General features: G+C 38.6%; 1 long non-coding RNA gene across 1 annotated transcript; it reads right to left on the bottom strand.

The window, feature by feature from the left end:
- Positions 1-39,589: 39,589 nt before the first annotated feature.
- LOC105721083 (uncharacterized) lies at positions 39,590-45,993 on the bottom strand. Its single transcript, XR_001108256.3, has 3 exons — positions 45,793-45,993; positions 42,059-42,177; positions 39,590-40,361 (listed from the first exon to the last, which is right to left on the bottom strand). It is a non-coding gene; the product is annotated as an uncharacterized LOC105721083 (long non-coding RNA).
- Positions 45,994-60,948: the final 14,955 nt, after the last annotated feature.

Genomic DNA, 60,948 nt, shown 5'->3' on the forward strand with positions numbered 1-60,948 from the left:
TAGGGGCACCCAGGGTAAGGGTATTAGCCAAAGATGCCAGGATGGGCAGCTAGCCCATGTTTAAATACAGGTCTCTAATGCATGGATGTCAGGGCATGTGTTCAACAACCCCCAAAGTCCATGTAAGCTGCCTTGTAGAAACCTTTGGGCAGCCTCATTTCTGCTAAAACAGCCATCTTTAAGACAGCCCCTGAAGAGACCAACTCAGGTCCTGCCCTGCTGTCCTTTGCTGGAGATGAAGAACAGGCTCTCGGGCTAAGGTTCAGGGTAGAGCACAAGGGACCAGAGAAGTTCCTGGAGTTGGCTGGGTGAGAGGGCTCTCCATTTGCTGCTTGTAGTAGCCTGCCTGCTAACTGGTTGCTTCTCCCTAGTTCCAGCCCTGCCCTGGTCTGATGCCCCAACTCTGCCTTTGCTTCGTTGTTCCCTCTTACCTCCCTATTAAATGTTATGTACAGAAAAAAAAAAAATGTCCTGCAATGTCCCCTTTACTCCTCATAACAACACCATAAAGTTAGTTATCATCAGCCCATTTTACAGATGAGAAAGTGGAGGATAAGATAAGAGTTGTTGTACCACCTGCCCAAGGTCATGCAAGCCAGCTTCACCCTGGTCTTACTCCAAAGCCTTGACTCAGAAGCCCTGAACCCCCATGCAGTGGGAACTTATATTTTCATCTATAGAATGATGACAGTAAACATCTATTGATATGTTAGGTACTCTAAATATATGCATATATTTAATCTTCATGGCAACTTTTTGGGGCAGGTGGCTTTATCATCATAATTTTTCATATGAGGAAACTGAGGGTATTAATAAAAGTAATCTTGAAGGTTTCTTCTCAATCTATAATTTATTTAATTAAATTCAATGTTTTCCAAGTGTGTTCAGTGGAGCACTAATTTTGTAAGTTTCCCTGTAAAATAAAGACTTCCTGCTGCAAACACAGTATTTTGGAAATACTGCCCAGGAAAGCCCCTTCTTTGAGCTACACAATGCACATTTACATATTAAAGGGACAGAGGAGCCTTGTAGGGAGAAAACCTGTTAAACTTTGTTTAACCCAGTGTTTTCCAAACGGATTTGACCAGAGAGACCCACCACCCCTTCTCTCCTGTCTCACACACCTGCACAACATCTGTCAACATTCTGCAAAGCCTTTTGGCAAAGTTCATTCTAATTCAACTCAACCTACATTCATTGAAGGTCAGGTCTGTACCCATCCCTGTGGCTGCTGGACTTCCAGGGCTGGCAAGAGAAGTTGTTCTGCCTTCTGCAAGTTTATAATCTTGGTGGAAAAGAAAAGTGCACAGTAAATATTTAGAAAATACTCCAAATCATTAATTTAGATGTTTGATGCCAAAGATGCCTCCTCTGGAGACAGGAAAGTGGTGGAAAACAATGGGAATGGCCTGCCGAAGGAAGAATTTAAGCTGAACCGTGCAGAATGAGTACCTCAGCCTGATCTGCAAAAACAAGGCAATTGGGCTCTTGAGAAACCTCCTAGTTTCAAATAAACGCCTATTTATCAGTGATGGGGAAATCCCATTCCTAGGACTAGATGGTTTTATGCTCACAGTAACAGATATTTTTCTTGCAATAATTTCGATAACATGGGTTGCATATAGTTATCATTAGGATTATTATTATTGTTATTAAATTAGATGGTTAAAATGGTTATAAAACCTAAATATCTCTGAGCAAATCCTGTGTTTGATTTGATTGACCTGTTTGTAGTAGCACCTCAAGCCCTATGACTCCTGCAGGTTTCTTGTCCCTGTCGCTTTTATCACATACTGCTTAGATAAACAAAATAAACTCCCGCTCACAAAGAAGTGATGTGAATCACCCAATTCAGCAGCTTCCTCTTTTTTCTTTCTAATGTTCTTATTCTTCATCTCTATTATTTCTGAATTGCACTAATTAATTCCTAACACATTTGATTTTCTTTTTGAAAAACCCAAAAGATTAATAACTGTATTCGCTTAGGTGACCTGGAGAAGAAAGGGTACACCAGGCAGTGGGAGCAGTCAGAGCAAATGCTGGGAGGTGGGGAATGGACACACGCACAATGGGCTTCAGAAGGCCAGGATGAGGTGGTGGGTGCGTCTTGCCGCTGCAGCTTGGGATCACCACTTGGCTTTGATCAGCTGTTGAGTTCACAGCAACATCTCAATTCCTTTCGCTGCTTGCATACCATTACTCTCCTCTCTGCCAAGAGATCCCAGTGCAGCCGATTTTCTGGACCTGTGTTCATCTCCCTGACTCCTGTGGGTTCTGGTGTCAGAGTCAGTCTCCCTGATGGAGCTCCTGTGGCATCTCGTCTTTTCCTTGTTAAGTGCATGGATTCCAATATTCTTTAGAATTTTGGGACAAAGTGGCTAAAACTTTGGATGAAACCATACATTTTTATATAGCATGTCTAACACACACCAGTTATGGAGTGCCTAATGTGCACTCTGTTGAATACTAGAGGTATGAAATGAGGGTTTCTGGCTTTAAGAATCAACAATTAGTCTATGTGCGGTGGCTCATGCCTGTAATCCCAGTACTTTGGGAAGCCGAGGCAGGTAGGTCACCTGAGGTCAGGAGTTTGAGAACAGCCTGGCCAACATGGTAAAACCCTGTCTCTACTAAAAATCCAAAAATTAGATGGGTATGGTGGTGGGCACCTGTAATCCCAGCTTCTCGGGGGCCGAGGCAGGAGAATCGCTTGAACCCAGGTCGTGGAGGTTGCAGTGAGCTGAGATTGTGCCATCGCACTCTAGCCTGGTCAAGAAGAGTGAAACTCCATCTCAAAAAAAAAAAGTCAACAATTAGATAGAAAATTAGCTCATGTTTATGGCATGATTTGATACTTAACAGGCATGCATATAGTGTGAAATCGGAAGAAAGCAAAGGGAAGTTGATACAGAAATTTATGCAAGAGGTCACATTTGATTTGACCTCAGAGGGTGGAGAGCGATTGAGAATGGCAAGAAAATATACACAGAAAACCCAAGGCACATCCTTGTACTACAGGGGACAGAGAGTGGAGTATACTGATTAATACACAGGCCCTACAGCCAACTGTCTGCGTTCAAAACCCTCCTCTGCTATTTACCAGCTGTGTAATCTATAACTGGGGATGTCCAAACCCTTGATTCTTGAAAGCTGTAGTTTTTTAATCTGCAAGAGGGGGAAAATTATAATATCAACCTCATCATGTTGCCACAGAGAATAAAAATGAGTACACACACATAAAGCAGTTAGAGGAATATCTGGCATATAAGTTTTGAATAAATGTTAGCCAACATCATTAAATTTAAGAATTTAATAACAACTCTGACTATGTGCCAGGCACAGTTCTAGGGGCTGGAGATATCACAATGAACAAGACCCTCAAGGCCACTGATCTTTTGGAATATGTGTTCTATTGGGGAAAAATAGAAAATGAAGAAAATATTTAAAGGTGATTTCAGATGATGTTGAATAATTTGTGCTGTGATGGAGTGGTTGTTTAGCATGGTCTGGAACAGTCTTGTAGAGGTGGTATTTGAGCTAAGACTCCAACATTGAAAAGGATTAGCCATTTGAATATCTAGATACAGAAATTTCTAGGAAGAGAGACAGCAAGGGCAAAGGCCTCGGGTGAGAATGGTCCTTCCAGGTAGAGGAATGGAAAAGAGGCCAGGCTGTTTGAGGCGGAGTGGTTGTGGGTAGGGAGACTGGTCAGAGACTAGATCGAAGAGGATGATGAGAGCCCATGAGGCAGGACCTGCATCATAGAGTATGGGGTTTGGCATTTATTACACATCACACAGTCAGCTAGTTGTAGAGATGAATGAGAAATGAGAATTGAAATGAACAGAAGGCTTGGCTATTTCTGAGTTTAAAAATTTACCAGACCTGAGAAGGGAGTGTATTTTCCTTATTATTTTTTGGGCCACTTTGGACCAGGAGGAATTCTCTCTTCTGCTTTCCAAAATGGGCCCCTTTTACTAATCAAAGTGAGAATATTAGTAACAAGTGAGGTCAGTTTTGCCCTGATTTTGTACTCTGGACAGGGGAGAAAAATAGAAATTATTACTCAAACATAACCATGACATTCATTGCTCTGTAGCAATGGAGGCTCTCTCATTGATTTAGCCAACTGTGGTGTAGGGAAAAGACCTGGACTTGGAAGATGTTTCTTTCGTTCATCAGCCAGGGGCCTGGCTAGCAACTGATGCCATACTTAAAGGAGTGACTAGAGATGGCTTCATGGAAGAGCTGTTGACAAAGATGTGGAGAGAAGTAGGGAACCACCAAGAGATGATAAAGCAACTTAACGATAAAGACAAAGGGATGCTGTTGCCATTCTAGGCCTGATGGGAAAAGGGAGGGAGTGATTGCAGGGAGCCTGCAAGAAACATCTCTGTAGGAAAGGGCCATTTAACAGAGCTGTGGCTTTAATGGAATGATGAGGCTTCTGCACAAATGCAGATCAACAAGGAGAGAACCAGGGGTGGGGGGAATGAACACCTGAGCCTCTGTCTCTTCTCGTTTTGATCTTCTGCCAGTCTTTCATTGCTGAACCTACTAAATGCTAGGAAACAATATATCTGTGGTAGGTAGAATACCAGGTCTTCAGAGGTGCCTACATCCTAATCTCCAGAATTTATGAATACTTAGGTTAAATGGCAAAAGGGAACTAGGGCAGAACACAGAATTCAGGTTGATGATCAGCGTAAGATAAGAAGATGATTATCTGAGAGGTCACCTTGTAATCTGAAGTGCCCATTCAAACTGAGGAGGCAGAAGAAAACTAAAGAGATGACCACATGAGAAGGACTTCACCTGACGTTGTAGGCTTGGAAGGGGGCCACAAACCAGGGAATGCAAGTGGCCTCTAGAAACTAGAAGCAAAGAAACAGATTCTACCCTAGGGCCTCCGGAAGGAAGGAAGCCCTACCAACATCTTGATTTCAGCCTGGTGAGACTCATATCAGAATTCCGTCCTCCAGAACTGTAAGAGAATACACTTTTGTTTTCAGCTGCCAAGTTTGTACTTTGTTATGCCAGCCATAGAAAACTAATACAAATCCCAGCTAATACATTCCATAAAAGTACAGAGTAGAGTGGAGAAGAGTAGAAAAGGTATCTTTGGGCTGGGCACGGTGACTCACGCCTGTAATCCCAGCACTTTGGGAGTCTGAGGCTGGTGGATCACAAGGTCAGGACTTTGAGACCAGCCTGGCCAATATGGTGAAACCCCATCTCTACTAAAAATACATAAAGATTAGCCAGGCACAGTGGCGGGTATCTGTAGTCCCAGCTATTTGGGAGGCTGAGGCAGGAAATTGCTTGAACCTGGGAGATAGAGGTTGCAGTGAGCTGAGATGGTGCCACTGTACTCCAACCTGGGTGACAGAGTGAGACTCCATCTCAAAAGAAAAAAAATAAAAGAGAAGATATCTTTGGTACAATGGAGAATATTTACCTGAGTTCAAGTCTTGGGTCTATCCTTACTCTATGGCTTTGGTCAAGATGCTTTGCCTGCTGGACCTTAGTTTCTTCACCTGTAAAATGAGAGTCATCCAGCTACTTAAATGAATCACTGTAGGGATTGAATGGCAGAATGGATGTGAAAGTGTTTTATAAATGAACATTGCATAGAGGTAAGGCATCTGAGACATCTGCAATATAATGACCACAGGATAAATGAATCAATGAAAATTCCCCTCTTTAGACATTCCTGAGTTCAAAGACTTACCTCTTGCCTACATGCTTTGCCCATTACAACTATTTTCAATGTGAAAAATTAGGACATGTCTCTAAAGCATACTTCCCCATGGGGCCCAGAGCCATGCTGGCTGGGCTATAAATCTTTTCTTTCAATGTAAAGATTTATGGTTCATGTTGGAAAAGATCAGTTGCAACACGCACATACATAGTCATGCATCCAGACACATCTTGCATGTTCTAGAAAATGAGACTGCCCATGAGAGACATAAATAGGGAGTTCGACTTTTCAATCACACATCCCGCTAGCAAATCTATCAGCTTCATGCACCTATAGACACTACACATCTTCATATTAATTAATACGCTTCTCATAAAGGACACCCAAATAATTGAGCCTTCCAGCTCTCCATGAAGCACATGCATGATAAGACTATACTCACATATATACCCCAGACCTTCCTTACCTCCACTGGACTCACAATGAGTTTTGAAGCCAAATAAATGCTTAACACTGGCAGAAAATGTGTCTCCTGTATGACAGTCATGAGGAAAAGTCAAATTACTTTTCATGACTTTCAAAATGGCTTGAAGAAGACAAGTTGGTTTGTGTATTAAATTTATCTGGAATTTACATTTTGATTGGCCAACAGTCTGGGCAAATTCCACAGTAACCTATCGATCTGACAGAGACATCTGACAGCTCCGAACAATTGCTGAAATGGCTTTTAAGACCCAGCTGGCCGGTGAGAGCTGGGGAAATTTTCCCAGTGAGCTCTCTCTCATTCATCTTCTAGCAGTTCCCACATCCCCCTCCAGCCCTGGGGTGGCTTTCAATAAAGCCAATGGAGACATATTTCTAGAGACACAAAATAAAAAAATCCTCCTGGAGCCTGCCTTCATTGCTTCTCCTGCCTTTGGCTACCCATTTGCCTCCTTTCACCTTTGATCACAATTTCAGGGCTCTCTTCCTGCTTACTAAATTCACAGTCAGTTCAGGGACTGCTTGCTTGATAATGATGAAGACGGTAACTAAGTATGTCTCTAGGTTATTAGCCCCGGCATCTTTCTAAAATGCTCCCTCTTCTCTGTGACCCCAGGTCCAGATACTGAGCCAGGAATAATCCCTATTCCACTCCTGTCCAACACACAGTGTCATCTACGATATTTTTTGTATTATTATTCCAAACCAGCATGACTTCTATTGTGTGTCTGCACTAATCACTTCACAGTTATCATCTGTCTTAGATTACTGTGGTTTAATTCAATGGAAATAAGTATCTACTACGTTTGGGATATTGCTAAAGGGAATGTATAGATAAAGATAAATTTGCATCGCCTTCTAAAATATTACAGTTTAAAAGAATGGTCGTTCTCAAAGTGTGGTACTCAGGCCAGCAGCTTCAGCGTCATCTGAGATCTTGTTAGCGATGCAAATTTTTGAGCCCTTCCCCCATGCTACTGAATCAGAAACTCTGGAGGTCTTTTAACAAAATTCTCAGATGAGTCAAATGCAAATGATAGTTTGAAAACCATATTCTAAAGTATTTGAGACACATACACAAAAGCTGATATTGATTTCTACAGAAAATGTGACAACAGAGTGCTAACGGAAGTTCAGAGGAATGCTTGATGAACCCTCTCAGCCAAGCTAGGGAGAATTTGGAGGGCAACAGGAAGGCTTCAAGGAGGAAAGGTTGCTGTGCAATGCTTTAAAGGATGGTCTAGAGGACACTCCTAGACCCAGGACACAGAGAAGCAAAGGAATAATGCCAACATGGTAAATGTCTAACACTCAGACTGCCCTTCTCCATTCCCTAACCATGGCAGACATTACTAATAGATCATGGCAGTTTTTTTTTTTTTTTTTTTTTTTTTTTTCTTCTGTTAAACATTGTGGGAGTCTCAGGATCTTCTAAAACACACTTACCCAGGTAGCTGGTAGCAATCAGCTAGAGTTGGCAGAAATCAGCCTATTTCCTGTCTCTGGAGCTGAGTTGGGAATGCTCTGACCTTCCAGTGGGGTAGTCTTAGGGGAATAAGATTTAGAAGATGCTAGATTACATAGGCTTGAATAGGGTCTTGATTGCCAAATAAGAATTGGACTCGTGTCCACAGGCAATAGAGAAGCTCTTAGGGATTTGATCCAGAAAGTGATGTGATCAAGGCTATTTTATATTTAAACGTTTTTGTCTTCCACTTCCTTTATATAGGAGTTTCCAAATTTGGCTGTCCATTAGAACCACCTGGGGAGCTTTTAAAATTCCTGATGCCCAGACCACACCCTTAACCAAATTAATCATAATCTCTAGGAAGTGTGATCTGAGCATCAGTATTTTTTAAAGCTTCTCTGATGATTACACAGGCAGGCAAATTTGAGACCCACCCAGTCATTTATATTATAAATTTATTAACGTGCTGATTCTTTGTTATCCATCCGTTCCCTTATCCTGTATCATCAAGCACAATATCTTACATAGGGAAACAGGTTCAGTACATGATTGCTAGTGAATTAAGGTAGCATCTAACTGGGCTAATGAGTTTCTCAGGTACCTTTTATATAAAATCGCCTTCCCTTCTCAGATGAGAAGGTTTCAACAAAGGCACATGCCATGAAATCATAGTAGCATTTTTATCCTAAATGTAGTAGTTGGGTGTTCTATGGAGAGAACCAGTGATTCCAGTGTTTACCAGAGCTGGATAGATGGTGATTTTATTCTTGTTTTCCCTGTTGGAATGGCTTGTGGAGAGTGAGAAATACAGAGGAATTGGAGAAAGGGTCAGACAAAGAATGCACATTAAAATATAGATGGTATTACAAGAATGAATAGATTAGAAATCTGGGAGGGGAGTATTAAACTACGAGATCGATGTTATTTCTTGAGTCTGATGTTGCTTCGTTCCTCCAATATCTCAAATCTATCCCCAAATCTCATGGCTTACTGCTTAATTACTCATTTCTCCCTTAGCATAAACTACCAGGATTTTTTTTTTTTTGCGTATTTTTCTCCCCAGTTAGAAAATAATTTATCTTTATCTTTGCATCTTTCATAATAGTGTTTAATTCTCTAAATTTGTATTTTTGTTAGAGAAGTTGGTGCTGCTCAGAATGCCCTTCCACACTCTTCGTCTACAAAACCAGCTTCTGCAAGCTCCAATTTGTTTCCTTCTTGACTTCTCAAGACAGATTTGGTTCTCTCAAAGCAGTGACCTCTGTCAAAGCACTTATTCCATTACAGCAAAATGATTTTTCCTATTTCTCTCTCATTTGTTTCTTATTATAAAACTAATGTGTATATATTTTATTACATGGAGAATTTCTATATTTCAAAATAAAAAAGAGGCATTTTAAATAAAATTGAAAATCCTTTGTAATTCTGTCTCCCAGACAGAAATCACTGACGATGGTTTAGCGTTTGAGCAATTTTTGTTGCTGTGTTAACTTAATTGAGATCGTAACTTATATGGAGGAATATTCATAATTTTGGAAATACAGTGTTGATGCAGACATCTTTTAAAATTAAGAATTCTTCAAGACCATATAGAATATAATTCCATTTGTATAAATATCCAGAGTGGCAACTCTATAGAAACAAGAAACAAATCAGTCAGTTGAGGGTGCAAGAGGGATTAAACTGGAAAAGTCCACCAGAAAATATTTCAGTTGATATAAATATGATAAAACTAGATTGTGTTGGTGGTAGCCCAACTCCATAAATTTACTGAAAATAGTGAATTTCACACTTATAATGGGTAGATTTTATGTCACAAAAATTATACCTCAATAAAGCTATTATAATTTAAAAACTCCCCAAATCTAATTTACAATGAGTACTCTAATATCCATCATATAAATGTACCACCATTTTAATTAATTAATCCTCCTATTTGAGTATATATTTTTTTCTGATTATGCTATTATTAAAACGTGCACATGTGGTGCACACACAAATCTCTGCAGTGTATATATTTGAGTATTTTCTCTATGTTATAAGTTATTTTCTTTGCATATTTTATTTATTTATTTATTTATTTTTGAGATGGAGACTCACACTGTTGCTCAGGCTGGAGTGCAGTGGCATAACAGCATCTCAGCTCACTGCAACCTCCGCCCTCCCGGGTTCAAGTGATTCTCCTGCCTCAGCCTCCTGAATAGCCGGAATTACAGGCATGTGCCACCATACCCAGCTAATTTTTGTGTTTTTATGAGAGACGGGGTTTCGCTGTGTTCACCAGGCTGGTCTCCAGTTCCTAGACTCAGGTGATCCACCCACCTCGGCCTCCCAAAGTGCTGGGATTACAGGTGTGAGCCACTGCACCTGGCCTCTTTGCATCTTATAAATAGAAATGCTGCTTAAAAATATTTGAATGCATTTGTCTTTAGATGCAATTGTTAAGTTGCTATCTCAAATGATGCAGAAATTTATATTTCCAGCAGCAGAGAGAAGTGCTTATCTCACAGATCCCTATTTGGAGATTTTTTTTCCCTAGTTTTGCTAATTTGAGAGGTGAGAATAATAGCTCATTGTTTTAATTTGCATTTATTTAATTGCTAGCGAGGTTGCCTTTTTAAAACATATGTTTATTCAGCATTTGTATTTCCTCTTTTGCGAATGCCTCTTCATGGCATTTTATAGCCCGTTTATCAGTTGGAATCTGAATGTGTTGCATAAATTTTCTTCATATGTTAAGAATAACTCTTATTCTGTTACATTTGTTTAAAAATTTTCCAGTTTTCCCCAAAGTATTTCTAACTTACCTTTGATGTTTAGGTAAAGCTACTTTGTATTTTCATACAGTAACATCTAATCTTTCTTTTTTATATAATTTCTTACTTTTTAAAATTAAAAGTACCCTCTTTCCAATTGCCCATCAATATAATCAGTTATCAGTATTACTTCTTGCATTTAAATATTACATTTAATTCTTTAATAAATCTGTAATTATTTCAAGTAGACAGTATTGGGGAATGTTTTCCAGCAACCCAAGGCTTAACCTTTGGGTAAAAGGGCTCATAACCACGTATTAAAAATAATATTTCTAGCCTGGGCAGAATGGCAAAACCCTATCTCTAGGAAAAACACAGAAATTAGCCAGGCATGGTGATGGTGCCTGTAGTTTCAGCTACTCAGGAGGCTGACGTGGGAGGATTGCTTGAGCCCAGGAAGCGGAGGTTGCAGTGAGCTAAGATCACACCACTGCACTCCAGCCTGTGCAATATGGCAAGACTCTGTCTCAAAAAATAAATAAAACGATATAATAATATTTCTTCAACAGATTTGTGATATCATCTCAAAGTTGTATTAAATTTCTATTCTTATACCAAAAACATCATGTTATTTTTAAATTATTTATGCTGTGTAATATATGAGGGTAAATCTTTCTAATACTTATTTTTATAACTGACAGCTATTTTTACCTATTATTATTGTGGATGAATTTCAGAATTACCTTGTTATGTTTTTAAAATGTCCTGTTAAGATGGTTGGAAAATATGATAAATCTTTAAGTTAATTTAGAAGAAACTATTCTCTTTACATAATTGGGCCTTCTGCCCAGGAACACTGCTTATCTTCCTAGTCAAGTATTTTTTATATTTCACTGTAAAGTTTTGTGGTTTTCTTCATAAGCATCTTTCTTGTTAAAGCTATTCATAGGCATTTTATGTTTTCTGTTGCTATTGTGAATAAGATATTTTAAAATCATACTTCCCAACTAGTTATTGCCAGTGAAGAAAAATGCTATTATTTTGGTGTATTTATCCTGTAACCAGTCTCTTTGCTGCACTCGCTTATTAATTTTAATAGTTGTTCAGTTGATTCTCTTGAGTGTTCTAGGTATCAAAATATATATTTTATAAAGAATGATAATTTTGTCTTCTCATTTTCAGCCATTATCATTCAAGCAAAGCTATCTTTGTTGCAAAGAATAGAGACCTCTGTAATACAGCACAAGAAAAACGAATGCATCTGGTGTGGGTGGCAGAGGGGCTGTTGCTGAAAGCACACAATCAGGCAACACTGTAGAAGCGGGAATCTGATACAGCCTAGTTTCATGAGAACTGGAGCTAGGGAGCCACTAGAAATCAAAGCCCCTCTCTCTGGCTCTTAGGAGCTATATGATACTATATGACATTTTGTTTCCCTCCATTTCTTAAGTCTCTAATCTCTTCTTGTCTCTGTCCTCTTTTTCTTGGAAGAATTTTTCTTCTGCCAAATGGCTGCTAAACATATACCTGTCTTCTTAGTGCTAACATCCAACATACACCCACTATCTGCTCTCTGGTTTTACGTCTAACTGCTCAAGAGAGAGACTGAGCATTATTGCCAGGCAATAGATTGGCTGACCTTGGTTCAGGGCTCCACATCTTGTCTGTTCAGCACTGCCCAGATTGTGGCTGGCTTGCGTGATGAAAACACAGCCTGTAAAGTCTTTCTCCTCAGGTCTATTGCTACTGTTTTTGGCAAGTGTTGACGGTTTCATACCATGAATGAAATAGCTGTTCCACTTCTTCTCTGTTCTTGGAGGAGTTTATAAAGTATAAGAATTATCTTTTCCTTGAAAGTTGGAAAGACATTACCTAGAAGGAAAAAAAACCTGTTTGAAACCAGCAGTTTTCAGGCAAGTAATTCTTTGACAATCCTTTCAATTTCTCCCATAATTATTGCTCCAGTCAGGTCATGAGTATTTCTCTATTTCTTTGCTAGATCGTGATCTCCTGGACAGCCAGAACCATGTTTTATGTTATCTTTTTGTGCCCAGTTTCCAGCCCTGGGCCTGGTCTTGAGCAAGCCCTTAAGTTGTATTGAGTTGAAATGATGCAAATCAGAGATGGCAGAGATAATAAAAACAAGGATGGATATGGAGGTAGAGGATGAGAGTTTGAGAATTAACTTTGTTATTTACTAATTGGAGGGATTTCGGTAAGTTGTTTCATTCTGAATCTCACTTCTTAAATTTGTATGGTGATGAAGTTTGGGATTGGAGTATATGTGGAGAGGAACCTCTGAAACCTTTATCATGTTTTAATATTCTAATTTAAGCTCAAATGAAAAAAACTGAATTTTTATCTGGAAAGAAAAAAAATACTGTTCAGAATCCTGTGTTAATCCTTGTTGGTATTAATAAACAAGCAAATAAAGTAAATACATGCATTAGGTTTTATTTACCATCTTACAGTGGAAGATAATCATTTGTGAGTTCAAGCCCTGAGGCATTACCTTCTTGACAGCTTGTGAGGTACATGTGTGAAATCGAAACATTTTTGTGAAAAATCCTAACAAAGCATTCCTGTGTGTGCCTGTTATTTTAATGTGAACTAACAGCCTTATTCTAATAATTTATCACATTTGAAAATATAAACTGGACTCCTAATTCATGCATTTTCAGAAGATGCTGCTTTGGTGCTGACATTTCTTGGTGACCCTGGTGATAGTGTGTGTGTACCCATTCATATTCTCTTCTGATTAAGATCAGTTGGCAAGCAGGTTTTACACACAGTTATGGATATTTCATATGCCTTTTGGGTTCTTAATTATGTAGGGCATTTTGACTGACTAGCTGCAATCAGCATGTGAGAAAGAAGAAAGAAAATGACCATGATCATCACACACTGGGGTAATTGGGTGTCTTCCCAGCCTCCTGGTGATGACCAAGGACAGTTCCCATCAAAAACACCTAAATCAAAAGAAGTCAGCAACCTGCTGAATGTAGTCCCCAGATCAGGTCATATTAAACTCTTCCAATGTGCATTTCAAATATGAAACATAAGCACTGATTGCAAATCTGAAGACATTTTCATTTAGCCCTAGGCCAGGATTTTTAATTTAAAAAAAATAAATAAATAAACCTGTCAAGGTCTGCAAGAAAGGCTCTTAGATATTCTGGCCAATGGTTTATTTAAAAATCCAATAATGCAATTTCCTTAGCAGCAGGAGACAAGAGACCTTCTCTAAGCTGAATGTCCCATAACTGGATGGTAGCCAGATTCCCAGGACATGAAACAAAAGTTCATGAAACAGAAATACATTCCCAGTACATTAAACCCCTTTATAAAAGGGGTGCTACCTTGAGGGCCCAGGACAGGATATTCTGAATGCCATTTCTGCCCAAAGTAACTATGTGTATTGGGAGCAAGAAAACCTGGCAATCTAATCTCACTTGCTATCCATGTGAATTTGGCCATTCACATGGAATATTTATTTGTTTGTTTATTTATTTATTTATTTTACTGTAAGTCCCAGGAAACATGTGCAGAATGTGGTGGTTTGTTACATAAGTAGACATGGGCCATGGTGGTTTGCTGCATCTATCAACTCGTCACCTAGGTTTTCAGCCCCACATGCATTAGCTGTTTGTCCTGATGCTCCCCCTTCCCTCACCATTCCCCAACAGGTCCTGGTGTGTGTTGTTTCCCTCCTGTGTTCATGTGTTCTAATTCTTCAACCCCTACTTATGAGTGAGAACATGGAATGTTTGGTTTTCTGTTCCTCTGTTAGTTTGCTAAGGATGGTGGCTTCCAGCTTCATCCATGTCCCTGCAAAGGACATGCTCTTATCCCTTTTTGTGGCTGCATAGTAGTCCATGAGATATATAGATATAGATATAGATATAGATATCCCATTTTCTTTATCCAGTCTATCATTGATGGTATTTGGGTTGGTTCCATGTCTTTCCTACTGTGAATAGTGCTGCAATAAACATATGTGTGCATGTATCTTTATGATAGAATGATTTATATTCCTTTGGGTAGATAACTGTAATGGAATTGCTGGGTCAAATAGTATGTCTGATTCCAGATCCTTGAGAAGTCGCCACACCATCTTCCACAATAGTTGAACTAATTTACATTTTCACCAACAATGTAAAAGTGTTCCTATTTCTCCACAGCCTCACCAGCCTCTGTTGTTTCTTGACTTTTTAATAATTGCCATTCTGACTGGTGTGGTTGTGATTTACATTTCTCTAATCATCAATGATGTTGAGCTTTTTTAACATGTTTGTTGGCTGCATAAATTTCTTCTTTTGAGCAGTGTCTATTCATATCTTTTGCCCACTTTTTGATGGGGTTGTTTCATTTTTTCTTCTAAATTTGTTTAAGTTCCTTGTAAAATCTGGATATAAGACTTTTGTCAGATAGGTAGATTGCAAAACTTTTCTCCCTTTCTGTAGGTTGCCTGTGCACTTCGATGACTGTTTCTTTTGCTGTGCAGAAGCACTTTAGTTTAATTAGATCCCATTTGTCAATTTTAGCTTTTGTTGCAATTGCTTTCGGTGGGTAATTTCATCATAAAATCTTTGCCCATGTCTATGTCCTGAATGGTAGGTTTTCTTCTAGGGTTTTTATGGTTTGAGGTTTTACATTTAATTCTTTAATTCATCTTAATTTTTGTGTAAGATTTAAGGAAGAAGTCCAGATTTTGTTTTCTGCACCATGAATTAAATAGGGAATCCTTTCCCTATTGCTTGTTTTTGTCAGGTTTGTTGAACATCATATGATTGTAGATGTGTGGTCTTATTTCTGAGGCCTCTGTTCTGTTCCATTGGTCTATATGTTGGTTATGATACCAGTACCATGCTGTTTTGGTTACTGTAGCCTTACAGTATAGGTTGAAGTCAGGTAGTGTGATGCCTCCAGCTTTCTTCTTTTTGCTTAGCATTGTCTTGGCTATGTGGGCTCTTTTTTGGTTCCATATAAATTTTAAAGTGTTTTTTTCTAATTCTGTGAAGAGTGCCAGTGGTAGTCTGACGGGGATAGCATTGAATCTATAAATTACTTTGAACAGCATGGCCGTTTTCACAATATTGATTCTTCCTATCCATGAGGATGGAATGTTTTTCCATTTGTTTGTATCTCTCTTATTTCCTTGAGCAGTGGTTTGTAGTTTCCCTTGAAGAGGTCCTTTACTTCCTTATTAGTTGTTTTCCTAGGTATTTTGTTCTCTGTGTAGCAATTGTGGATGGGAGTTCATTCACTCACATGGATTATTAAATAAAAAACTTTACATTTTAAACCCCAAATTTAAAATATGTCACAGAACTGCCAATCATCTCCCAACTCTGGCTGTTTATAGACCAAGAGCACAGAAAGAGCTTCTCTGTGTATTATCTAGCCCTGCCCTGTTGGTCAGAACTGGCCCAGAGAAGTACCACTGACTATTTGGAGGAATCAAATTTCCTCTCTCTAGAATTTAAAATCACTAACCAGGAAAAGGGACTCAGCTGTGGGCACTGAAGCTATAAGAGCCAATGATCTCAAGGGTCAAAACGACCATTTTGGAGTAGCTGTGATGGACCATAGTTAATCTAAAGAAACCGGGTCTTAGACAAGATACTAGCACATATGGATAGGATACATAGAAGCAGGAATGAGAAGCCAGGCAACCCCAAAGAACAGGAGAGAGGAAGCAGACATCTGATAATATTCTAGTTCCTATGAGGTCTGGAAGTTGAGTTCATGAGAGTTTCTGCCTTCTATTTTCTGGAATTTCTCTGAGTAAAATTTATTCCTGGAAAGCAACTGCAAGAGAATTATGTAACTTTTTATCTGACTAAACTTTAGGTATCTCTTGTCTTACTGAATAATTGAACTTACAAATGCTTATTGAACATGCTTTATGAACCAGGATCTATGATGAAAGCTGAGAAAAAAACAATGAACAAGATGGGTACATTTTCTGATCTCATAGATCTTATATTTTAATGGGAGGATAAAAAGACCAAAATAACATATGAAAACAAAACTCATATGGGCATAAATTAGTAAATGATGACACATTAACAAATGGAAAAATTAAAAACAAATGAAAAGACATAATATGCTTTCAGTTCAAAGATTTAGTATTGTTAAGATTGATCTGTAGATGAAGATTTAAGGCAATCCTTATCAAACTTTCATAGGACTTTTTTACAGAAATTGACAAGCTGATCTTAAAATACATATCAAAATGCAAGGGACTCAGCATAGCAAAATAATCTTGAAAGAAAAAAAATCTAGAGAACTCAATGTTCTAAATTTTAAAACTTAACACAAACTGACAGTAATCAGGATAGCCTAGTACTGGTGTAAGGATACAAATATACATAAAAGGATAGAGAGCCCAGAAATAAACACTCGTTTTTTGGAAAGTTGATGTTTGACAAAGGTGACAGGACAATTCAATAGGGGAAAACAATAGTTCTTTCAACAAATGGTGCTAAGACGACTGGGTATCTACAACTTTATTCCTTTCAAATAAAGATGGACCCCTTCCTCTCACCATATACAAAAATTTATCAAAATAGATCGTAGCCATAATATAAGAACTAAAACCACAAAATTCATAGAAAAAAACCATAGGAGTAAATCTTCGTGACCTTAGATTAGTCAATAATTTCTTAAACACAACATTAAAGGCAAAAGTGACAACATAAAGTGTACATTATCAAAACTAAAACATTTTATGCTTCCAAGGACACCATAAAGAATGTGAAGAGAAAATTGGCAGACTGGAGAAAATATTTGCAAATCATACATTTGATAAGGGATTTGTATCTGTAATACGTAAAGAACTCTTACAACTCAATTATTAAAAGACAACCCAATTGTGAATGAAAGATATAAATCAACATTTCTCTAATGAATATTTACAAATGGCCAGTAAGCACAAGAAAGATGCTCGGGATCATTAACCATTAAATAAATGCAAATTAAAACCAAAATGAGATATCACTTTATACACTCTAGGATAGTTATAATAAAAAAAGGATAATAAATGCCAGCAAATATGTGGAGAAATTGAAATCCTCATGCACTGCTGTTGAAAATGTGCAATCGTCCAGTCACTTTGAGAAATAGTCTAATAGTTCCTTGAAATGATGGAGAAAATGAGGAGTGACTTCTAATAGGTATGGGCTTTATTTGGGGGTGATGAAAATGTTCTTAAATTGATCATGATAATGATTGCACAACCCTGTGTATATATTGAAAACTATTAAATTTTGTACTTCAATTGGGTGAATGGTGGAATAATATTGTTAATGATATCTCAATAAATGTTTTTTTTTGTAAAAAATATAGGGGAAACAATTCTTCTCTTGCAGGACCATTAGCAAAATTGGGTGTGCAGCTATTTGTTTGAATTTGTGTTATTGTTGTACATCATCCTAAATAGTTCTTAACCAACCATGGACTTAAAAGTGTCCTAGGTACAATATTTGTAAATAATTGTATTCTCTAAATGGAAGGGAACATCCCTACACATGGTATCTAAGAGTGAAGGGACATTCTTAAATATTGTTATCAGGAATTTCAGAATGCAAAATGAAATTTTTTTGCCATGCTTTTCTGCTTTAACATATATATTTTTTCAAAATCAGATAAAGCATCGAACTTGATGATGATGATGATATTACCATTTGTTAACTACTTATTATTGCCCAGTCTATGCAAAGCACTGCATAATATTAGTTTCTGTACTCTTTCCAATAACCCTCAGATTTATTTTGTTTTCCTTATTTTTGATAGAGCAACTGAAGCTCAGTCAGATGAGTTAGTTAACTTGTCCAGTATCACACAGTCCATAGAGGCAGTTTGAAATTCAAAAGCCAGAAATGGCTGATTTCCAAATACACACTGTTAATCTCTAATTATGCTTTTTCTTTACTAGTACATTTGCATTTTTAGTTTTTCTGTTTTCATATTTTAAGTACATAATTATGTAACTGTGTACTTAAAAGTATAAAATTAATGCAGGTCTTTTGTAGAAATCCTGAAAAAAATAAAAGTGTGCCATCGGTGACACTGGGAATAACCGGGGGTTTGAAATGGGGAAATAACATTGCTGATAAAATTATAATATGTATTTATATTTAATACTATTAAAGGATGCTTATGACATAGTGAAATGTAGGTTATAAAGTAATTGAATTGTATTAGCTGATTATATATACAGTTGATCCTGGAACATCGTGAGTTTGAACTGTGCGGGTCCGCTTTTACGTGGATTTTTTTCAAAAAAAGTTACATTGAGTGTGCTTGCCTCTCCTCCTTCCCCTTACAACTCCTCTACCTATTCCATCTCTGCCACCACTGAGACAGCAAGATCAACTCCATCCCTTCTTCCTCCTTAGCCTACTTAATGTGAAACTACAAGAATGAAGACTTTTATGATGATCCACTTCCATGTAGTGAGTAGTAAAGGTATTTTCTCTTCCTTTTGATTTTCTTAATAACATTGCTTTTCTGTAGTTTACAGTATATAACACATATAACATACAAAACATGTTAATTGACTGCTTTTGTTATTGGTAAGGCCTCTGGTCAACAGTAGGCTATTAGTAGTTAAGTTTTGGTGAAGTCAAAGTTACACATTAATTTTTGATTTCACAGTGGTGAAGTACCTCAACCCTCATGTTGTTCAAATATCAACCATATTATATATGTTACATTACTTTACATATACTACATATGTAAATTGTATATGTAAAAATATTTGCAAAGAGAAAGGTTTAGAAGTATTTGTACCAAAAGTACTTATACCAAAATGTATAGATTTATACCAAAATACTATTTGTCTCTGAATGGATTTAGGCATATGTCTTTATTTGATTTTCTATTTTTTAAAATTGTTTTAACATGATCATCTTTGACTTCTCAACGAATCAGTTTCTGGATGCTTTCCATTTCCTTTGGAAACATAAATAATGTCCACTGTAAGTTAGACTCTTAGTTGGTACACTGGCCTTGAGTGCTCTGGCCCACTTCTGCTTTAACTGACTTTTCATTAACCTACAATTACAGATCTCGATCTCATCAGATAAGAAGGACTTTACTGTAATGAGGGCAGGGTGAGCACCCAATGTCAAACAATTAGTAAACAGACTCCATATACACAGTTCATGAAGTTGCTCTTCAAAGCAAAATAACGTCACACATAAAGCTTCACAATGACCATGCCCCATATTCCCAGAGAGACTTGTCTCTTTTTTTGGTAATTTCCCTCATATTTTTTAACTCTTAGTATCTCTAGGGGAACAACAGTAACAAAAGTGGTAACAGGCAACAAACCAACCTTGACTGGTTAAATTTGTTTAGTTAAAAAAAAAGAGGCTGGGGGGCGAGGGGGACTTTTGCTATTTTGAGTCCAAACCTCACAAAGCATTTATCTCAGCAGAGAACACATTGGAAATTTTTGGATATTTTCATCTCATTTTAATTATTTGGAATAACTTGGAAAACCAGGAAAAGCCAAGAAGACTGATGGCAGATTCATCAGTTTTTATTAATGATTACAAATTACATTTCTTAGAACTGACAACATATGCATTCACAGCTCTCTAGGGAGTTCAGAGAAAGTCATTGCTTTTTCAGAAGAAAACAAGGTCTTCAGAGTGAGTTTTTCTTCTAATGATAATAAATCTCAGAATGTAGAGCAGGAAAAAACCAAGATACTGAGTCCAACTCCCTTATTATACACACAAGGCAGTGAGGCTTAGATGGGAAGTTGTTAACCCAAAGTAACAGAGCAAAACACTAGCAGAGCCAGGGAACAGAACTGAGTCTCTTGACTTGAGGGTCTTACCATACAAGATTAGGCGGTTAAAGCAAATAGATAATATTCACCAGGGTAAGACCATAGGGAATGGCTTGACTGGAATGAACTGGAAATAACATGGTTTGCCACTCTTCTGGAAAATAAACATACATCTTCAGACTGGATTTGGCCCCTAGCTTCCGTATGCATACTCTACTACATGAAACCTCTCATTTAGAAACTCCAACACATTTAAAGATGGGTTACATTATTTATATTGAGTTGATGACTTCATGGTTTAAATAGAAGAGGCCTGGAGACTTTAACTTAGTCTCCAGCTAAAAAAATACCATTTGCAGTCATCAATATCAACTTGAATTCTTCCAGTGATGGGGAACTCACCCTCATAGAATTTCACACATTTGATTGGCAGATAGCCTCAGTCATTAGACTTATCTTTATTAAAATAAAGCAAACTTCTCTGTGACTTTTCCTACTGGCTAAACGCTTACAACTGAAAGCCAAACAGGATTAAGTTTCATTTGTTTGAAGAATGGCAGCTTTTAAAATACCTGAAGATAGTTTGCATGCTCTTCCACATTTTCTCATCTCCCTTAACCTTTCTTCATATGATATATGATATTCAGCTGGTGGTGTATTCAGAAAGGTGAGGGGAAAGTCCCTCCAAACCAAAATAGCTCTTATAGTAGTCCATCATTATGTCTAAAATTAATTCAAGGTACTAAAGTATTGAAAGAGATGTCAAAAGAAGTGGAAGAAAGGTTCAGAAAGGAAACATGGAGAAGGTATTTGAAGTTAATATTAATAATAATGGCATGTAACATCTATCAAAATCTTATACTATGCCAAGAACTCTGCTAAAATCCTTATATATACTATTGTATTTAACTCTCACAACTACCCAGTAGACAGGCATTTTGTCCCCATTTTATAGAGGAAGAAATTGAGCCTCAAGAAAGTTAATTGACCTGCCACTGTCACTTAGCTTGAAAGGACAGAACCAGGATTTAAGCCAGATCTCTCTGATTCCAAAATCAGTGCTCTTACCTCCCCTCTGATATAAAGTATTAGAAAGAACAATGGAATTTAAGTCAAAACACTTGGGTACAAGATCTACCATTTCATGCTGTGTTCTAAGCATTTTAGTTAAGGCCTTTGAGCCTCAGTCTTACTGTCTGTTCTTTATAATTTTTTCACTTCTTTCTCTTCTGTTACAAAGATACAACTTCAGATAAGAACTTGACATTAGTCTATTAAGAACATTTAGCTGTTTCCATTGGTTAGTGGATGAACAAAGACATATTTTTTTTTCATAAAATAAGAAACCCTCTCTTCTAAGCTCCTACCCACATTTCCAGATTTCTTGGTACCTTTTTCTTTAAGCACCCAATATTCTAAGCACACCAGATTACTTGCCTCCCAGAAAACTTGCTGTATACCTCTTAGCTTTGTGCTTTTCTCTCTGCTTTGAATGCTTCTTTTCTACCAAGAGAAATTATATCTAATTTTCAAATCAGAGCCCAAGGTACCTCCTCATCCATTCCACTTCCTGGCCCCATAAGAATTAATCCATCCTTCCTCTTGCTCCTTAATAACTTGGTTCATATCTTTATCATCATAACTCCCGATTTTAACACATGCTACTTTTAGAATAAGAATTTCTTGAGAGCAAGGGGCATATTTTATTTATTCCTTGTTTATAAACAATATATAACACAGTGCCTTGCACATTGAAAAAAATAGGACCTACTATGTGCGAGATGCAATTCATACTAGGAGCTATAATATCATAATGCTTGGCTATTTCTTTATTGAATGAACAAATGTACAAAACTAGAAAGATCAGGCTTCCTTCCTCCACATTAATTAGCATTTTATTAAATGTGATGAATTCCATTTGCTGCAAAACTATGGCCCTTAAATGACTTTCATTTGGATGTAGAGATGTACTTTCACATTCAGAGAGCAGAAGATAAAATCAGGTGCCCTGTCATTATTACAACCACTGCCATTATGGTTATGATGATGAATATGAGATTATTATTATTTTTATTATCTTTAGCAAATGAGTTTTCTTTCTTTTCTCTAGAGCTTCCAGTAATGTTTCTCATGTGTTTTCAGCTGCCCCATCTTGTTTTGACACTTCTGCCCGTGAGCTGTATAGAGAGGGGAAGGGGATCTGGGGCTGACCTTGGACTTAGGCTGGCCTGCTGATTGCAGACTGCCCTGGCGGCCGCCACTGCTTTGTCTCTCCCTCCAGCTACACTCAAGGCCACCATTGATCAGCCCACTGAATGCTTTGCAGCTACAGCTTTGGACCAGCCATTGGAGAAATTGATTGCAGTAAATTCCCAGAAGATTGAGCCACATCGACTTGTCTTCTGGTCCCACCAATAAGCACTTTGACTCCCCTTTTTAATTACCCTAGTAGGCCTTCTGTATAATGGCCAGGGCACAAGTTGATGAGAGAGACAGGCAGAGAAAGAGAGACAGACAGAGAGAGAGAAAGAGAGACAGACAGAGAGAGAGAGAAGGAACATGTGGGGGCTGAAATAAAACAGCCTTCCCTAGAGTGGGGTACTTTTAACTTGTGTCAGGAAACTGGATCACATTTGCTCATTATGAATGTAGCATGTAGATTATTAGAAAACTTAATTACAAAATCAAGAATCAAGTTAGGCTCAAGACCCAATTCAGCCAACTAATTTAGTAAATTTGGCAAGTTATTTTGCATAGTTGGGACCCATTTCACATCTGTGAATGAGAAAATTGCTAAGGTAACCTTAATAACCATAAACATGTGTAAATATTAATAAAACCATCACCACTACTACCAATATGATGGTAGTGGGACACAGATGGTAATGACTGCTAGCACTTATTGAATATATAGGGGTTCCAAGCACCATGATAAATGATTTACATGAATAATTTTTTTCTTAATAATTTTTAAGATATCACCCTATGGTATGACACAGAAAATATTTTTCTCTATTTCACTTAAGTAGACACTGAAGCTAAGAAGTTTAGGCTATTGTGCAAATTCATAATATTAAGGATCAAACTCAAGCTTCTCTGGAGTCTATGTGAAATATCAGATAGCTTAGAAACTGTTTACATAAAACCTCTTGATTTCTTATTAAGCCTTGTAGCTCTATATATGCATACAAGGAGATACAAGGCATCTTTGCTTACTAGTCTTGTGGTCAAAGAGGCCAAATGCTATTTCTGTTTCAGCACAAAGGGAAGCTCTGTGCCCCTAGTACTTACATATGTGTATCTTTGCTCTTAAGAAAAACTGGACGTTTAAAATGACTGTTGTTTCTGTCTTGTGCATCACTTTTAAGGTTCAAGATCATTCAATGATTGATTCCCACAATGTGAGCAGCAGACTACCTGCTTCATCTCACTTGTTCGAAAACATATTCCTGGCCCACTCCAGCGCTATTTAATCTGAATTCTTAGAGAAGGGGCCCAGGACACTGCATTTCAACAAGGGCTCCTGGTGATTCTTGGGGATATCAGTATTTGAGAACCACTGTGAGAAAGAATCATATTTTATACAGAGCACAAATTCATTGTAATACCTCAGCCTCACACCACCCAGTGGGCCCTGCATGCCACAACCCTCACAGTTCCTCATTCTTTGTAGTCTGAACTCTTAGGTGTCTACCCATCAGCCATCCCCACACGCCTTCCTGCTCCTCCCCTGCTTCCTTGAATACAACACCCAGTTTCATTCAGGAGAATGTACTTAGTCATAGAGGATGAATCATGATTGTTCAAGGCCATTGAGCCATCTCTCCTCTCTTTTCCAGTGACTGGTTAGAGGTAAGAATATCACCTAATTCTGGCTAATATTAGAAAAAGTCTTTTGGGGGGAATTTTGGGGAAAAATTTTAATTTCTCATAAAGGATAAATCTATATAGGGGAATGGTCCCTTGGTAAATTGCCTCCCTTTATACTTTGGACCTAGAAATGTGAGTATGTGACACTTGGAGGCTCTACCTCAATCCTGCAAGTAGGAGGTGACAGATGAGAAGCCAATGAGAAGCCAATATGGTGAGGGTGGCAGAGCAAACAAATTTCTGTGTCCTTGAAGATAAGCTTAGAGCTATTCTACCAGTCCTGAGGTCAACTGATCTAGTCTAATTATATGAATCATAAAAGTCTTTTTGGGTAAGCGACTTAGTCAAGATCTCTCATTCCAGCTCAAAGCATCTTAACTTTCTCCTTACCCTCTATTGCCCTGAAGCATTTCTTCCCCTTTAAAATCAATGTAGAAAAATCATGCTGAAGCTTTATTGACCCAGCCTGCTACCTATCATGTGAGAGAGTGAGAGGAAGGGAAATTAATATGGCCATTTGACCCTGCTGTCAAATATCAGATGTCCTAACTAATCTTTGGAATATTCTGGCTTGCAGTAAATTGGTAATAGCATTCTCTAACCAGAGTTGGACCTATAGAGTAGGAGTCTGAAAACAATGGCCTGCAAGCCAAGTCTGGCCCGTTGCCTGTTTTTGTAAATCTCACTGGGACACAGACATACTCATTCATTTACATATTGTATATGATTGCTTTTATGATACAATGGCAGAGTTGTTGCTGCTGTAACAGACACCAAATGGCTCAAAAAAAAAAAAAAAAAAAAACCTAAAACATTTACTATCTGAGTCTTTTAGTTTACAATGTTGCCAGTCCTTGATACCAATAATCCAGTTTTTGGTCAAAAAGAATGTCTTGTGTTTTAGATACCAGATGGAAAGGACACCACAGTCATTCCATTGGAAAAAGTAGAAAATCAAACTTTTACTCTCATCAAACAGAAAGGCAACTCACTTCACCAAAGGTGTAGACAGAAGGGATAGTTGTAAGCAGAACCAAATGCTCTCACATAGGAGAGACATATATCTTCCCCAGCCTTTGAGCAGGCAGAAAAGTAGAGGATAGCAAAACTCTGGATGTTTACCAGAGAAGTGGGACATCCCTTGGGAGACATGGGCACAGTCAAGAGTGAAGCTGGATCAGTTACTAAGATTCAGAAAAGCAAGAAAGCTCAAGTTGAGAACTGTGGTTTCTAAAACTAGAAACCAGAAGTAATGGGACTTGGGGAATGAAGGATGTAGGATCAGGTAGTACAGCCTATTTTTGATGTACTATAGCTTGTCTACTTGGAGTTTTCTCTTTAACTTGCTCTTAAAGGGCTTCATTAGGCCATCCTGGCATACAAATAGCTGCTGAGAGATAATTGGGTGGCTGACGAAGAACACACATTTCTGTGTAGCATGAGAGAGATGACCTGAGCCCCATTTTTTTCTTTAGGGTCAGAGTCACCAGATAATCTCTTTGTCCAGAGAATTATGTAGGTGCCCAGATAAATATCTTGTTTTAGGCAAAAGGCACCCCAAAATACCTTGCTTTAGTGTTTAAAAGGACACTTACGGCCAATGGAACTACATAAAATGCCTGCCTTGTAATCTTGGGCAACAGCTGCACCTCTAAGCATGTTTTCTGGTCTGTAAAATCAGCATGGGGGTACTGATAAAAATATGCAGGGGTGTGCATATTACATTTATAAACACTTGTGCAAGTACCTCCTAAATATAAACTACTCCGTAAATGAGAAATGTCATCATTATTATTGAATCAAAGTACATTCGGATAGGCCTGCAGTTGAGTTAACAGAAAAAAAAAAAAAGGTCCGTTAAATAACCTGTTGAATGGGAATAATTTAGGACTCTAAGAGGTAGGCAAATGCTTGCCAAAACAGACTCTTTCTGCTTAATCTAATCGACACTGAGGGGGTCCTGGTGACTGACAGTAACTAACCACCAGGCTTAACCTCTTCAGGAGATTGTTCCTTGCCAGAGGCAATAAAGGAATACAAATTGTATGCAAGCGTATGCCCATTTTATTGTTTGCTAGAAGGAGAATGTGCCTGTAGCTTGGTCTCCATAAGCCTCAATATTTAGATCAAATGGAATACAGAGATATAGTTGGTGTAAGTCCAGAAATACATTCATGGGTACTAGGATGCTTTTAGCAGCACTAGCTGGAACATTGGAAACTACACTAATAGAACAAAACAGTTAAATGGATACTTAAAGTCCACGGAACAGGACGTTTGTTAAATGAGCTACATGGTTAGGCAGCCCATGGTCTCGTCCAGCTCAGAAGGAAATGGGTAGTGTTCAGATCATGGAGGTTAGAAAGTAAGTGACACCAGAGTAGTAAGCAGCGTTGGTGATCTTTGACTCTTAGACTCCATGCCTAATTTGGGGTCCATACCTTTCAAAGGAAGTTCTCCGAAATATTTCAGGATTCATATTCATGTGTGGGAGCTGCTGGGCTCCAAATTAGAGACAGTCTTTAATATAATACATTTATATGATGTATTTAAAATAGTTAAACTCATAGAATCAAAGAGTGAAGTGGTGGTTTCTAGAGAAATGAGAGTTACCAACTGATAGATACAAAGTTTCAGTTAAGCAAGATGCATAAGCTCTAGAGATCTGCTGCACAACACAGTAGCTCCTAATGTTAACACTAATGTATTGTGCACTTAAAAATTCGTTAAGATCACAGATCTCGCATCAAGTGTTACAGTAAAATTTAAAAATGATGCTACATGTATCAAGTATTGAACTTAAAGGGTTTTAGCTTGTCCCTTCCCTTTTTACTTATTAGCACCGCTATAACTTGCTTATACTCATAGTATCAATCCTGTTTTTTCACTTGTAGAGTATTATGATGTTCACATCTATAGATTTTCTCTGTTGATACTTTGCACATAGACAGACCCATCTAACACTGAATTTGTATGAATTTGTAGTCCCTGTATGTGAAACACTTTACAAGAATGAGAATAAATGACCTACAACTAAAAGCAAAAGTATGGATAAGTCTTACACATATATGTTCAGCTAAAGAATTTAGGCAGAAAAGAATGCATACAGAATGATTTCATTACATAAATGTAATGTACAAAAACAGAAAAAAATACAGAAACGTACAAAAACAGAAAAAATAACCCATCATTAGACATTGTAAAAGTGGTCACCATCATAAAAGCAGTAATTAGAAGGGATCATAACACAGATTTTTGGGGTGCCATTCATGTTCTCTTTCTTGATTTCAGTGCACAGATATATTCAGTTTATAAGCATCTATCAAGCTATGCATTTATGAGATTTCCACTTTTCTATGTATGTAATATTTACATTAAAATTGTTTTAAAATGTAGATGGAGCAAGGGATATAAGACAATCAAACTAATAAGCAACTCAGCCCCAAACTAATCATAGCACCTTGGGCAAGTCATTTTACCAGGCTGAGTGTTGGATGCCTCATCTATAAAAAGACTCTAACGATCCTTGCCACTTGGAGTCACTGTGACTATTATATTGAAAGGAATGACTACATGTAAAGTACTTAGCATAGGGTCTGGTACACAGCAGGCACCAAATGCCTGGCTGCTGTTATGATTATGATCCTTATATTCTCCAGGCTGACACCATTTCAGACTGGATGATCTGATGTTGACTGTAGTCTCAGGTCCACCAAAAGACACACACTCCCTGGGTGCAGACAGGGCACCCAGACTGCAATGAAAGCAGAGAAGAGATGAGGAGAAACATAAGACCAGAAAATAGAGCTGGAAAAGCTCATTGAGAAAGAGACCATAGAGGTTTAAAAAGCCCAGAAGTTGGATTTTATTCTGTAGATTGGATTTTATTCCATCTATACATTATATAATATAAATAAATACATTATATAATATAAACATAAATATACCTTATATAATACATTAATTATATGTATAATTAATATAGTGTATTAAATATGTATAAAATTAATATGTATAAAATTAATGTATATAATATACATTATATAATATAAATATATGTATTTATATTGTATAAATAAATACATATATTGTATTTACATATAATACATATATATTTATATACATAAATACATTTATAGATACATTTATATGTATTTATATATATGACACTTTAAGTTCTTGAGTACATGTGCAGGTCTTGCAGGCTTGTTGCATAGGTACACACCTGCCATGGTGATTTGCTTCCTCCATCTCCCTGTCACCTACCTGAGGTATTTCTTCCAATGTTATCCCTCCCTAACCTCCCCACTCCCTACTATCCCTCCCCCGCGTCCCACCCCCCAACAGACCTCAGTATGTGATGTTCTCCTCCCTGTGTCCATGTGTTCTCATTGTTCAACATCCACCTATGAGTGAGAACATGTGGTGTTTGGTTTTCTGTTCTTGTGTCAGTTTGCTGAGAATGATGGTTTCCAGATTCATCCAAGTCCCTACAAATGACATGAACTCCTCTTTTTTTATGGCTGCATAGTATTCCATGGTGTATATGTGCCACATTTTCTTTATACAGTCCATCATTGATGGACATTTGGGTTGGTTCCAAGTCTTTGCTATTGTAAACAGTGCTGTAATGAACATACATGTGCATGTGTCTTTATAATAGAACAATTTATAATGCTCTGGGTATATATTCAGTAATGGGATTACTGGGTTAAATGATGTATCTATTTCTAGATCCTTGAGGAATTGCCACACTGTCTTCAACAATGGTTGAACTAATTTATACTCCCACCAACAGTGTCAAAGTCTTCCTATTTCTCCACATACTCTCCAGCATCTTTTGTCTCTAGATTTTTAAATGATTGCCATTCTAACTGGCATGAGATGGTATCTCAATGTGGTTTTGATTTGTATTTCTCTATTGACCAGTGATGATGAGAATTTTTTCATATGTTTGTTGGCTGCATAAATGTCTTCTTTTGAAAAGTGTCTGTTCACATCCTTTGCCCACTTTTGGATGGGATTTTGTGTTTTTTTTTCTTGTAAATCTGCTTTAGTTCTTTGTAGATTCTGGATTTTAGCCCTTTTTCAGATGGGTAGCTTGCAAATTTTTTTTTTCCATTCTGTTGGTTGCCAGTTCACTCTAATGATTGTTTCTTTTGTAGTGCAGAAGCTCTTAAGTTTAATTAGATACCATTTATCTATTTTGGCTTTTGTTGCCAATGCTTTCGGTGTTTTAGTCATGAAGTCCTTGCCTATGCCTGTGTCCTGAATGGTATTGCCAAGGTTTTCTTCTAGGGTTTTTATGGTGTTAGGTCTTATGTTTAAATCTTTAATCTATCTGGAGTTAATTTTTGTGTAAGGTGAAAGGAAGGGGCCCAGTTTCAGTTTGCTGCACATGGCTAGCCAGTTATCCCAACATCGTTTATTAAACAGGGAATCCTTTCCCCATTGCTTGTTTTTGTCAGGTTTGTCAAAGATCAGATAGTTGTAGATGTGTGGCGTTACTTCCAAGGCCTCTGTTCTGTTCCACTGATCTATATCTCTATTTTGGTACCAGTACCATGCTGTTTTGATTACTGTAGCCTTATAGTATAGTTTGAAGTCAGATAGCATGATAGCATGATGCCTCCAGCTTTTTTCTTTTTTCTTGGGATTATCTTGGCTGTGTGGGCTCTTTTTTGGTTCCATAGAAAGTTTAAGGTAGTTTTTTCCAGTTCTGTGAAGAATCTCTATGGTAGCTTGATAGGGATAGCATTGAACCTATAAATTATTTTGGACAGTATGGCCATTTTCATGATATTGATTCTTCCTAACCATGAACATGGAATGTTTTTCCATGTGTTTGTGTCCTCTCTTATTTCCTTGAGCAGTGGTTTGTAGTTCCTCTGGAAGAGGTCCTTTACATCCTTTGTTAGTTGTATTCCTAGGTATTCTATTCTTCTTGTAGCAATTGTGAATGAGAGTTCACTCTTGATTTGGCTCTGTTTGTCTGTTATTGGTGTATAAGAATGCTTTTGATTTTTGCACATTGATTTTGCATCCTGAGACTTTGCTGAAGTTTCTTATCATCCTAAGGAGATTTTGGGCTGAGACAATGGGGTCTTCTAAATATACAATCATGTCATCTGCAAATAGAGACAATTTGACTTTCTCTTTTCCTAATTGAATGCCCTTTATTTCTTTTTCTTGCTTGATTGCTCTGGCTAGAACTTCCAATACTATGGTGAATAGGAATGGTGAGAGAGGGCATCCTTGTCTCATGCCAGTTTTCAAAGGGAATGCTTCCAGTTTTGCCCATTCAATATGATATTGGCTGTGGGTTTGTCGTAAATAGCTTTTATTATTTTGAGATATGTTCCATTGATGCCTAGTTTATTTTTAGCATAAAGAGCTGTTGAATTTTGTCAAAGGCCATCTCTGCATCTATTGAGATGATCATGTGTTTTTTGTCTTTGGTTCTGTTTATGTGATTGATTACATTTGTAGATTTGTGTATGTTGAAACAGACTTGCATCCCTGGGATGAAACCTACTTGATCATGATGGATAAGCTTTTTGATGTGCTGTTGCAATTGGTTTGCTAGTATTTTATTGACGATTTTTGCATCTATGTTCATCATGGATATTGGCCTGAAGTTTTCTTTTTTAGTTGTGTTTCTGTCAGGTTTTGGTATCAGGATAATGTTGGTCTCATAAAATGAGTTAGGGAGGATTCCCTTTTTTATGTATTGTTTGGAATAGTTTCAGAAGGAATGGTACCAGCTTCTCTTTGTACATCTGGTAGAATTTTTCTGTGAACCAGTCTGGACCTGGACTTTTTATGGTTGGTAGGCTATTAATTGCTGCCTCAACTTCAGATCTTGTTATTGGTCTACTCAGGGATTCAACTTCTTCCTGGTTTAGTCTTGGGAAGGTGTAAGTGTCCAGGAATTTATCCATTTCTTCTAGATTTACTGGTTTATGTGTATAGAGTTGTTTGTAGTAATCTCTGATGGTTCTTTGTACTTCTGTGGAATTGGTGGTGATATCTCCTTTATCATTTTTTATTGCATCTATTTGATCTTCTCTCTTTTCTTTTTTATTAGTCTGGCTAGCGGTCTGTCTGTTTTGTTGATCTTTTCAGAAAAAACAGCTGCTGGAATTATTGATTTTTTGAAGAGTTTTTTCTGTCTCTATCTCCTTCATTTCTGCTCTGATCTTAGTTATTTCTTGTTTTCTGGTAGCTTTTGAATTTGTTTGATCTTGCTCCTCTAGCTCTTTAAATTTTGATGATACAGTATCAATTTTAGGTCTTTCCTTACTTCTCCTGTGGGCATTTAGTGCTATAAATTTCCCTCTAGACACTGCTTTAAATGTGTCCCCCAGATTCTGGTACATTGTGTCTTCATTCTCATTGGTTTTGAAGAACATCTTCATTTCTGCCTTCATTTCATTGTTTATCCAGTTGTCATTCAGGAGCAGGTTGTTCAGTTTCCATGTACTTGTGCGGTTTTGAGTGAGTATCTTAATCCTGAGTTCCAATTTGATTGCACTGTGGTCTGAGAGACTGTTATGATTTCTGTTCTTTTACATTTGCTGAGGAGTGATTTACTTCCAATTATGTGGTCAATTTTAGAGTACGTGTGATGTGGTGCTGAGAAGAATATATATTCTGTGGATTTGGGGTGGAGTATTCTGTAGATGTCTATTAGGTTTGCTTGGTCCAGATCTGCGTTCAAGTCCTGGATATCCTAGTTGATTTTCTGTGTCATTGATCTGTCTAATATTGACAGTGGGGTGTTAAAGTCTCCCACTATTATTGTATGGGAGTCTAAGGGTCTTTGTAGGTCATTAACAACTTGCTTTATGTATCTGGGTGCTCCCATATTGGGTGCATATATATTTAGGATAGTTAGCTCTTCTCATTGCATTGATCCTTTTACCATTAAGTGATGCCCTTCTTTGTCTCTTTTGATCTTTGTTGGTTTAACGTCTGTTTTATGAGAGACTAGGATTGCAACTCCTGATTTTTTTTTTTTTTTTTTTTTTTTTTTTGCTTTCCATTGGCTTGGTAAATCTTCCATCCCATTATTTTGAGTCTATGTGTGTCTTTGTATGAGAGATGGGTTTCCTGAATACAGTACTTAGTGTTTAGTGCTTCTTTCAGGAGCTCTTGTAAGGCAGATCTGGTGGTGGCGAAATCTCTCAGCAATTCCTTGTCCATAAAGGATTTTATTTCTCCTTCACTTATGAAGCTTAGTTTGGCTGGATATGAAATTCTGGGTTGAAAGTTCTTTTCTCTAAGGATGTTGAATATTGGCCCCCACTCTCTTCTGGCTTGTAGAGTTTCTGCTGAGAGATCCGCTGTGAGTCTGATGGACTTCCCTTTGTGGGTAACCTGACCTTTCTTTCTTGCTGCCCTTAACAATTTTTCCTTCATTTCAACCCTGGTGAATCTGATGATTATGTGCCTTGGGGTTGCTCTTCTTGAGGAATATCTTATGGTGTTCTCTATATTTCCTGGATTTGAATGTTGGCCTGTCTTGCAAGGTTGGGGACATTCTCCTGGATAATATCACAAAGAGTGTTTTCCAGCTTGGATTCATTCTCCGGGTCACATTCAGATAAGCCGATCAAATGGAGATTAGGTCTTTTCACGTAATCCCATATTTCTTGGAGACTTTGTTCATTTCTTTTTACTCTTTTTTCTCTTATCTTGCCTTCTCGTTTTATTTCATTGAGTTGATCTTCAATCTCTGATATCCTTTCTTTGTCTTGATCAATTAGGCTATTGAAACTTGTGTGTGCTTCATGAAGTTCTCATTCTGCTTTTCAGCTCCATTAAGTAGTTTATGTTCTTCTCTAAGTTGGCTATTCTAGTTAGCATTTTATCTAACATTTTTTCAAGGTTTTTAGTTTCTTTGCATTGGATTAGAACTTGTTCCTTTAGCTCAGAGAAGTTTGTTATTACCCACCTTCTGAAGCCTGTTTCTGTCAATTCGTCTAACTCATTCTCCATCCTGTTTTGTTTCCTTGCTGGTGGGGAGTTGTGATCCCTTGGAGGATTGGTAGGAGGGGAGTCCTCTGGCCAGTTGCACTTCCTGGGTGAGGCAGTGCCCCACCCGGCCTCAGTTTGCCCTCCTTGGGCTATACCCAATGTCCAACCAGTCCCGTTGAGATGAACCCGGTACCTTGGTTGGAAGTGCAGAGATCACTTGCCTTCTGCATCACTCTCACTGGAAACTGTGCTCTGGAGCTGTTCCTATTCAGCGATCTTGGTGCTGAGGACTTTATATTTTAACAGAGAAGTCACATGGAGCTGAAACTCAGCCAGATCAGTCTTCTACAAAGTTAAAAGAGATTAAAACAGAAGACTTGGAGATAAACTTTACCTATAGAAAGTGTGTCAGGTCTGCAGAAGTCAGAATATGATGATGTTCCTATTATTATTATCAATATTATAAGCAATAACAACCATTGCAATCACTATTATTTTAGTATGCACCTGCTAGGTACCAGATATTTAAAGGTACTATCTCATCTAATCCTTACATAAAGCACAAGGGCAATAATTGACATTTACCAGGTTCTTACTAAGTGCTAGGTATTCTTCTAAGCATTTTATGCATATTAATGCATTTAGTTGCTATGAGAGCCCAGTGAGATAGGCACTATCATTATCTCCAGTTCATAAATGAAGATACTGCAGCAAAGAGAGATTCTAAGGCCATACTGCTATCGAGAAACAAAGCTGGGATTCAAACGCTGGCAGCTCAACTCTAGTGCCCATCCTTATACACATTATGTTATGTCAACATCCGAGGTATTATTATGCTTATATTCTTATGAACTAACAGAAACAACAGTCAAATTACTTGCTCAAAGTCACAAAGAGGGTGATATAGTTGGGATATTTTCCCCATCCACATCTCATGTTGAAATATAATCCCCAAAGTTGAGGTGGGACCTAGTGGAAGGTGACTGGATTTTGGGGGTGGATTTCTCATGAATCGTTTAGCATTGTATTAGTCAGGGTTCCCTAGAGGGACAGAACTAATAGGATGGATGTATATGTAAAGGGGAAATTATTAAGGAGTATTAACTCACATGATCACAAGGTCCCACAATAGGCCGTCTGCAAGCTGAGGAGCAAGGAAGCCGGTCTGAATCCCAAAGCTGAAGAACTTGGAGTCTGATGTTTGAGAGCAGGAAGCATCTAGCACAGGAGAAAGATGTATGCTGGGAGGCTAAGCCAGTCTAGTCTTTCCATGCTCTGCTGGCTTTTTATTCTGGCCATGCTGGCAGCTGATTAGATGGTGCCCACCCAGATTGAGGGTGAGTCTCCCTTTCCCAGCCCACTGACTCAAATGTTACTCTCCTTTGGTAACACCCTCACAGACACACCCAGGATCAATGCTTTGCATTTTTCAATCCAAACAAGTTGACACTCAGTATTAACCATCACAAGCACCATCCCCTTGATGCTGTCCTCAAGAGAGTGAGTCCCTGTGAGATCTGGTTGTTTAAAAGTGCATGGCATCTCCCCCACTCTCTTTTGCCCCTGCTTTCACCATGTGACTGACATGTCTGCCCCCTCTTTGCCTTCTACCTACCACAAAGGGAAGATGCCTAAGGCCTCGCCAGAAGCAGATGCTGCTATGCTTTCTGTGCAGCCTGCAGAACCATGAGCCTAATAAGCCTCTTTTCTTATAAATGACACAGCCTCAGGTGTTTCTTTATAGAAGTGCACAAATGGCCTAATACAGAGGGAGAGACCCTAGTTTGCTTGATGATAACACTTATGCTCTTCATCACTATCCTATCTGCTAAAGGCAGTAATTTCTAATCATGGCTGAGAACAAATGAAACCTCAGTCAAATGTTTTAGGGATGAAAAAACAGCAGTAACAATAATGCTCATTTATTGAGCACTTATGTGCCAGGAAATTTACATGTTATATGTGTTTATGGGTATTATGCATGTTTGCATGTGTTAATTAACCCTTACAGAAATCATATGAAGAAATTCACATTTTATCCCTGTTTCAGAAATAAGGAAACTGAGTCTTAGAGAAGTCACAAAAGTAATGAGTAAGAGATCCAGAGTTATATCTTATGCAGCCCAACACACACACACAGAAATGCTCTTATTACTCCACTCAACTGCCTCCCAGCCACAAGAGAGCTGGTTTCAGAATCCTGATTTCCTCCTCTCTTCACCCCCATCCCCAGTGAATTCTGCACTTACTGGTGTCCTGGGGCAGTTTAAAAAGCATTCCAAATTTTAACCACTATAAGGAATTCTCAGCTAACCTTTCCAGCATGAGCTGCAGCAGCAAATTCCTTCCCAGGTTAGTAGAAAGCCTCAGGGCACAGAAGAGCAGGTGCTTGCCTGATCCAAGTGTCACCTGCATCTGATATATCTCATTAGCCTAGGGGAGAAACGCAGTCTGGCCTTCTCTTTCTCCCAGATGCAGTCTGGTGCACCAGAAGGAAGAGCCAAAAGCCTGCTTGTGCGGGAGCTAGAGTGGCTTCTCTCCTGAGAGCATGGGAAGGGCATGGCTCCTTCTATGCTCACACTCTCATGAGTGCATGGACTCGGTTCTGAGGCAAGGCAGCCACTATCCCAGCCATGTGGCTATGGCCATCCTTGGGGTTAGAGGGAGCGGCTTCTTCCATAGCAGCAGGTAAGAGGAGTCAAAGGCTTTCTTTCTGTAAATGTCTCCACTTTCGGTCCTGTCTTGGGGTCTGAAATCCTGCCCCCATATACTAAAGTCTTTCAGTGAGGCTCCTTGTATCAATCAGGGTTCAAGTACAGAAGCAGCAAAAGCAAACTAAAGAAGCAGAGTCAGTAGGACACACACACTCTCTCACACACACGCACACGTATCTCTCTCTCTCTATTGGAAAAGCCAGCAGACTGGAAATTCTTGTATAGAAACTACAGTCCATTGTTGGGGTTTCTTCTTTCTCTGAAAAAACCTTAGTCTTGCTCTTAAGGTTCTCAACTAATTGCATGAGGCTCAGGTTTTGGAGAATACTCTCCTTTGAAATCAATTGATTGCACATGTTAACCGCGTCTACTAAATGCCTTCATAGAAGCACTTACATTAATGTTTAATTTTATAACTGGGTAATATAGCCTAGCCATGTGAGCACGTGGCACATAAAATATCACACTCTTCATAGTATAAGGGAAAGGCGACCAGAATAATCGTTCTGGCTCTAACTTTCTGTTATCTTGGTGTCTTAGTTTGTTTCTATGGCTGTAACAATATACTTTAGACTGGGAAGTTTAAAAACAACGTAATTTTATTGCTCACAATTCAGAAACTGAGAAGTCTAACATCAAGATATCCATAGATTCAGTGTCTGGTGAGGGCCTGTTCCTGAGATAGCACCTTTTCACTGAGTCCTCATGTGACAGGAGAGCAAGGGAGTTCACTCAATCCTATTTCATAAGGGCACTAAGCCCATTCACCGGGGGAGAATCATCATGACTTAATCTTTTCCCAAAGGTCTCACCTCTTAACTCTATCACGTTGGATATTAGGTTCCAACATATGAATTTGGGGGAGCCACTGACATTCAGACGATATTCTTCTTTCTGAAAATCAATATAAAGTTCTGTAGAATAGGTAAAGAAAGTTAAAAAATGAGAAAAACATGAGAGTTGTCTTTAGATATTTAAAAGTGTGTGTCCTGGAAGGACTACGTAGGCTTGTTCTGTGGAATTTCTAAGGGCAGAACCTGGACAATTGTTTGGAAGAATAAATGCAAGCTGGGTGTGGTGGCTCATGCCTGTAATCCTAGCACTTTGGGAGGCTGAGGGAAGTGGATCACTTGAGGTCAGGAGTTTGAGACCAGCCTGGTCAACATGGTGGAACCCCATCTCTACTAAAAAATACAAAAATTAGCCAGGTATGGTGGCAGGTGCTTGTAATCCCAGCTACTCGGGAGGGTGAGGGAGGAGATCGCTTGAACCTGGGAGGCGGAGGTTGCAGTGAGTGGAGATTAGCCAGGTGTGGTGGCAGGTGCTTGTAATCCCAGATACTCGGGAGGGTGAGGGAAGAGATCGCTTGAACCTGGGAGGCAGAGGTTGCAGTGAGCGGAGATCTTGCCACTGCGCTCCAGCCTAGGCAACAGAACAAGACTTCCTCTCAAAAAAGAAAAAAAAAAGAGAGGGAGAAAGCAAGCAAGCAAATTTAAGCTTGATTAAGGAAGTTTGTCTCACAATGACATTCCATCATGAGAGGGCATGCTTTATTATGTACTGACTGCTTTGCCTCAGAAGAAGCTCAAACAGCAATTGAAAACATTTATTTGGGGGAGAAAAATGTGGAAGGCATTACATTTTGAACTAGATAAACTAAAAAAATGCCTTTCGATGCCATTATTCTTCACTGCTGGAAAGGCTTTTCTTCTTTTCTTCCTCTGGAACCTCCCTTCACCCAAAGTTTGTCAACTTGCTGTACTGTAGGCAACATAAAATGTAAACAAAGCCTGGGGGAAACATTACTAATTAGCACCTATCAGATGCATTTTCCAGGGTGCTTTATGAGATTAACTGTCCATACCAAGGTAATCTCTTGAACCAATTTAGATGTTCTCACTCAGACACTGAAAGATGAAGCACAGTAATATTTTTTGATTTAGTGTGTCAAGTAAAGCGTACATCCATAACTCCTGTATGCAAAACATTGCTTTGCATAGAGATCCAACATGAACTAGGAAAGCCCCTGGCCTTGGGCTGCGTGGTTACGGAGTGAAATATATGGAAACCTTTAGTAGACTTATTATAAGAAGATTATAGGACCGTGGTGTAGGTAGAGATTAATTATGATGAGGACAAGAAAATACATTTTTGTAGATGATAAATTTTAGCAGGGGCTGAGATGGAAAAGACTTGAACAGATGGATGTTCTGGATAAACAAATTATGGATGAAGAGTACAGGTTGGTAGAGTCAGGGTCTCAGAAGTGTTGCTGAGTCAGACCTAGAGACAGTGAAAGAGAAAGATACTATAAAGGCCATGGGATTCATGATTTTAGTGCTCTTAAAAAATTGAAAAAGAAGATGGGGACCAAAACAAGGGGGAAGTTGAAAGAGAAAATAGTGACAATTTCCATTTTTAGGAAATAACCAAGTGACAGACTTTTTATTAGGTATTTTTCTTGCTAGCTTTACAAGCCTCCTATTTGAAGATGTCACAGCGAGTTGCCATGTGCCTGAAAGACCACTGGCCTGGTGGAGAGTGTGTTGACCTCACTGTGTGGCCTTCGCTGCCTCTCCAAGCCTTGGTTTCCCAGGCATCAAGATGTGTATAAAACATTCCCTGCTCTACGGGCTTGCATGGATGCTGCTTTGCAAACTGTGAATGGCTATGCAAACACTCAGGCACTCAGGGATGGATTGTGTTGGTCCTGGGGGAATTTATAGAAACTTTAAACCAAGTTCAGTATCAGGTATATGTTGCCATCATAACAGAGACTCCAGAGTTGACATAGAGCCTGGTGACAGAGACGTCCACCTTGTGGCCGTCAAAACTGTGTGCTGGTTGTCTGTGGAGTATGGCAGCTGCTCAGATTGTTCAGTGTGAAATTTAATTTGGGCTCCTGGGTGAGCAGGGAGGAGGGCGTGAAAGATATGACACTGGTTAATTTCATGTTTTACAGGCCCAACAACCCCAAACGTACATTTCTCAGTGAAAACCGAGAACCTGCAGGCCACTGCATGCAATGATATGCAGTCCAGGGGGAAAATGAAGATAGAGAGAAAAAAAAACATAAAGAATATATCACTTCCCGAAATCAAATAAACTCAGAAACCTTCCATTTCAGCGGGTTAGATTGACAGGCAGAGAGAGAGAGGCAAAAGAGGGTTTCTTTTAACTCTTGCCAATACTTTTACGCATAACTGCAAACACTCCTGTGCTTGGCATTCAAAGGTCCTAGCCTCTGCCCCAGTCCATCTTTCCACGGTCAGATCTGGTTTTAGCTTGTTCTTGCTCGAAACCTTTCCCTGCCACCCTGTATACAGTATAAAACCTAAACTCTTAAGTGTAGCAAAAATTACCCTCTACCAGATTACCCACCTCATCTCCTGCATTATGTCCTTCAGCTTTCATTCCCACCCAAACCCTTCTCCACTAGCAGCATTCATTGGTTGGTTTCCAAATCCGTGGGCTCCTCCACCTCTCTCTGCCTTTGTATGTGACATTCCTTCTGCCTAGAATTCTCTTTACTCTGGTTCTCACCCAGATTTCAGGGAAACGCAGTCAGTATCGACAACAGCTAAGAGTGAAAATTTTGGCATCAAGTAGACCTGATACTGGCTTCTTGATACACTGAATACTGACTTTTCCCATCCTGCCCACAGTCCTTGACCAATTACTTAACTCCTTTGTTAGTTTCCCATTGTTTTCTCTTTATGAAGGAGAGAGTGTTCCCTACCTTTTCTGGTTATTATGGAGATTCAGTCAGTTAATACGTGTAAAGCATGGAGCACAATGCTTGGCACAAGAAGGTACTTGGTGAATGACTTATTTTAATATTAATTTAACTCATGTTTTACTATGACAACTTTTTTAATCCTCACATGCAGACTTGGATATGTTTTCCATGAATGATCCAATTGCACCTTGAATATGACTAATTTCTGCCATCATTATGTGATACTGTATATAATAGTCGTTTGTGTGTTCCCCTCCCCACCATCAGGCCGTGTGAATGGATACATAGATCAAGTTTGATTATCTCTGTATGCCCAGTGCTTACCCAAAAGCCCAACACAAAATTGGTACTTGAACTATGGATGAATGAATGAATGACAAAGTGAATGATTGGTCACATGCATGGATCACCCTTGAAGGCCCAGATCAAGTGCCATCTGTCCTGTGAAGTCTTAGCTGATCCTATCAGTAGAACAAAATGTCCTGGCTTCTGTGTCTTGGCTCTTTTCCAAAACCCTTACCACATCGTGATCACGTTGTGAGCTCCACACAGGAGGCTCCATGTCTCATTCATCTTTATGAAGCCATTAGCACAGGACCTGGAACTCAGGTTAAAGTTCAGAACAGGTTATTTTTCTTCTCTGTCATCATTCTCTTTCTTCTCTTCATTATAGCCATGCCCAATATTTGGATATCATTAGGGTCAGGATGTACAGGGGCATGCCAGATGCAGGAGCAGTCATGTGGTCAGATTTAGTGCCCAAATGACGTATATAATTGCAGAGTATGGCATGAGTCCCTGGAAGATTGTCCACTGGCTGCTACAGACAATAACATTCAGGAGAAGCTGTAAAAGAAATAAGAAAACAAAGAAGACCTTTACTCATGAGCAAGAGGGTCTGCGTCAGCTCATGAGCAGTATCTTAGTACCTGCTGGTTCTTCTGAGGAAATTATCATTAATTTAGAGTTTTGAAACAAAGGGGAGTTTTGAAACAAAGAAAAGTTTTGAAGCCACTCCAGATAAACAAATCAGGAGTTAAAAATAACTATTGAATTGGTCCATGTATATTTGGAACTATTTGTAGAGTATGTTTGTATATGAGAGAAAATATGCACAATACAAATTTAGGTGTGCATTTATTATCTGTCAGGCACTGGGGTAAGCACTTTACTATGTCTTAACTCCCTTAGTACACACCACAGCCCTATAAGGTAGATATTATTATTCCCACTTTAAAAATGAGACTCGGGTACAGTGAATAACTTGTTCAAGGTCACATGGCTAGTAAGTAGTAGACCTGGATTTGTTTCTGGGTAGTTGACTCCAGAATTGATATTCTCATGAATATGTAAGAGGTCTTGGGGTATTCAAAATAACTGAGAATCCACTGGGCCTTTCAGAGGGTATAGGGTCGGTGGAGGGAGAGGATCAGGAAAAGTAGTGGGTACTAGGCTTAATACCTGTGTGATGAAATAATCTCTACAATAGACCCTCAGGATAAAAGTTTACCTATGTAACAAACTGCACTTGTACCCCTGAACTTAAAAGTTAAAAAAAGAGAGACAAGGAGACTGAGCTTCAAAGAAAATAAATAACTGAGAGAGGTGTGTGTGGTGTGCTTTATAAAAACATATTCAACGGGCATTTATTGAGCACCCACTACTTGTCACTCCCTGTGCTAGGTTAACTGGGTGACAACAGGATAAATAGGACACAGCCCTCCTTTCAGGGAGCTTGCCATCTGGGAAAGACGGGTAGGCCAAGGCTGGGCACTGTGGCTCATGTCTACAATCCTGGCACTTTGGGAGGCCGAGGCGGGCAGGTCATTTGAGGTCAGAAATTCAAGACCAGCCTGGCCAACATGGTGAAACCCCGTCTCTACTAAAAATACAAAAATTATCTGGCCATGGCAGTGCATGCCTGTAATCCTAGCTATTCAGGAAGCTGAGGCACAGGAATCACTTGAACCTGGGAGGCAGAGGTTGCAGTGAGCCAAGATTGCACCACTGCATTCCAGCGTGGGTGACAGGGGGGAACAAAGGAGGAGGGGATAGACCTAAATAGATATTAAGGAATTATTTCAGTTTAATAAACTCTTTTTTACCATTGATTCTGTTCTAGGCCCTTGGTAAATAAAAATGGGTAAGACATGATTCAGACTTTCAAGATACTCGCAGAGTATCAGGCCATAGTGTTTTGTAACAAACGTATGAAATGCCACATGATCATTTAACACTAAATTCCTCGCAATATAAACCCAAAGCCCACTGTGTTGATCCAATTGCATATTACCACAGCCCCTAGTTACTGTATCTTTTAGAAGAAATGTCCTTCCAAATGAGGATTTCGGTCCTCACTGTCTGGTCTACTCCAATGGTTGGGACTATTCCAGGCTCCATCTCACTGAAGTTGCCTTAACTGATGTGGTTAACCAGGCTGCTGTGGAATAGATTGGTTATTGAATCTGCTATGCCCAGTCTCCCCTTCTGAACAAAACTGCCCCACAAACAGTGCCCTACTGGTTGTGGGTAGATGCACTTACTAATTGGACTATGCATAGTCACTTGATGTAGGAAGAATCAATTCGTTGGCTGATAGTGAAGCATGAAATAGCTTGTCCTGGTAGGGTCAGCTGAATCCATCACATTTCTTCTCTGAGAACTGAAACCAGAAGGACAGAAAGAATTTGGTTAGTTGGAAGCAAAAAGAGAAACAGACTAAATAAACAATTTAATAGAAGAGTACTTGAGTGCCCCTCAGAAGGCTGAGTTGTCCACATCACCATATTTTCTGCCATCTCTGAGCTGGAGTATTCGACCGTCCCTGGGCTCCCACTGTGGATCCCTGAAGATATTCCCCAGACTTGCATAAGCTTCAGTGGCTCCCTCTCCCTGGAAATCATAATTGATGGATGGGCTCACAACCCTTTCAGTTCTAGCGTGTGGGGACAAATCAAAGGAGGCAAATGTCAACAGACTCCTCCCGATAAGCTTTGTTGATCACTCGTCGCTGAATGCTGTCCCCCGATGCAACACACACTTTATACCTTCTGCTGCTGCCCCAACCCTCAACCACCATGCCATGCTTTCTGTTGAATAGGGCCTAATGATTTCAGCAAGGAATTGGCCTGGCATGATTTACTTTGGAGGTTCGTGATTATAAAAACAGTCAAGGCACTTTTCAGAGGGATGTGTAGCAGCAACATATAAAATCTCTTGAACATCTACTGTGGGCTATGGATATAGAGAAAAAACGGCTGCCCTGGGGAACCTCCTGGGGTTATGAGAGAAGCAGCCTTGTAAATGCACAGTTAGAATCTGGGATGCAAGGGGCTTGGGTGGAGGAAGCACCAGGTACTGGGCAGGCAGTGAGAGTCAACTCACTTGGCCTGGGGAGGAAGGATAGTGTGTGTGTGTGTGTGTGTGTGTGTGTGTGTGTGTGTGTGTGTGTGTGTGTGCGCATGTCTCAGGGTTGGTCAAGGAAAGCTCTGCAGGAGGTGATAGATGAGCTAAATTTTTAAAAAGAAGAAGGGGTTTTCAAAGCAAAGGAAGAAAAGGAAAGGGGGCCAGGGCATTCATAGAGATGAAAACAGCATATGCAAAGACTGGAAGTTGCAAGACAGCATGGTTGCTCTGAGAGCAGCCAAGATGAGGCTGCAGCAGTGAGGCTGCAAAGATGGCAGAAGAGAGCCTAAGGGAACCTTATTTTCCTGAACAATATTGAAGTAGGGCTGATCTTTAAGTAGGGAGGCAGCTGGCTAATCTGGTGATGTCATGGAGCCTGGCTTGGGGTGGGGGACACTTCATAGCCAGGACCCTGGTAAAGCTCTGTGAGATGGCTGCAAGTTTGCAAAGTGGGGACTGACTTGATGGCAGATGGCTTATGTACACTTCTTCCCAGGGAGGCAGAGGCATGTGACCTCATGTGACCTTGAGGTCAGCCAGTCCTTGGCTAAAATCCCCACCTTGCCATGGCCTGACTCTGGCTATGGGCAGGCTTTGTCACGTCTCAGAGCTTCCACTGCCTCACCTGTAAGTCAAAGAAGCAGCCTTGGGAATATCAACTGCGAAAGGCCTTGATGTATTTTATGCTGTCCATTATTTATGGATTAATTGCAAGCAGGTGAAGTTGGGTAACTGAGTGTGTGTGTAGTTGGTTGGAGGGTTGTGCAGTTCTCTGGGTGAGCCTGAGAAATGGCTGGAGCCCCAGGTGTATCTCAAAGGTAAGTGGAAATGCTCTCTGCCGTAAAACTGCAACCACCTGCTCTCTTAAAAAGATCTTGTAGACCAGCTGGAGCTGACTCCCTTCTGCCCTAAGTTCCCCTCATTAAGCAGGAGCTTCAGATGTAAGCAGGGCCTGTAGGCTTCACTGGCATTTCTGTTCCTACAATCGCAACATTCTTTCAGAGATTCAGAGTCTCCTCAGAACTGCCATGATTTGCAGCATACCACCATCCAATGCCCACATCCTCTGACCCACTTCCTGCTGGCATATTCTGGTGACAGGGAGCTCACATCCCACCCCAAGAGCCTGTCTCATCTCTCCGCCTTGGCTGCTCCTATTCACTCCACACCCACAGGGCTCCCCTAGTGGTTGGTTTTGTTTTGAATGACATGCTCCTTCCTTCCTCCATCAGGGCATTTCTTCACTTGCTGCTCCCTCTCTCCGGAACATTTGTTCCCGTTCACTTCAGCACACTCATTTTTTATGCCCCATGTATTCATGCCATCCTTCCAGAGGCCTTTCCTAACCCCTCACCCCCAATGGTCTGACCAGCTTATCCCAGTTATATACTCTGATAACTCCCTGCACACCTCTCTCACCCCACAAAGTTGCTTATATAATGTATTGTGTGATTGTTTTTGTTTAATATCTATCTTTCCCTGTGGACCAGTGATCGTCAACATATGGTGTTATTTTTCTCCCAAGGGACATTTGGCAATGACTGGAGACATTTTTGGTTGTCACAACTGAGAGATGCTATCCCTAGGTAGAGACCAAGGATGTTGCTGAATGTCCTATGGTGCACAGAACAGTCCCCTCAACAAAGAATTATTTGATCCAAAATTCAATAGTGCCACTGTTGAAAAACCCTGTCATACATTGTAAGCTTTATATGGGCAGAGACCTTGGCTGTCTTGTTCATAATCTTATATCCTGCATTGGGCCACAAGCACCTTGACTGATTTGTAGATGATGTTGGATTAGAATCTGGTCATGGACTTGTGCGTAAAGCCATGCTTATGCATCCCTTTCTTCTAATGACCACTTTTTTCACATATAGGACCTCTCACCTTGGTACTGTGATTCACACATAAAGTGTGCCGTACATGCACACACCTCCTACAACCTAATGTATAATTCACCTCTTCCTCATCAAGTAAGGCTCCTTAGCAGTTACCACCTATGTCCGTTTGCATCCAACACCCTCCTACATATGTTTTTATGTGTGGGTGCACACACACAGAGGTCTGGCACACTCACCTGTACCTGCACCTTTTCCTATCACACACATCAACTAGGCAGCAGAGGCTTTCTGTTTTATCTCACATAAAACAGGCTGAAACCAACAGGCATGAACACACACAAATACACACACATGCTTGTACAGAAAATGATGATGTGAGGAGGTAGGGGCAGTGCACTTTACCTCCCTGTGGTGCATCCTAGCCATTGGACTCTAAAATGTGTACCATCAAAACTAGATCTGAGACCAGACATCACGCAGAAGTATGAACTCTAACTCCTATTAAAATCTCTCTCTCACACCCAGACACACACACACACACACACACACACACACCCCTTTACAAATTTTCTCTTCTCTTTAAAACAAGAAGTCAAACTGCAGAAAATAATTTTAATCAACATCATGCTAGTGTGGGCTGAGGGCGAGATAGCATATTAATGCTTTTATCTCTGCTGGGTACATGGCTGACTTCACCATTGATTCCATTCGAAGTCGCACCCCAGGTGTGTTCCCGTAGCATTTCTGCATTAAGCAGCTGCGAGACCAGGTCTAACATCTTTTATTATCTCGGCAAAGCTGCACGCACTGAGTGGTGGGGCCGTAATAAAAAGATCCAATACCCCATTAGCACAGCTAAATATTTGACTTCTAAACTCAAGTGGAAAATGAAACTCAGTGCCTGGAGAGAAGATGGTGAGGGGTTGCAATGTTTGGGAACGGAACCACAATTCTTTCTTGTGTTATAGCAATTTAGGTTTACTATGCCTTGTAGATGTCTCTTTTCGCTTAATTTTCACAACTGCTACCTGATGTAGGCATTATCATCCCTGTTCATAGGTGAGAGAACTGAAGCTTGGAGGTGTGACATGACTTGTCCAGATGATTGGCACTTAAATCCGCGTGGTCTGACTCCCAAGCAGATGTGGTCTGTAAATTACATAGTGCAGCAGTCTTTAATCCACCTTGGTTTCCTTTTCTTCCACATCCTCTGGCTCAGACGCTCAGTGTTAAGTAGAGAATTTCCTAAAGGGAAATTATGATTTCAGCTTCACATTGGGAAAGAAACTACTTTCCTTCCTTTGCTCACTTCTTGCCCCCCTGACTTTCTTCTTTCTTCAATCCCTTCCAACAAAGCCACATTGAACCCCACCACCTCCTATGTGCCAGCTCTGTGCCGAGTGCTTGGAATGGAGCAGTGCCTAAGACATATGATGTCCCTATCATAATGGATATTCCCTCTAGCAGAACGAATGGACTAACATTTCTAAATCATAACAGAAAATGATGAAACAGAAAAATACAAGGGGATGGAAAACTTGAGGGGATCTGGAAGGATGGGTTCTGTAAATTGCCCTCAGACAATGACATTAAAGCTGAAATTCGAGAAGGACTCTGTCATGACAAGGCGGGTGGAGTGTGCAGATGGAGGGAATTCCTTGAAGAAGCCACATGTACAAGTGCTCAGAAAGATAAAAAGACATGCTGACTTGAGTCACGGAGAGCGGGTTATTATGACTAGAGGTAAATTGGTTGTAAATTGGCCAGCAAAGTAGGCAGTGGCCAGATCTCCAAGGGGTTAAGGCACGGAGTTAAGAGGCTGTTATGCTAATACAGGTGAAAGTTGACAGTGGCTATGGGAAAGGATAGGACTTTTTCAAGATTTAATGTGTAAACAAATTACCTAGAGATCTTAAAATGCAGATTCTGATTCAGTAAGTCTGGGATGGAGACTGAGATGCTGCCTTTCTAACAAGCTCTCAGGTGATACCCAAGGCGTGGTCCGTGCACCATACTGCAATAACAAGATCTAGACCTGTGCGGTCCAATGTGGTCACCACCAGCTGCATGTGGCTAATTGAGCGATTGATATGTGGTTGTTTCCGATTGAAAGTAATGTGAGTATTAAGTACAAATTTGATTCTGAAGACCTAAATAGAAAAAAAATGTAAAAATGTCTATTAAATTGTTTTTATGTTGAAATGATAATATTTTGGATATATTAGATTAAATACAATAGAGCATTAAAATGAAATTAACCTGTTTTTACTTTTTGAATATGCCTACAAAATTAAATCACATCTATTGATTATGTGCTTACCTGTATATTGTTTAAATGAAATATATTATTATAATTAATTCTACCTGCTTGTTTTTACTTTTTAAAGTGTAGGTGCTAGAAAATGTAAAATTACATATGTGACTCTCATTATCTCTACCGAATTACACTGCCCTGAACTGTCTCTCTGCCACGGTTAATTTGCTCACTGTTTCTTTAAGACAGTGCACTTTCCTACTCTGAAACCTATGTTCACTGCTTCCCCTTCTTAGAATGACCTCCTGGCTATTAATATTAGTCAACTAATCCATCAGAAAATGTTGGTTTGCCTGGAGCAGGGGTTCCTAACGTTTGAATCACCAGAGGAACTGGTGACCTAACCCTAATTGGTTCTGCTTTAAATACTTTACCTACCGTGATTCTAATGTGTGTTCAAGGTTGAATACACTAAAAAGGAATTTAGACTTAATCCAACCCTTATTTTTTAAATGACCAAACCAAGACTCAGAGTCAGAGATTCATTTAGGGTCACAAATAAACAACCCAGGTTCCTGGAGTCTTACCATTTCTCAGTCTCTTCTTTGCAGCCTACCATGAATGTCAGTCACACAGGTGCACCATTGTGCTCCTCCTTCAATGGTATTTGAATTTAATTGTCTTGATCATACCTGGAAGGACTCTGTAAGCCTGTGTGTACCCCAGAGAGTAGAAAAAGTCATCCTTCAAGGACTAGCACCTCTGAGATATACTAGGGGGCTGAGACCATATTCCAAAGTAATAAAGGCTCACATGGTGCTAAACCAAAATAGAAACCTGTTTAGTATGTGTAAACTTACTTACTGACTGGCAAAATTAGTTCTTCACACACACACACACACATACACCCCTTTATATGTAATTTTATTTGTAGAAAATTTCAAAACATGAGGCCTTCCATGAACATGAAGCCACTTGCTGAATGGCCCATTCAGCCCCGGGAACCTGCCCTGCCTGGGAGTCCTTACACCATGCCTTGCAGGCTGCCACCTGGTTTCCCAAAGCCATACTTTGGTTGCAGTTTATACCCAAAGTTAGTTTCCTGAGGACTGAACTTTTGCTTGTTTTTTATCTGTGATCTCTGAGAGATCGTCCTAATTACAATATCGTAAGGAATGTCAGTAGGAGACCACCAGGCAGCTTTGATGGCAGACCAGCGATTCTTGTCTTTACTTGAAGAATGTATCTTTCCCTCTTCTCTGGGAGCTCATATTTTAAAGCCCGACACAATAGATTTAGATAATTCTCAATTATTCTGATTTTCCCTAAAATACCCTTCTGGGTAGGAGGAGGAGTTTATTGAAATGTTGCCTAGTAATGTCTAATAAATCATAAGATAATTCAAGGCTGGTATTTGTTTTTCATTTTTTGAGATGGAGTCTCACCCTGTAGCCCAGGCTGGAGGGCAGTCGCACGATCTTAGGCCACTGTAACCTCCAGCTCCTAGGTAGCTGGGACTGGAGGTGTGTGCCACCATACCTGGCTAATTTTTGTATTTTTAGTAGAGATGGGGTTTCACCATGTTGGCTAGGTTGGTCTTGAGCTCCTGACCTGTCATAGAATTCCAGACCTATGAAGTGTCTTAGAAGTCACTGTTGTTGAATTCCTTTATTGTATGGATAGAGGATATTGCCCAGAGCTGGGGTGACTTTGTTAAGACCACAAAGGCAGTTAGCATCTCAGAGGGAACAAAAATCAAGTTTCTGGACTCCCACATCTTTTCATGACCCTCAGATGCAATTGTGTGTTTGCTGACAAGAGGCCCTGCCAGGGACAACTTCAGTGTGTCTCAACTGGCCAGACACATCAGAATAAGCAAAGCACTGCTCTTGGCCTCAAAGGGCTTAAATTCAGCATAACATTATAAGCATAATCAGGGCTATGATTTCCGTTACTTTTTCTCATCTGCATATATGAGCTTCCATCCTTGAGGAATTTTTGTCTTTTTTGTTCACTGCTACATCTCTATGTCATCTCTGTCCAATAGACGTAGAATGTGAGTCACACATTTAATTTTAAGTTTTCTAGTAGCCACATTTTAAAAAAAGAAATACGTGTACATAATTTTGAACATTTTATTTGAATGGATATCTCAAAATTTTATCATTTCAACATCCAATCAATAGTAAATAGTATTAATGAAGTATTTTATATGACTTTGTTCATACAAAGTTTTTGAAATACAGTTTTCATTTCATATTTACAGCACAATTCAGTTTAAGGTAACTCTATTTCAGTGTGCCAAACTGTGGCTACAGTGGCTAGTGGCTACCATATTGGACAATTCAACTCTAGAACTTGGAAAAATGTCTAGCACATAGTAGGACCTCAAAAAAAGTGTTTATGAATGAATGACTGGACTAACAGAGTCTACTTCATAGAACACCTAATACAGCCTATCAGTATCAGAGGAAGGGAAACAAGGCCAGAAAATGACAGTGACTGACTCTGTAGTGGTCCATTAAATTGCTTTCCTTCCAGATTAGAAATTAAGTGTAGCACCCAGCCAGGGAGCAGGCCCAGCCCACCCTTGATCAGGGTTAATCCAGGGCTCAGTACAACACCTGACACGTAACGTGTCCAGCGAATGTCTGTGAAGGGAAAGGTCACTTCACTAATTGGTAAGAGAGCAGGGTAGAAGACCTGGAATTCCAGCCTCCTGCTCAGGGCTCTTTTCACTATACCCTGCTGTCATGAAAATTGATTTATATTCAGGACCTGGAAGAGTACATAACAATTGGATCATCAAGGACATGCTAGTAGGGTGCAGATGCTGAGGAACTGATTACTATTTAAATTTCTTTGTGAATAGCTGTCCAAGAGGCACAGTTGGAACTCATTGTGTCGGGATCTGAATCTGCCTGCAGTAGGAATGCTGGATGTCATTAACATAGCAGAAGACCAGCACCCTACCCTGGTTCTTTTTAAACAAACATATGCTTTCAGATGTGCCTGGGGCTTGCTGGACTCCGGAACCTTCACTCTTAAGCCACAGGGTGTCAGAGCTGGGACAGCATACTTCCAACATTCTCTCCTGCTTCGTAATGATCTATGTTCTCCCTGTTCTTCAGGGCCCAGCCAAAAGTAACATCCAGGATGCCTGCTTGCATCAGCTGGTGCATCCAGGAACTCTTTTTTGCTCCTTTGGCTGACAAAGCAAAGGTTCCATTGCTTTTCACCTTGTCTCACAGAGACTGCTTTCCAAGGGAGAAGTTGTCTCTCAGAACCAAGTAACTATAAAATATCTGAGCTTAAAGAAATCTCGTACATCTGCCAAAGCAGTTCCCCAAACTTCAGGTACTTGCGTACTATCTCACAATCTCTTTTCTTTGTTTTTGGAGACAGGTCTAACTATGTCATCCAGGCTGAAGTGCAGTGGCTTGAACACAGTTCACTGCAGCCTCTACCTCCTCCTGGACTCAAGTGATCCTCCCACCTCAGACTCCTGAGTAACGGAGACTACAGGTTCATGCCATCATACCCAGCTAATTTTTAATTTTTGTAGAGATGGGGTCTTGCCGTGTCGCCCAGGCTGGTCTTGAACAGCTGAGCTCAAGCAATCCTCCCGCCTTGGCCTCCTAAATTGCTGGGATTACAGGCATGAGCCATCATGCCCTATTCACAGTCTTTGTTATAGCTATTGTTACATTCATACTGAATCATTTTCTTTCCATCGTTCTGCTTTCTGTGGTTAAATCAGTGTATTTTTGAAGGAAAGCAATATCTTTGAAAACATGAGCATAAGATTTATGTTATATATTGTCTCCGTATAAAATAAACATATAGCTATTCTGCTATAATCATAACATACTTATTATTAATAGCTACATATAGCTAAACAGCCTCTCTGTGCACCTCCTAAAACCAACTATGCTTCTACCAGTGATACATATATCTTGCTTTTAAAACATTTTTCCAGGGCATCACCTTCATTAGACAGAGCCTGGAACTGAAGCTCAGGGGGAGGCAGGCTCTGTCCCCAGGCTGGTATTAATAGAGGTTTGGTGGAAGGCTGGTTTGGCACTCAGTCCTGCTGGTTCTCAGACCACAACTCTATCAGCATATTCTTCTCCAGTTGCAGCAGCCAATCGTGTGCTCCATGCATCCGTCTGATGTTACAAGAAAAGAGGGGCTTTCAAGTCATAGGTTCGAATTTCAGCTGTACGTTGTTGCTACACAAGTTTCTGCCAAGTTTATGGTTAATCCTCTCCAGTCTATTTCCCTTTAGGCAGTAAGGATAATGTATTATCTGGACTTGTGGAAACATTTACAATTTTAGCCTGGCTCACTAAGGATCTCATTCCATAGACTTGCCAGCAGCTGTCCAACAGAAATATGAAATAAGCCACACAGGTCATTTAAATTTTATTGTGACATTTTAAAAATGAGTAAAAAAACAGTTGAAATTATTACACAATATTTTATTTAACCCATTATATCCAAAATAGTCTTATTTCAATATGTAATCAATATAAAAATTATGAATAAAAGTGTTTCCTTTTGTAACATTAAATTTGCAAAATCCGGTGTGTATTTTATACTTAAAGCATATCTCAATTCAAACTGATTTTTCATCAAATAACTTGACCATAATTTAGATTTTATAAAGTTTATACAATTGAAAATGTAGATTTGTACACCCAAGATTTCCAAACATATTTAAAATTGTTCCATTAACTGAATGATCAGCTTTTAACTTTAAAAATATTCAGATCAAAATATTTGAAAAACAATAGTATAAAAATGCAACAATAAAAATACAAACATAATACAGTACAATGACTACATAGCATTTGCACTGTATTAGGTATAAGTAATCTGGAAGTGATTTAAAGTATACAGGAGGGTGTATGTAGGTTATATGCAAATACTGCACCATTACATTTAAGTGACTTGATTTTGGTATCCTCAGGGTACAATCCCCTTCGGATACTGAGGAGCAACTGTATTTAAAATCAAATAAAATTAAACATCAAATTCCTTATCATACTGGTCATGTTTTAAGCTCTCAATAACCACATGATTCTTGCAGCTACCATATATGACAACATAAGTCTGGCATCTAACCTTGTTTGTTTTTATATTTCCTGTCTTGTAAAATAGTTATTGAATGTATGTTGAACTTAAACATCTTTAAAATATTTGTGCTTGTGATGGTTTATCTGATCATCACAAGATACCATGAGACAAGCTGGATAGAAATTAATATCCTCCTAGTAGAGATGGCAAAACTAGTGCTTAGGGAAGTTAAATGACTAGTCTAGGGTCACACAGGTAGGAAATGGTAGAGGGAGGCCAGAACTCTGGGTTGTCATTTCCTGAACAAGGCTTTGCTCAGCATCCTTAGTGAAAATTTTTAGCTCGCCTACCATTTAAAGAGCAGTTAGATTTGAAGACTAATCCATCAAATTTATTCCTTTAAAATACTCATTTTATCACACACTTGGTGTTATGCGTTCATAGTTTGAGCCCATCATTTTTTTTAAACCTGAAAGGAAGGGAGATGAGGTTATTGGCAAAATGCTGAACTAATTAGCTCCACTGTAGGTTTACTTAGAAGGCTCATTTTAGCAGCTGTATTATTTAAGCATCAGATAACTGATTTGTTAATAACTCTTTTTCTTCCTCTAGTGAGTATAATTTTCTTCTCTGGGGTTCATAAAGGTAAAACTTTTCCCACATAGAGGCCTGATTGTCATGTTCAGTCTTTGATAAGGTTTATTCTTATGCCAGGTTTTCTGGTTTTTCTTCTCTTTTCTCTTCCACCCCGCTCCCCTGCCCCAGGTTGCAGGGTGTGTGGGAGTGCTAATCTATATAGGATCTTTTTTCTTTTTCCTCCCTCTTCTGTTTGTCTTCCTTTGACTATTTTTTCATGTGAAGGCAAATACAATAATAACATCTTACTTTCTAAAGCCCTTTTCATCCTGATCGAATTCCGAGCACCACAGGACACATTGCATTTCAAAACTTATGGAAATACAGTCTTACAGGTTACAAATTTAGACAACATGAAAAGTCAGACACACAGGGCCCTTGAAGCACATTAATTCACTCACAACATGCCCCGTCCTCTGAACAGCTACAATTAATCGTCACCAAGCTAAGCCAGGCCTTTTGCTAAAGGTAGCATAGACCTTGTTAAGAGAAGGGGAATGATGTTTATTTATGTGTCTACATTTCCATGTGATTACTGGGAGCCCACACAGATCTGCTGGGTTCAAACGTGCAATGTTGGAAGAGGAGTTTGTACTCTCACTGCAGTTTTCCAGACAAACCAACAGTTTGCAACTATTGTAAAGCTCACCTCTCCTATCCCTTCTTTCCAAGGCGGTGAAGTCCATGTTTCTTTTACATACTGTGTGAAATCTGCCTTTAACAATTTAGAAGAATAAAACCCAAATGCCTGCCATCTTGTGTGAGGCCTTGCCTCATCTCAAATAGTGAGTATCTCTCATCCATACTGCCCAACCTAACCCCCTTTGCTGCCTGTGCTTTCTGCCTGAGGCCACACTGGGGGTTTTGTCTGGATCAAGCTCCTTCCAGCTTCCAGAACCTCTTCTTATGCTCTTCTATCAGCTGACTCCTTCAAATCTCCCCTGTCCTGGCTCAACAGCATCTTCTCAAATGGGCCTGCTCTGCCCACCTGCCAATTTTTGTCATATTTTACAGCAGTGTTGTTCCTCTTGCAACTCCTCACTATATGCCTCTTACGTTGTTTTGTTAATTTGTTTAATTGTTTAGTGTGTGGTCCTCTCCATCAAGGTTCTATTTTAGCCATAAAACTGAGTGTGTAGCGGTAGCCCCAGAAGGCTGTTCTCAGATGCATCACCTTTGCAAAAAAGACGGGTTGGAGTACACTCACTTGGTAGTCTTTAATTACAACAAATATCAGTGTGTAGGATCCAAGAGTGATTTTAAAATCTGTCATCCATGTTGGAGGAGAGCAACTTAAAGAGCAGCAACTCTATCCTTGTGTCTTCCAGCTCGTAGCTGGATGAAATTATTGTGTACCTGGTCAGATTGGTAAGGGGAATATGGCCAGGGGGATTTTGAATTATTACCTTTTTCATCCAGCTACCTGACATTATTTTTTTCCAGTTAGTATTCTCTCTGAGAGCATCTTATTCAGCTCTCATATTTATAGGTAATTTTTTTAATAGTATGTAATGAAAGGGAGCCCTTAAATGAAAAGGAACCAAGATAAATTCCTTTCACTATTCTTTAGTCCTAAATCAAATCTCAAGCTGAATTTTGGCAAAAGAAATGAGTTTGTACTACGCTACAGCCACACACATTTTGGAATAGAGAGCGATGGAGGAAAGGGAAAAGAGGAGAAAATTTACCCTTGTTTAATGTCAGAACTTCCAAAGTCCTTTCACATATATTGTTTCATTTAGTATTTAACTAAAGCTAGAATAGGAGTTATCATCTGCATTTTCCATATAGAGACTGTGAGATGCAGACAGGAAAGGAACAACTTGCTTGGGCAAACTGATGGGTTGTATATGTATCATGAAGAGTGTGTTCCCTTGTGTGTTTATGTGTTTCACTTGGGTTTCAATTCAGGTATTTGAGCTCTCTTGGTAGTATGTGGAAGAAGAAATGCTAGGAAGCATTCTGAAGCTGTGTCAAAATTTGGCCAGAAAGTAGGCTGATTGATTAATCATGTCTGTCAGAGACGTGGGAGAAGTTGTGGTTATAGGGTAGTGGGCATGCCATGTAATTTAAAACCTTGATAAATCCAAAGTTCCAAAGTCTGAGCCATCAATGCAATCTAAATTGAGTCACTGAGATACCTGAATTCTATTTCTGACTTCTCCAATAATGAGTAGTGTGGTCTTCAAAGGTCACTAACTTCTCAAACATTATTATTAGTCTATAAAATCAGAACATTGGAGTAGATGATTGATAAGGCTTTCTAGCTGAAATAGTCTATGATTTTATAAGAGGTTTATAATGACTGTGTTATTAGCCGACGCATACTCATATAGTGCCACATTCCATTCTGATATACCAGCACATTTTTTTCTTCTCTTTTTCACTCAAGTAGATTATGTATACAGGATGTTTACTTATATAAATAATGTAACTGTTTAAAACATCCACATCAACTCATTTAGTGTTAAATCTGAAGTATGTCATGTGTTTACTCTAGCACATATTGGGAAGCAGTCAGATTCTCATTTCTTCTTCTTTTTCATGGTGACAGCACTTGACCTACACAATGCATTCTGTTTACTGAACATATGCTGATGATCATGAAAGTCACTGAGTAGAGAACCACAGAAGCAAACTTGTAGGAAAAGAGGACCAAAAGATACTGTAATTTATATAGTCATGAAGAATTTTCTTCCTTTCTATGACAAAATAAAACATGTTCATTATAGAAAGATTAGGGAATAGAGAGGAGGAAATAGCTTGTGTTTATAGTACTTGATAGCAGGAATTATGTTTATCTTACCAAACATTGTGTTGTCAATGATTTGTAGAGTGTCTGGAGCTAATTAAAAATATATTCTGAATGTATGAATAAGTAAATGAATAATAACAAGAAGTAAAAAAAATCACAGCTAATCCTGAAACACAGAGATAACTAGTGTTAACAAGTAGTATATTTCCACCTAGACTTTTCAATGGGGCAAACATATACATGTTTATCTTTTAAAACCAGCTTTATTGAGGTGTAATTTATATACAATAATTGTCATCAGTTTTAAGTATGCAGTTCGATGAATTTTGACAAATATATGTACACATAACAACCACAATCAATATATAGAACATTTTCTTTACCCCAATATTCCTGTGACCCTTTGTTGTAAATCTCTCCACGTCCCTTACTCAAATTAATCACTAATCTGATTTCTCTCATCATGAGTTTGCAGTTTCCTGAATTTTGAGTTAATGAAATCAAACAGTATATTCTTATTTGTGTCTGGCTTCTTTCATATAGCAAAAAGCTTTTAAGATATGTTCATGTCATTACATATCAGTAGTTGGTTCCTGATCATTTCTTTATGGTTATACAATTTGTTTATGCATTCACCAGTTAGATATTTCATTTGTTTCCAATTTTGGTTATTGTTATGAAGCTATTACTAAAATTCCTGTACAAGTCTTTCTGTGGACCTATTTACTTAGCCAGAAAAGAGACTTAAGGATCCAAGATGGCCGATTAGGAGCAGCTCATGATTGCAGCTCACAGCGAAAGCGCAGAGGGTCTGTGATTTGGCTGAGGCCCAGCTGTGGCTCTGGTGTGCTTTGTTCCTGTCCCTAGATTGGCATTACATATCTCTCCCACCAGAACTCTGAATAAAGAAGCAATGGCTCCTGGGGATCTGCTCCTCTTTTACTGGATGGTATGAACACCAAAGAGTGAAAGCATGAGCTGCCTCCCTCAGTGAGGATGACATGAATCAGAATACTTGTAACCTCAGGAGAGACATGCAGTGAAAGTGAAAAATAAACTCTTTCATTTAAAAACAAACAAACTAGGGACTGGAACAAAACACACCAGAGCCACAGCTGGGCCTCAGCCAAATCACAGACCCTCTGCACTTTCGCTGTGAGCTGCAATCCTGAGCTGCTCCTAATCGGCCATCTTGGATCCTTAAGTCGCTTTTCCGTTGAGTAAATAGGAGTAGAAATGCTGAGTTAAATTTTAACTTTATAAGAAATTGCCAGCTGTTTTCCAAAGTGATTGTATCATTTTGCATTCCTACGGGCAATGTAGGGAAGTTCTATTTGCTCCATGTTCTCAACAATACTTGTTGTTGTCATTCTTTTCAACTGTAGTCATTCTAAATGGGTGAGTAGAAGTACATCATGGTGGTTGTAATTAGTATTTACTTAACGATTAATGATGTTGACCAGCTTTTCCTCTATTGATTTGCCATCTATATACTCATCTCTGGGGATGTGTCCATTTGAATTCTTCCTCCTTTTTTCCCTCTTTTTTGTTTTAAAATAATCTAGTTGTTTAACTTTTTGTTGGGGAGTTTATAATGGGTTATTTGTATGTGCTATTTACAAGATCTTTATCAGATATATACTTATCATGTATATTTCCCTAATCTGTAATTTGCCTTTTTATTTTCATTACAATGCCTTTGACAAAAGAAGGATTTTAATGTTTTTGAGGTCCTATTTGAAAATTCTGTATAGTTGGTGCTTTAGGTATCCTATGAATGGAATCTTCTTTCCCTAACCCAAGGACTTTCTTATGTATTATTGTCTAGAATTGTTTGTACCTTTTATATTTAATTATATAATCCACCAGGAGTTTAATTTTGTGGCTGGTGTAAGGTAAAGACTGAAATTCATTTATACATATATGGCTATTTCATTGTGCCAGCACCATTTGTTCAGAAGAACAATACCTTTCTGCCTTATATTATCTTGGCTCCTTTGCCACAAATCAATTGACCAGTTATGTTTAAATCCATTTTTAACAGTCTGTTTCATTGATCTGTATGTTATTCTTAAGCCAAAATAACCGTTTCATAATTCCACAGCTTTATATAATAAATAAGTCTTCCAGTCAGGTAATCCGAATCCTCCAACTTATTCTTTTTAAAAATTATTTTGGTTATTTTAGGTTCCTTGAATTTTAATATACATTTTACAATCAGCTTTTAAATTTCCACAAAAAATGTTTAGAAGAATGTTGACTGGTATTTAAGTAAATGTATAGATTAGTTTGGGGAGAGTTGATAACTTAAACTATTAAGTTTTGTGATTCATGAATGTGGTATGTATATCCATTTATTCACCCATTTTTTTTCTTTCAGCAATACTTTTTGTGTTCAGTATGCAGATATAGGCATGTTTTATTTTATTGTCTTTAAGTGTTCATGCTTTTTGATGCCATGGTAAATAATATTTTTAAAAATTTTAATTACTAATTGTTCAATAACGGTATATGGGGAAACTATTTTTATACATTGATCTGGTATCATACAATCTTGCTAAACTCACTTCTTAGTTCTAGTAACTTTGAAGTAAATTTTGGGGGAAATTTGGACATAGGTAATCATGTTATCCAAAAACAAAGGCAATTGTACTTATTGTTTTGTAATTCGTATATCTTTCTTTTTCTGTTTTGGTTCGTTCTTTTCTTATTACTATTGCTCTTATCCGATTATTGTAAGATTGCCTGTGCAATAATGACCTATAAAAGATATTCTTACTTTATTTTTGGCCTTATGAAAAATCTTTTCTGTTTTTTTTTTTAACCATTAAATAAACTAATAGGTTTTTTCAAATAAATGCTCTTTATCAGATTAAAGTTTCTTCTTCCTTTTCTTTTTTTTTTTTTTGCAGTTTACTGAAAGTTTTTTATGAACAAGTATTGAATTTTTTCAAATGTATGTTCTGTATTGATTGAGATATTCACATGGGCTGTCTTGTTAGTCTAAAAATATGGTGAATAACGTTAATAGATTTTTGAATATTGTTATGTAATAAAAACTTTGTGTCATCGTTACCCCTGGTTCTTGGGCTGGATCTTCTAAACTCTTGTAATTTCTTGATTGATAAGAGTGTCTGTTATTCATGGTGGTGTCTTTTTCCCCTTGTTAAATCTGTTTAGAGCTTTCTCTAATTTTATTGATCATTTCTAAGATTCAGATTTTATTTCATTGATTTTCTCAGTTTTTTTCTTGCTTTCTGTTTTTCAGTCTCCATTTTTATCATTAGTATTTTTGGCTACTTACATTAGATTTCATTTTCTTTTCTTTTTCTACTTTTCATATAGAAATTAGAACATAGATTTAAGTGTAAGTACATAATACTATAAATTTCACTTTCAGCACTGGTTTACCTACATCTTTTAGTTTTTTCATGCTGTGCTTTTATCTTCATTCAATTCAAATAGTTTTCTAAACTCCTTTGTTTTTTCTTATCATACCCATGACTTATTAAGAAGTGTGTTGTTTAATATCAAATATTGGAGATTTTTTAAGTACGTTTGTGTTTTCTGGCTTCTAATTTAATTCAATTTGTATCAGAGAATATATTCTGTACACATTCAATCATTTTAACTTTATTTATATTTTTCAGGGGCTAGCCATATTTTTTGGATACTCTTAATTCCTTTGTGGGGACCCAGATTTGTATTTGGTATTGCGTTCCTTACATCAGACAGATTTCCTTTAACATTCTTCATAATGCAGGTCTCTTGAAAACAAATTATGTCAGTTTTCATTGATTTGAAAATACTTAATTTGTCTTAAAATTTTAACGTATATTATTATTGGGTATAGAATTCCTACTTGAAGGTGGTTTTGCTCCAGCACTTTAAAAGTGTGGTTCCATTGTCTTCTGATCCTCATGATTTCTCACAAGCTATATGCCGTATTTTTTACCTTTGTTCCTTTACAAGAAATGTGACTTTTTCTCTAAACGTTTTTAATACATTTTCCTATCACTGGTTTTTAGCAGTTGAATTATGATATGCCTAGGTGCAGTGTTCTTTAATTTTTTCTGCTTTGGGTTTGTTGATCTTTTGGGGTCTTTGAGTGTGCTGTTTTATACATATTTAGAAAAAAATGAGCTACTTTTTTTTTCATTTCTTTTTCTTTTCTATCACCCTGTTCCTTATAGTCTGATTATGCACACATTCATCTGCTTGATTTTTTTCCAGATCTTACTGAAGTCTATTTAGCTTTTTTTCTGCCTTTTTTTTCCTCCTCTGCTTCATTTTGGAGCTTTCCCATTACTATGTCTCAAGTTCATTGATCTTTTCTTTGGCAGTAACTAATACTATCTATTTTTTATTTTAGATACTGTATTTTTGTATCTATAACTTCCATTTTCATCTTTGAAAATTGCATTTCTCCTCTCATCATGTTCATATTTCTTCTATTTTTCTGAACACATTGAATATATTTATAGGAGTTGTTTAAGTTTCCTTGCATTCAGATTTCCTTATCTACATTATAAATCTGATTCTATTAATTTATTTTCTGGTTATTATCATAGTTGCTAGCTTTTTTGGATGCCAGTAATTTTTTCATTGGATGTTAGATATTATAAATATGTATCATTATATGCTGAATATTCTGTATAACATATTAGGCTTATAGGTTTCTTTGTTTTGGCCCAAATTACTGTACTTGGGAAACAGTTTATTTCAATATTTGCTTTTAAAAAGTTTTGTTACGACTGGTCCAGAGCAGCATTTATGCTGAAACTAATTTAATCTTACTCTGAAGGCAATACCATTCTCAGAATTTGGCCCACTGCTTCACATATTAGAAGTTCTTTATGCTATAGCTTGTGAGAACAGGCACTATTTCTAGCCCTCTATGACTCTAGAAATTGATCAGCCTACTGCTACTGGAAATCCTTTCTTTGGTCTTAGTTAATTTTATCTCACACTTACATAGGTCATACTCAGCTACACACCTGTTAGGAATCCTATACAGATCTCTAGAGATCTTTCTTTGTGTGGCCCCTTTATCGCTAGTACTCTGCCCTAAAAACTCTAGTTATCTTAGCCTCCCTAAACTACAACCTTCTTCTCAAGTTGGGATACTTCCGGGTTTCAATTCTGTTCTGTCTCCTTGTGCTACTACCTCAAAAGTGCCTCTCAGAGTAAGCAGAGTTAGTCAGTGCACACCTTATAATCCTGTACTGCTTGTTGCTCAGTCTTGTATTCAATTTGTTTTTCTTTAATTTTGTTTAGATTTCTAGTTATAAAAGCGAATTCCCAAAGCAGTTAATCCCTCGTGGGCAGAGCGGAGATCTCATACATACATTGTGAAAGGGATCATATTACACCTGCTGTCTTATAGATTGTTTTGTTTATCTACTTACTATGAACTTTTTCCTAAAACATTAAATGTTCTTCAGCAACTCAATTTTAAAA

The sequence above is a fragment of the Aotus nancymaae genome, unplaced genomic scaffold, assembly GCF_030222135.1.
Source record: "Aotus nancymaae isolate 86718 unplaced genomic scaffold, 86718_ANA_hifiasm-v0.15.2.pri h1tg000003l, whole genome shotgun sequence".
Lineage (NCBI taxonomy): Eukaryota > Metazoa > Chordata > Mammalia > Primates > Aotidae > Aotus > Aotus nancymaae.